General features: G+C 28.0%; 4 protein-coding genes and 1 long non-coding RNA gene across 8 annotated transcripts; 1 reads left to right on the forward strand and 4 right to left on the reverse strand.

Annotated features, from left to right (window-relative positions):
- Positions 1-1,841: 1,841 nt before the first annotated feature.
- Positions 1,842-17,892, forward strand: LOC130674596 (vesicular glutamate transporter 1-like). The gene is made up of 7 exons (XM_057479969.1): positions 1,842-1,999; positions 7,400-7,823; positions 12,192-12,370; positions 12,452-12,582; positions 13,472-13,577; positions 13,660-13,744; positions 15,078-17,892. The coding sequence occupies exons 2-7, from the start codon at positions 7,799-7,801 to the stop codon at positions 16,037-16,039; spliced, it is 1,488 nt and encodes a 495-aa protein (XP_057335952.1). The 5' UTR covers positions 1,842-1,999; positions 7,400-7,798; the 3' UTR covers positions 16,040-17,892.
- A 4,536-nt stretch (positions 17,893-22,428) lies between these two features.
- Positions 22,429-31,908, reverse strand: LOC130674511 (lysosomal alpha-mannosidase-like). 2 transcript variants are annotated; one of them, XM_057479857.1, is made up of 11 exons: positions 31,724-31,908; positions 31,563-31,665; positions 30,345-30,426; positions 30,081-30,266; positions 28,763-28,968; positions 28,480-28,616; positions 27,832-27,965; positions 25,254-26,910; positions 24,982-25,131; positions 24,141-24,908; positions 22,429-22,691 (listed from the first exon to the last, which is right to left on the reverse strand). In XM_057479857.1, the coding sequence occupies exons 1-10, from the start codon at positions 31,838-31,840 to the stop codon at positions 24,687-24,689; spliced, it is 2,994 nt and encodes a 997-aa protein (XP_057335840.1). In that variant the 5' UTR covers positions 31,841-31,908; the 3' UTR covers positions 22,429-22,691; positions 24,141-24,686. The 2 variants fall into 2 exon arrangements, with proteins under 2 accessions (XP_057335840.1, XP_057335839.1); XM_057479856.1 differs by lacking the exon at positions 27,832-27,965 and adding an exon at positions 28,154-28,290.
- A 1,285-nt stretch (positions 31,909-33,193) lies between these two features.
- Positions 33,194-42,398, reverse strand: LOC130674617 (lysosomal alpha-mannosidase-like). Its single transcript, XM_057479996.1, has 10 exons — positions 42,236-42,398; positions 42,043-42,145; positions 39,226-39,307; positions 38,962-39,147; positions 37,679-37,884; positions 36,660-36,796; positions 36,398-36,531; positions 33,928-35,584; positions 33,653-33,802; positions 33,194-33,575 (listed from the first exon to the last, which is right to left on the reverse strand). Exons 1-10 carry the CDS (start codon positions 42,338-42,340, stop codon positions 33,360-33,362), a joined length of 2,976 nt encoding a protein of 991 aa, XP_057335979.1. The 5' UTR covers positions 42,341-42,398; the 3' UTR covers positions 33,194-33,359.
- A 2,334-nt stretch (positions 42,399-44,732) lies between these two features.
- On the reverse strand, positions 44,733-61,856 carry LOC130674618 (cuticlin-4). 3 transcript variants are annotated; one of them, XM_057479998.1, is made up of 6 exons: positions 61,691-61,856; positions 55,658-55,747; positions 47,909-48,690; positions 47,405-47,722; positions 46,999-47,314; positions 44,733-45,943 (listed from the first exon to the last, which is right to left on the reverse strand). In XM_057479998.1, exons 2-6 carry the CDS (start codon positions 55,724-55,726, stop codon positions 45,545-45,547), a joined length of 1,884 nt encoding a protein of 627 aa, XP_057335981.1. In that variant the 5' UTR covers positions 55,727-55,747; positions 61,691-61,856; the 3' UTR covers positions 44,733-45,544. The 3 variants fall into 3 exon arrangements, with proteins under 3 accessions (XP_057335981.1, XP_057335983.1, XP_057335980.1); XM_057480000.1 differs by lacking the exon at positions 61,691-61,856 and adding an exon at positions 56,427-56,652; XM_057479997.1 differs by lacking the exon at positions 61,691-61,856 and adding an exon at positions 56,360-56,652.
- Positions 61,857-68,964: 7,108 nt separating this feature from the next.
- On the reverse strand, positions 68,965-69,712 carry LOC130674926 (uncharacterized). The gene is made up of 3 exons (XR_008991171.1): positions 69,409-69,712; positions 69,140-69,264; positions 68,965-69,045 (listed from the first exon to the last, which is right to left on the reverse strand). It is a non-coding gene; the product is annotated as an uncharacterized LOC130674926 (long non-coding RNA).
- Positions 69,713-72,089: the final 2,377 nt, after the last annotated feature.

The raw sequence follows: 72,089 nt of genomic DNA on the forward strand, positions 1-72,089 counted from the left end.
AGTACAAGACAATGGCAATGGGAGTAGTTCAGTGCTCGCCACTAGATAGCGCCTACCACTTGTAGTGTCCCTGGTAAGAAACTTACTTCAGAAGTTTTATCTTCTAGGCATACGACAACAAGACGAGTTCGTTTATCGATGGTCAACTTTATTAGAATTTTTAAATATGTATGATTGGCTCGACGTAACTTCTCTAGTAAAAGATATATTGAAAGTAATAAATATAATACCAGACAATAAGACTAATTTGTTTTCATTCATGAACTTTAATATTACTAGTTACTTTAATTATAAATTTAGAACAGAATAAAAGTTACAGATACTATAAATATAATCTTCTAATTGTGATAACTAACATTTTATAGTTAAATTAACTTCATTTTTCTCTGAGTGCACCATAGAAGGCACCGCGTCTAAGAATTGAAGAATTTAGCACTACCATCTCGAAATTCAAGTCTTCCCCTGATAAATTCTCTTTGTGAGAAGAGCCTATCTTATGGCCTGCTTGGATCTCCTCTAGTTGGGAGTTGATGTTTCCGAGTTTTTCGGGAAAAAAATTGGCCTGAATTTCTGGCGAAGCCTGGTGAAAAATCTTAAATAAATTATTTTTTTATTTGATTATCTTACCATTTTAATTTCTTTAATTGAATTATGATTTTCTTTATTATGGGTTACTTTGTCGCGCTCGCAGCGACTTAACTGTAAGTGCTTCGCTCCTGTTCAGTCTTCGTTTGCAGTCATAATATACGGAGTTAATGGATAAATAAAAAAAATCCCGGACTTATTACATTAAATATTAAGGCTGGGCCGTACCTAATGAAATTACTTTAAAAGTCTTATACAAGGGGGCTTAATTTAAATTATATGCCTTCTGAGTTTCCAAATTTTTTTTTTTTAATTTTTAGCTTTAAAATAAGTCCTCTTAATTTTATCATATTGTAGTTAGCTAACGTCTAATAATTTTTTGATTTTTTTCTTCATGACAAATAATAGAAAAAAAAAATTTTTTTTAATTGCATCGCATTTTCGACCTATAATATTTTTGTTTAATTTTTTTATAACTGATTTGTTGAAAAAAAAAAAAAAATCGAAAATTTTTTATTGGTTGTTAACTTGAGAATCATAAAATTTTACTCCCTTGAAAATATAAAAATTTTTGTATAAATAAAAATACTTGATCTTCACTTCTATTCTTACTGACATGTTGAATTTATATGAGAATATATTAAATACCCACTAAGTTTGATATGTGGTGACCGTGAGAGGTCCTGATGACATCAGCATTAGAAAACTTGTTCCAAAACGTCGACGTGTAAGTAAAAATTACCCTTTAGATTATAGAGTAAAATAAAAAATGAAATAATCTTGGTATTAAAAAAAGAAAAAAAGTAAGGGCCTGTTTTTCAAACCGGGTTTAAATTCTTATTTTTAGTATATCTATATATTAATAATATATAGACATACCAGCATTGATAATTTAAACCACGATACTTTAGGTAGCCTAGGTCTAGTAATTTTTTATTTATTTAAAAACGATAAATTATAAAAAATTATATTTTTAAAAATGGCGCCTTTAGTTTTTTAAATTTTCTACATCTCCATATTATTTTTTATTGATTTTTTGAAAAAAAAATTTGAAAATTACTAATTGCCTGTCAACCTTAGGGTCATATTTAAACCTGGAGTAAAAATAAAGCCAATTTGAAAAATTGGCGCTAAATTTGATCCATACACGGAGGATAAAATAATTTTAAATATAAACAGACCCTACAGACCCGAACCTTCTATTACAAACGGAGTTCTAGAAGCCGAAAAAAGCCGAAGCGAGCTCGTTAATTAGATCGTAGAAGTAGAAGCTTGAGTTGGCTTGTGTCCAACTCCAGTATCATTCAATACACGTTGCAACGCACTTTTAAATTTATTCAAACTGTTCCCGGTTTCGAATAAATTTTTACTGAAAATTACTTAAATTATTAACATTAAGTACAGGACTTGTACTGTGAGTATTTAAATTTGAATTAATTATTTATTTTATTACGTTTTTTTCATTTTTATCTAACAAAAGTTTTGTGTTAAAAATGTAAGGCGCGATATCCAACAGGTTAAATTCATAGTTTACGATATATATACATGAAAAAATTTTTAAATGTCATCAACTTTATAAGGATATCTCAATTAATTCAATTTTAATTAATTTTTCTATTCTAAAAAAGTTTTTTTTTTTTTTTATAAAAATTTTGTGAGTCAAAATTTATCGATTAATTTTTAGGTTATTTCTAATGCGAACTTATTTTTAAAAACGTTTGTCGTTATCTTTTACACTTTTTTTATTCAAAGAAATTATTAGTGTGAATGTAGCAGACATCAGACAAATTTTAAATTATTAATAAATAGAGTAATTAATTAACAAAATTAAATTTAAAAAAAATGCGCATTTAAAAAATTTAAAAATTAATAAGTGCATTTTTTATAAAAATTGTTTTCTTAATTATTTACTCTACTTATTTGTAGTTTTAAAACTGTCGTCTGCTACATTCACACTCGTAAAGAAATTTGTAATTTTTAATACATATAAAAAAATTATTAAGATTTAGTCTGGAATTTCTTTTTATTGATTAGTAAATTTCTTTAATTCTTTTCAATTTTCTTAGAATTGATAATTGAGGTATGAGTAAAATTCTTAGTTTTTTATAAATACGAAGATAATGATTATAATAATAATTGATAACAATTAAGACGTTTAATTATTTTATAACAATTTATAAAAATAGAAAAAAAAATTAACAATAAAAAGTATAAATTTTTCGTTATGTATCGAGTTTACTTAAGATATGAATTTATAAATTGAAATTATTGAGTATAATTTTATTAATTTATCAATTGAAATTTGAAAGTTAAATTATAAATTTATTTTTTACAGACTTTTTAAAAATTTTGATATAAATATTTAATGAGTTTTAAGTGACAAGTGATTTTTAAATAAAATCGAACTTAATTACTATTAATTTAATAATTTGTATATTAATAATTCCAAGGATTTTCTTTTAAATTTAAAGAAAAATTTTTTAATAGTAAACTCATTATTTTTTACCAATCCTGAGTCGACATTGAAATCGTAGATTGAGTCTGCTTCCCATTGAACAATAAATTGGACCATGAAAGACTTAAATGATCACTTAAATTTATATTGAATGCTCTCGACGTACCGAAAACACGTAAATAAAATTTGCGAGGGTCTAAACCGTAGACAGAATTTATTTGGACGAGACAAAAAAATTAAATTATTTAAAGAGATTTTTTTTGCTACTAAAAATTGTCGAGAAGCTAGAAGTCCATGTCTGAAATTATTAGCAGCTTTAAAAAAAATTAGGGGACATTCTAGATGTCAATGCTCTAGTTTTGGTTTCTCATTAATTTTTTGGGTCTTATAGATTATCTAGAAGCTGGAAGACGAGAAACAAAAATTATTAGCAGCTGTAAAAAATTTATGGGAACAAACCATCTAGAGGACTTACGTCTAAAATGTCTCATAAGTTTTTTATTACCTGCTAATAATTTTTAGTCGTAGATTTATAGCTTATAGATAATTTTTATAAGCAATAAAATACTCTTTGAATAATTTTAGTCTTTTGTCTTCCCTATCAACAAAAATCCAGCCTAGATTCTTATGTTGGTTCCTACATGGCGTTTTCGGATGGATTCCCATATGGTTTTCTACAGGAATATTAATCTGTTCTCTTATTCATATTCGCGTATTAATAGACGACAGACATAGAAATCCAAATACCCCGGATTCTATAGAAATTACTTATATAGAAACCCAGATTCCTATATGAATTTCTTACAAAGAAATCCATACATCCAAATTCCTATGTCAAGTTCCTGCATGGGGATCCAGGTACCCACAGTTTCCTACATGGATTCTTATATAAATCCATACACTCCTATATTAATTCCTATGAATTCTTACATAAATCCATACTTCTCTATATGGATCCCTATGGGTTCCCATGCAATCCCACATGGATTTTTTTGATAGGGAGTTAGTTTGAACATAATCGTTACTTGTCAGCTACTTGATCAGTCGATTTTAAAATTTATTCAGCTCTACACAGAAAAAAAGTATTTCTTGGCGCAAAAAACTTTTACTCTCCAAGAAAATTTTTGCATTATCCCTGGAAAACGATAATTTTTGTTTGCCAAGGAATTTTCTCTATCTCTAAGAAAATTTTTGTTTTCATCTCATGATACAAGATTTTTCTTGTCCTTAAAAATCCTTTTTTCCGTGTAATGGATTCTTATTTAAATCCATACACTCCTACATTTATTCCTATGAATTTTCACATAAATCCATACTTTTCTATATGGATTCCTATGGGTTCCCATGCAATCCCATATGGTTTTTTTTTGATAGGGTTAAGCCTAGATTCTATCTACGTTTTAGGTACATCGAGTAAGGCAAAAGACCTAGTTCTCGATCACTCCATGTATTTGTACATATATGTTTACTAAAATTTACTAAATATAGATATACAAATACATGAGTGATCGGGTACTAGTTCCCTGATCGGGTACTGGGTCTTTTACCTTAAGTTAAATCTAAATTTCAATGATCTAAGTCTTGAAAATCCCAATTTACATTTTCAACGTCCAGTAGATTTAAACATACTATTGAATATTAACTAAAAATTGAACGTTTTCGTTTAAAAAATACTTGCTAATCCATAAAAATTAAAAAGTAGCTGCCTTTAATTTAACTCGAGTTATCTGATAATTTTAATCACATTACGAAATCTTTCTCTTCATAAAAGTTAGTAGATAAATTGATTACAAAATATTTGCCTTATCAATCTAACGCATCTTGAAATATTTTTCATTGAGAAACAAGTATTTAAAGTTTAACAAGATATCAAAAAAATTTTTGTTTACTAGACTGTAATTATCAATCGACCTTTAACTTCATTTTTAATTATTTTAATGAAGTATGAGTAGAAAACAACAAAAATTATCACCAATTTATGACAGTTTGAAAATTAAAGTTATTTTATCGGTTGTAAATATATTTTTATTTATGTTTTATGATGATAAATGTTTAAAAAGTCATTGAATTGATGTAAAATTTACTAGTCGAGATTTTAAAAAATTGTGTTTGAACGAACTTTATTATCCACATGTGATTAACCCGTAAAGTTACAACCAGTTGAGATGTAGACGTGTTAATAAAGATTATTTTTTATGCTTATATTTTTCATCGTACTTGTTACTTTTTATCGCGCTGTAACCACCTCAGTAATTGTTTTAATACCTGAGAAATATGAGTAGATAAACATTTTTTTTATTGCCAGTAAATTCAATTGTTAGTGAAAAGTATCGCGATAATTAAAACAATGTTAAGGAACGTATATTAGTATATTTATTTACAGGTATACTTTACTACGTGATAAATATATTGTACATAAATTTAATATGAGTTTGTAAATTTTAAATAAATATTTGAAATAAGTTCTTTTATATTTTTTAATAGAATATACATGTATATAAATAAGAGAGAAATTCTTGTTTCTTATCAATTTTAATTTATTTAGTTCATATGGTAGATACTTTTAAGATAAATACAATGAGTTATAAGATTCTATCTTTATCAAAAAAAAATTAATATGGGATTGCATGGGAATCCATAGGAATCCATGTAGAAAAGTATGGATTTATGTAAGAATTCATAGGAATTAATATAGGAGTGTATGGATTTATATCAAGCATCCATGTAGGAAACCATGAGTACTTGGATTCTCATATGGGAAATCCACACAGAAAATTATGGGTACCTGAATTTCCATATAGAAATCCATGTAGGAAATCATGGGTACCTGGATTACCATATGGAAAATTCACATAAGAAACTATTAGTACCCGAATTCCCATATGGAAACTCACATAGGAAACTGTGAGTACCTGGATTCCCGTATGGGAAATTCATGTCGGAAACTGGGTACCTGGATTCCCGTATCAAAAATCCACATAGGAAATTGTAGGTACCTGGATTTCCATATGGAAAATTCACATAGGAAACTGTGGGTACCCGAATTCCCATGTAGGAACTTGACATAAGAAACTATGGGTATCTGGATTCCCATATGGAAAATTCAGATAAGAAACTGGATACCCATGTAGGAAACCTATATAAGAAATTATGGGTCCCTAGATTCACATGTAGGAACTTGACATAGTAAACTGGATACCTGAATTTCCATATAGGAATTCGACATAGGAAATTTAATGTAGGGATTCCGTTACGGAACATTCATTTAGGAATCTGGGTTTTAAAAATCTTTCCCTATCAAAAAAATCCATATGGGAATTCAGCCTAGATTCCTATGTGGGTTCCCACATGGCGTTTTCGGATGGATTCTCAAATGGTTTCCTATAGGAATATTAATCTGTTCTTTTATTCATATTCGCGTATTAATAGACGACAGATATAGAAATCTAGATTCCCCGGATTCTATAGAAATTACTTATATAGAAACCCAGATTCCTATATAAATTTCCCACAAATAAATCTATACATCCAAATTCCTATGTCAAGTTCCTGCATGGGAATCCAGGTACCCACAGTTTCCTACATGGATTCTTATATAAATCCATACACTCCTACATTAATTCCTATGGATTCTTACATAAATCCATACTTTTTCTATATCAATTCCTATGGGTTCCCATGCAATCCCACATCAATTTTTTTGTTAGTATAATTCTTTATACCAAAAATTACAATATATCACTAAAATAATATTAAAAAAAAGAGTTTAATTATTTTAATTATTCTTTTAATTACCAACTGTACAAATACTAATTTAAAATTATATTTACATACATAATTACAATACTTATCTATAATTTGCGGAATAATACCTATCGATATATTTTTTTATTTATTTTTTGTTATGTCTTCATATAAACGATTTACAATTTATTATTTTGCTAAAGAAAATTGATGATAAAACAAAAAATTTTGATGTCATCAATACTCTATTAGCGGAAACATTTAAATAAACATATATATCATATTATTTAAATATAAACGATACTTAAAAATGAAAACTATATTTTCCTCATAAAATTTTTGTAGTATTTCTAAATTTAGAAGACAAATCTTTAAACTCTACTTAAAGTTTAATGTCGAGTTTTATTGTTAACACATCTAATAACTCTATTTATCAATTGTCCCAATTAATGAATAAATAAAAAGTGTAAACTATAAATCTTGAATGTAAGTCACGCAAATAATGACGTAGAAACAAACTGGACCTTATGCAACTTTCTGTTGATCTGTTGTAACATACAAACTTTTAAATTTAGAATTAAAACTTATTTATGTTATTTACGTTTTCTGTTGCAGTATCATTGGCTAAAAATTGTGTACAAGGTGCAAGTGATTGCTTACAAATAAGCAGCGAAAAAAAAATAATTAAAATTAATCAGCTGCATTAGTTTTAATATTTGCGCAAAAGTGTTGGGAATAAAATAGTTAAGTGTGATGAGCATTCAGCGGTATGACGCAACATAAGTTCAAATAATCGTTGCTATCACTACAGACTGATTTAACTCAGTAAACCGGATACCGTTGTCAGTACAACATTAGAGGGAAATTAATAACGATCTCTTGTTAATACTATTTGTTTTAATGTCTTAGTATTGAGTTATTGTGCTGTGTAATTATCTACAGTTTAAAGAAAAAAAAAAACAAATAAACAAATAAATAATTAAACTTTGCCATTAGTAAACTAGGAATAAAAAAATGGCCTGGCTGAAAAGAGTTAATGGTAAGTCCAAAGTTTCTTTTATGTAATTATAAATAATTTAAATTTATTCATATTTATTTAATATTTATATTTATCATACTAGAGACAAATTAAAAATATTTTTTTTTTTAATTACTTTGATATTTTTATTATTTTAATATTTAATTTTTTTTTAATTTAAAATCCCTGATTTAAAAAAATGATTTGGAATGATTCAAAACAATTTGAAATGATTTAAAACAATTTGAATCGACTAATATATAGATATACACTTAACATGGTGCAAATCATATTTCTTGATCAGGGATGATGGTAAATTAGATAGAAAAAGGAGTAGATCATTTTTTAAAATTTTTTAATTTTAATTTTTATTTTTGAACGAAAAGATTTTTAAAAAATTACAGAATGAAAATAATAAAATTATTTGGAATAGAAAATTATGAAATTTATTTTTAAAAAAAGTTTTCATATGCACAGAAAAAAAGAAATTTTAAAAATTAGTGTTTGAAATTATAACCCGGAACCTGGGTGTCAATATAAGGAATTTGAATATTCCAAACAATAAATTTTATAATACGAGTCATAAATTTTTAATTAAGTTACGATTTTTAAAGTTCAGACATCAAATTTTCTGACATGGACAATAAATTTTAGTATTTACCCTACAGTCATTTACGTTTTAATTATTAATTAAAGAATACTATTTATAAAAATAATTAATGTCTGTTAGTTGTGTAGTTCATATTTTTTTTTTGGTATTAAAAAAAAATATAATATGAATTCTTTATACAAAGCGTGTCTACAAGACAGTTATAAAAAGTTTGATATCTTAGATTTTGAAGTTTGATAAAATTACAAAAATGTTTTCCTAATGGTTAATAGTTAAACGTTACTGATAATATTAGTTTGTTAATTATTCCTCGCTGTTTTTAAAATCGTGACTGATATATACTCGTTATATCTATTAGAATATAATGATTTTTTAATGAAATATTTATCAATGATAATTATATTTAAAATTTTCATTATTCAAATTATTAATTTTGTAATAATAACACTCATCTGTTATTATTATTATTATTATTATTTTTACTATTGTGTATTGAGTATGCTGGACGCTTATGATCTATGTCTATTGACCAAAGAATAAAATATAATGTTTGCATATTAGTTTATAAAATGATTAATTGAATAACTCCAGAGTATTTAAGTAGAAAAATCTGTAAATCTAGTCATAATTATGATATTAGAAACAGGGAATTTATTAGCAATAAGAAAGAGAATGAAGACTGCGGAAAAAACAATTGACTATAAAGGATTTTTGTTGTATAATAAATTGTCGAGTGAGATAAAAAGACTCAGACTCTGATTAAATTCAAATTTAACTTGAAAAAAGACATAAAAGATGGTGAGATTTGATAAAAACATGATGGCAAATTCAAGTTAACTAATCAAGATGTAATGAAAAATATCCAAAGTTATTGTTGTGATTTTTAGTAATTTATAGAATCTACTATTATTACTATTGTTGCTATTACTACTACTAGTACTATCATGGTGGCCACATTTCTAGAAAACCTGGAAATTTTAGGGAATTATAAATATACTGGAGAAGTCAAGAAAATGTCAGGGAATTTCGTCACAAAGCTGGAAAAATTTTCACTTTCTTTCTTTTGACTAAAAAAATCCGACAAATTTAGTTTTCTGTCAAAACTGTTCAAAAAGTGACGCGGCGCGAATGCGGTTGTAAAACCATCTTGAAAAAAAATTAGTAGAAACTGATTCAAATAGCGAAAAAATGAAGCAGTTAAAATTATCAAGGCTGTTAGAAAAAAAGTCTTAGTAGAAACCAATCGCCAGGATCTTCAAGCTATTAACATCCATATTGACAAGTTAAAAAACTAAAAACATTAAATGTATACATAAGTAATAAACTAATAAGTTTCACTATATTTATTATTCGCGTATTTCATTAATACTTTATTAATAATCTATGAAATATTCTTATTTATGAAATTTATTCTAATGAAAATGAAAAATTTATTTATATTTTGTTATAAAGTAAGTTATATAAAAACATGGATTTCAAATCAAAAATAGAAAATTATTCATTTAATAAATAAAAAAAAAAACAATGAACATTGACAAATAATAAAAAAAAGTTTCATTTAACGACAACGAGTAATTATTGATTAAACTGACTTATACCATTTTATTTTAAATTAAATAAATATTTCCAATGATTTAATATTACTACACATAGTCAGGGAATTTTTGAATTGTTTGACTGGAATACCTGGAAAAGTCAGGGAATTTCAATCTCAAAAATCTGTGGCCACCATGACTATTATCATTATTACTTCTACTATTAGTATTATTATTAATATTATTATTATTATCAGTGCTAAAATTTAATTTTTAAATTTGATATCATTGTTTACTTAATAACCATTTTTATTAAGAAATTAGTAGTATATTTTTTTTATCAGTACAAAAATTAAAAATGAACTAAAAAAATTTTATTTTCTCATTATTCTATTATTAAATTTTAATTAAACAGTTGTGTAAGTTCAATAATATATTCCAGTCGGATTACCTTGATGTTATTATTGCATTCTTTTCTATTTGTTTTGTTCTTTATATGTTTATTCGCTGATTAATTATTACTGCTATTATTTATTGTTGATAATACCTGAAATTTTTTAAAATAAAAATTACTATTTTTACGTAAAAATAAATTATTATTGTATGTAATAATTTTATTTACTCAACGCATAAACATGTTTATGATAAAAAATATAATTTCAACGACAGTAGTTATAAATAATCGACCTTGACCAAAATTTATTAACTTTTAAATCATATTATTCATTTTATCCTGCGTGTAGATAAATTTTTAAGATCGTAATTGTTCGAAGAAAAAAAAATGATCAATTGATGTATGAAAACAATCGTAGTACATAAATTTCATTGTAAATTGCGGTCACAAATTTTTGATGCAAACAAGAATGTGGAATTTTGCTGTCATTAGTAATTGGCTTTAATTAAAGTAACAAAAAAAAAAAATGATACTGGAGTTATTAAAGTTCTGAAAGAATGTTTCTATGATAATTAAAGAATAACTTTATATGAATATAATTCATTGATGAATTAATATAAAGCTTTCAATTTATACAAGAGGGTTATCTGTTAATTTAAATTTATCATGGACATTCCGACTTCAATTACTTTGACAGTGATTTCATTCTCTCACGCACAGTCAATCATAATTATTTTTTATTGTTGTGTGATCTATTTTCAAAGGTCAAACTTTTTTTATATAATATGAGAAAAAATTTTTCGTGTCCTTTCTGGGTAAACTTCGTAACTAAATTTTTTTCATAATTGAAACTACGAGTGAAAAACATTCTTTCGTATTGCTATTGCGTTAAAAAAGCTTCAAATTTTAATAATTATAACAGAATGTTCGAGAGACTTTTGAATTTTCATATTTCCATTAACGCCCGTGTAGCAAAATAGATGTTTTGACCCTTTTATAAAAGAATTATCATTTTGCAGTTACGAGATTTACCCAGAAAGGGGACGTTTTTTTATAAAATAGGAAAAAAAAGTTTTCTAAATATTGAGCCATTTTTTATAAATAATTCAATGAGTTAATGATAAAAAATATTTTTTTTATGCAATGAAAAAAAAGTAATCAATAAATTTTTTTAATTATTTTATCCTGCGCTTAAAAAATTTTTTTTTTTAATATTCAAGGATAATTGTCATGGAAATTTAATTAAATTTATCAAATATAGACGATTGATTTGTTCACATAATTAAAAAATTCAAAGCTTAATTTTTAATGAAAATACAATTTTTTCTTTGTCATTAAAGATTTTGAGTTGGACTTTATTTTAAAAAATTTTTAAAATACAGTACTAATTTTTTTTTTCAAAGACCATTGATAGTTTTTGATGATTGCGAGTTTATTATCTTGCTATGAAATTTCTTGTATTTAAAAACTACTTATACAAAAAAAAAAATAGAAAAATTTTTAATTGAAAATCAGGTTTTAAAATAAAAATTATTTAAATTAAATGAAATAAAATTAATTATAATTTTAATCTTTATGACATTTATCACTGGGAAATTTAAATTTGTGTAAAAATAAAGTAAATAAATAAGCTTATTTATATTTTACATTTATGAATGAATTGAATTTGTTAATGACTTCAAGTAATTTGATTAAAATTTTCAAAGTTGAATTAAAATTTTTAAGTGTAGGAGTAATTACACTTGATATTAATGGATTCTGAATTAATGGATATTAAAATGTTTATTACTTAATATATATTTCATTCTTAAGCAATTAAATAAAATGTTATTTTATATTTATTTTTACAGACAGGATACCCAAAAGGGCAGTCCTCGGAGTCTTGATGTTTTTAGCATGTATGTTCTCATATGTGATTCGTACAAATTTATCAATTGCTATTGTGGCGATGGTGTCGGTGAAAAAGGGTCGCAAAGGTCCATTTTGTACTGATTTATTACTCAATTCAACGAGACCAACTATACCAGACGTAAGAAATCTTGATTATTACTTTTTTTTTTTATTAATTATTTTTTATTAAGAATATTTAATAATTACATTAATTTTTTAGATTGATGAAAGATATCCATGGAGTCAACAGATTCAAGGAGTAGTTTTGTCTGCTTATTTTGTTGGTCCTTTACTATCAAGTGTTCCATCAGGAATGTTAGCTGAAAAATTCGGTGGTGCTAGAGTTGTTGCGTAAGTTTTTTTTTAAAGAAATAAATGAATATTTATTAAAATAATGCACATGCATTCTTAATAATTAATCATCTTCTATATTATTAAGAAGATAAGGAAAATTTTGTTCCCGCCATATCTATATAATAGAATTAGTTAATGTTATTGAAATTGGCATCATTAGATAGGTCTTGACTTGAATTTGTGCCTTTTCATACTTTAAACTCTTTTTAATTGCCAAGTATTGAGATAAATAGATTTATCTCTATCATTCGAATTACATTTAAATTACGCGAGAAAAAAGACGATTAAATTTATTTTCTTTAAATAAATTAATATTTTAATTATTCTGTCACTAAATATGACTGAATGTCACTGAATATAGAGCTATATTATTTATATCGCATTACTTATTCCAAAATGACAGATTTTTAAACTCCCTTTTGGTTTTAGGAAGCTTCTCAAAGCCAAAAAAGTGTGCATAGAAAAAAAAAGGATTCATTGACACAAAAAATCTTTACTCGCCTAAAGAAAATTTTTACTTACCCCAATAAATTTTTTGCATTGTGAATTGAAAACAAAAATTTATTTAGAACTAGAAAAAATTACTTGGTGCAAGGAATTATTTCTTGACCAAAAAAATCTCTTCTCGTCCCAAAACAATTTTTGTATTTAATTGATATTGCATAAAATTTCTTGGTTCAAATTAAAATTTTGTTGCGGCAAGAAATCCTTTTTTTCTGCGTATTCTATAAATTTAGTAGTGATATTTAGGCAGTCACGTTGTGACTGCAGGTTGCTCGTTAATATTAAAGCTTCTATTAATTCAATTTAATAATAAAAGTTTTTATCTTTTAATATTTAAAATGAAAAATACCAACGATTGTTTCAATTAAATTTTTTATTACAGATATGCGACTTTGATACCGGCATTGCTGAATCTTTTAATGCCAGTTGTTTCTGGTTGGCATTGGTCTGTAGTTGTTATACTACGATTCCTAATGGGTTTCTCTGGGGCAAGTCAATATTTTTATTTAAATAATTATATTGATTGAAGTACTTTTATTTTTATTTATCAATAAAATATAATTTTTCTAGTCTGCAGTATATCCAGCTTTACATGCAATGATAGCACGATGGGCTCCTCCAGTTGAAAAGGGAAGATTTGTCTGGACAATGCAGGGTAAGTAATAAATAAAGACTATTTTATGAAAAAAAATATCAAAATTGATAAGTAGAACTCACAATATTTCGAATTATATGAATACTTCATGAGTATGAATGTAACAGACATCAGGCAAATTTAAAATTTTAATAAAAATTTCAATTTTTAATATTTTCAACTAAATCGTGTGACAAATTATTACGCAATAAAAGTACTTTGATATAAAATTTATGAAAAAGTTTGATATTCCACAAAGTACAATTATTTAAAGGAAAAGAAATAAAGAATTTTCTTTTAGGAATTCAAAAGTATCTTGATAAAAAAGTGTGATAGGTTTTTTGTCAACATCTTTGTAAATATCAAATTATTTGGAAAATTGCAAGAAACCTTTTTTGTAGCGTTTTAAATTCTATACAAACAAAAAATTGTACTTTGGTTAAAAACTGATCAGGTATCGAGATATTTTTAGTTAAAAATATGAAAAAGTTTAATTAGGCATAGAAATTTTGAGTTTAAAATTCCCCGGGATCTTGTAGATTTCATGTGACCGTTAAGTTAAAAAAAAAACTTTCTAAGCCTTAATTTTCAAGGAAGATAAAATTTCTCGTTGATCCACTTGATTTATATTATTTTATTTTTAAAAATTTGTATCATTCTTCTGATTAAAAAAAACAACTAAAATTTAAATAAAATTACCCGTCTCTAAATATTTCTTGATGAACGAAAAAAAAGTGAGTTCTACTTAACGCTACTAAAAATTCCCTTACAAAAATGATTTGAAAGATTTTTATCTAAAAATATTTTCCTCTTTATTATTATTATTATTTTTTAAATCGATTAAATTGAGTAAAATAATTGAAAGATTTAATGTAAAATATTCGTCGAAACGAGGGTTAAAAAATTTTGTATCTTTATTTATTAATTAACATTAAAATTGTCATTATTATTTTTTTGTTATTCTAATTTCTGATAAAAAGTTTTTTTATTTATTTATAATTTTTTTTCTTAATAATTAAGGATAAGTAAAAATTATCGGTTCCATGACAACTGATCCCAGACAAGTGACACGTCAATTGATCCCACAGACAACTGTTCCCACTGATCGTATATAATATTTTCTTACACAAATTTTTATATTTTATACTAATAATAATAATAATATTTAATTATTTTCACAATAACAATAAAAAATTTTATCAATTGTCGATGGGATCACTTGTGGTATAAAATTGTTGGGATAAATTTACGGCACACCAAAACTATCAATGTAATTTCCCCGATATATTTAGTAAATTACCCTAAAAATATATCATCAAAATATAAATAATAAATAATTTTTTTTTTCGCAAAGGTGGTCCATTTGGTGCATTCGTAACATTCACTCTCTGCTCATTGATAATAAGCGCACTGGGTTGGAAAGCCGCATTTTACATCACAAGTGGTGCGATGCTTGCGTTCTGGCTTCTGTGGGTTTGGTTGGCTTACGATACCCCCGACTCTCATCCCACAATAACAGAAAGTGAAAGATCTTACATCAGAGAGCAAATAGGAACGTCTGTTAGTAAACAAAAATTAGCGTTGCCAATTTCCGCGATGGCTAAATCTCCACCATTTTTGGTTTTACTATGGGCACATTTCGCCAACATGTGGGGAATTTATTTCCTGTCATCAAACGGTCCAAAGTACACCTTGGAAATTTTAGGATTAGACATGAGTTCAGGTGGATTTCTAACTGGGTTGCCATACATCGCTCGATTGGGTGCGGGCGCTCTGTTCGCAGCTTTTGGTGATTTCTTTAGAAAACGTAACATTCTGTCAGTAATTTGGATAAGAAAATTATTCATGATATTTTCTCACGTGGGTCCGGGTGTCTCTCTACTTATTATGACTTACGTTGAGTGCAATGCCTTCGCTGCGATCGCTATGATGATATTGGCACTGGCACTAAATGGAGCTGCTTGTCAAACAAGTCTACAAAATCATCAAGATCTTGCTCCTAATTACGCTGGGTCACTTTATGGAGTCATGAATGTCTTTGGTAGTGTACCCGGGTTCATTATTCCCGCTGCTGTTGGCGCCCTGACAAATCATCACAATGGTGTTGACGAATGGCGCTGGATGTTCTGGATCTCTGCGGTTGTATTTTTCTCGGCGACTGTCTTGTTCTGGATCTTCGGATCCGCGAGCATTCAGCCCTGGAATGACACCAGTAAAATAGTCAGTTTGAATAATCCTGATGAAGAGAAAAAAATAAATGAAGTTAATGGTAAAGAAATTGCTCAGAGTGATGAGGAAGAAAATGAACGACTGTAAAATTAATTGTTCAATTAAATATCAAAGGTATTATCATTAATGTTTTTTTTTTAACATAAATTTAAAAATTTGAAAATTTCATTTCTGAATTATCGAATAAAAATATGTGTGCCAATTATTTTCAGTTTTATTTTTTTTTTTTTTTCAATTATTCAATTGAATAAATGATGACGTAGAAATTGATTTTATTTAATTTTTATGTTAAATTAATAACTTATTGTTATTAACAGAATTAATTATTAATAGAGAGATGTGCGATTTTTTTAACCAAATCGAATTTTACTATTCGATTTGAAATTTTTATCGAATAATTTGAATTTTCTAATTATTCGAAAAATTAATTTGTCAGTTTTCGAATTCAAATTTCGGTTTGAGCTTCGAATAAAAATTTTTATTTTCCGTAGTAAATTATGAAATTTTTTAAAGAATAATTTTGATTTTTTTTTTTAAATTAGAAAATTTACGGAAATTTTTGATCCTGACAATTAATTTGAATTATTGTAATAATTCGAAAATTTACAAATAATTAAAAAAATGACGAATTATTTGAAAATTTGAATTTCGGAAGAAATGTTACACTGTAAAAATTTTTGGGAGTAAATCCCAAAATATTAAAACTCCGGTTCGGAGTAAATGCGGATGAAAAATCAAACTCCGTATGCGAAGGGATTTTTTTGTAAAAACTCCAAGCGACAAGTGATTTCGGATTTAAATGAAATCCGTAATTACTCCGAATTCACTCCCGATTTTTTACAGTGATATCGCGTCACTAATTCTAAAAGGACATATTTTTATACGTCTTTTTGTCTTTAGTCACTAAGTTCAAATCCAAAAAGGCGTATTTTTTTTAAATTGCTAATCATCGTAGACTTATTCTAAAGCTGAAAATTTTTATTTTAAATTTTATGATCCTGAAATTAACATGATACTGAAGTTAGCCGACGTTTAATAATTTTTGGATTTTTTAAAAAACGATAAATTGAAAGAAAAATAATATTTGAAAAAATCGCACTTACAGTCTGTTAAATTTTCTACATGTGTAGATTTTTATTTTTTTTTTTTATTCAAATTTACTTGTCGAAAAAAATCCGAAAATTTTTAATTGTCTGCTGACTTCAAAATCATAAATTAACAGACAATTAATAATTTTTGGATTTTTATTCAACAAATCATCAACGAGAAAAAAAAAAAATAAAAATATGTACATGTAGAAAATTTAAAAAACCATAGGTGTAATTTATTCAAATATATATTTTTTCTTATTATTTATCGTTTTGAAAAAAGTCAAAAAATTACTAGACCTCGGCTAACTTCAGTGTCATTCAATTTTTAGCTATAAAATAATTCTACCAAACGATTGGCAATGAAAATAAAATTCCATGCGCTCCTTTGGCTTTAGAGTTTCCTAAATCCATGAGAGCGTTTAAAAAAATGTCCTTTTAGAATTAGTCACATGATATTTAATTTAACCCAAAGAATCTGTACACAAAAAAAAATTTCTTGGTGCAAGAAAAATTTTGCATTATAAATAAAAGACAAAAATTTTCTTAAGACTAGAAAAAATTTTTTCTTGCCCCAAGAAAATTTTTATTTTCAATTTATAATCCAAAAAATTTCTTGGAGGCTAGTAAAAATTTTTTGCTTCAAGAAATCATTTTTTTCTGTGTAAGTTTGAGTTATTTGCACATCTCTAATTATTAAATATAAACCAATGTCCTAAAAAAAAAAAATATCGTCATATTGTTACAATAAATATGTGTGAGCTATTAATCTGTACACTGTCAGACTGCTCAGATCTTCGTGATTGTGAAATAAAAAATAAAAAAATATCAAAGATGAACAAAAAAAAAAATTACTCATGAATATGAGCAGCTACAATAATTACAATTACAAGACTGCAGTAGATATAATTTATGTTTATTAAAAACAATATATTTAACAACAAAGAAAACTTTAATGCCATTTATGTAAATAATAAAATATATTTCACTACATTAGTTTCAGTTCAGCAAAAGTATTTAATTAAATAATTGACACATTTTTAAGAGCATTTAGTTAAATAATTTAATTTTCATAAATTTTTAAAGATAAAATATTTTCTAAATGAAATTTATTTTTATAATTGTGAGAATTTAAATAAATCTCATAAAAATAACAGATTATAGTTTTTTTTTATGAATGAGTGACATATTTTTTTAATGAAATTTATCAAATGAACAATTATGTGGTTGTTCATTTACCGAATATACTCTAAAGTTATAAGATCTTATAAATAATTTGCATTTAAAGTATTAATCACTCTGTATGTTTATTTATAAGCAGAAAATATTGTGAAATAAACTTAATTTTAATGTTATCTTCATACATTTAACGATATTTTTAATTCATTAGCTTATAATTCATTAATTAATTATTTTATTGCAAGTGTAATTATCATTGTAATTGTATTTTTTCATAAAATATAAAATAAAGATTCATTATTTCAATTAAAATTCATTTTATATATCTATACTATTAAGAAAATAAGGAAAATTTTATTCCAGTCATATTTATATGACAGAATTGGTAAAAGTTATTAAATATGGTATCTCTAAGGTCTTTACTTGAATTTGTGCCTTTTCATGACTTAGATTTTTTTTTTATTGCCAGATATCGAGATACATCAATTTATCTAATGATAGTAAAGTTAGCAGACATCTGAAAATTTTAAAAACTTTGAAATAATAAATTAAAACGTTTATAAAATAAAAATAAAAGAATGCATGTTTAGAAAATTAAAAATTCAGTACATGCATTTTTTTTAAATTGATTTTTTTAATTATTTAATTTTTTTATATGTAATTAAACAATTGTATGTCCGCTACATTGGTACTCATATTTATCTAATGAGTGTCAATGTAGCAGACATCAGACAAATTTAAAATTATAAATAAATAGAGTAAATAATTTAAAAAATAATATTTTTAAAAAATGCACTTTTTAATTTTACAATTTTATAAATGCGCATTTTTAAAAAAATTAATTTTATTAATTATTTACTCTATTGATTAATAATTTTAAATTTGTCTGATGTCTGCTACATTGACACTCATATTTATCTATGATCCTGATAGTGGCAGACAATTAACAATTTTTTGATTTTTTTTTTCCACAATTTAATCAAAAACCAAAAAAAAAACTAAAAATCTGCACATGTAGAAAATTAAAAAAACTGGAGGTGCAATTGTCTGAAATATTTTTTTTTTTTAAATTATGGTCGTTATAAAAATTTAAAAACTATTAGACGTTGGCTGATTTCAGTATCATATTTATATCGTTCGAATCACATTTTAATTACGCGGGAAAAAATGATTGTATTTATTTTCTTGTTTATATTAATCTACAGAAAACCAGGGCTTGTCACTGTAGACAATCTCGAAAGCTAGAGCATTTCCGAATGCACCCTAATTAATATAATTATTGATGATACTGAAGTTAGCAGACGTCTAGTAATTTTTGAATTTTTTTTAGACGATAAACCATAAAAAAAAAATATTTTAAAAAATTGCACCTGTAGTTCTTAAAATTTTCTACATGTGCATAATTTCATTTCATTTTTTTGCAATCGATTTTTTGAAAAACAAAAATTCAAAAATTTTCAAATATCTGCTAAGTTCAGGATCATAATTATTGACACAAATAATTTTTATAAAATCATTTTAATAAAATGATCAAATTGCAATTGAAATTTCGCGCCAAGTTGGCGCTACTGCGCGTCACTGTATTCGATGTTCAAATTTTTGCAAAAGGGGGGCGGTCGATGAATCGCAAAATCGATTGCTTCGTATCAACTGACGGTTCGATAGCGGCAGTCAGTATCATCGAAAATGGCAGTAGTAGTCGAGATCCTTTGTTACGTTTAAATTGAAACACAGTATTGCAGTTGTGTCGTGTAATTATCCATAAAATTTGTTGCTCATAGTCATTGTTTATTTAAAATGTCCAGTGTTTTTAAAATTCAAATTGTGCAAAGTGTCTGTGGCGTCATTAAGTGTTGAGTGTCAAGTGCTAGTGTAAAGTGTTGCTGAGGCTGATGCTGATGACTTCCAATAAGTTCCTGAGCAAAATCATCTGGCATCGTCTGGTGGAAAATAGCAGTTAAGTGACGTTTTTTAGCTGCAATACACTTGAAGCAATTTAAATTAAATCTCCAAGTGTATTAAGACACCCTTCTGCATATTATTTTCCCGCCAAGGTTTGTTCAAACACTTGAGTGTTTTTTTTTAATTTTTTAAATATTTTTATATCATATTCTGCCGCCATTTTATTTTGACGTATGATTTTTAATTTTTCTCCAGTTTCTAATAATTTATTATCCAAATATTTAAATTTACCGTGGGGGAAGCTGTTTATATTCAGTATCTGCCGATTGAGGGGTACTCATATTTCATGATCCTGAAGTTAGCAGACAATAAAAAATTTTCAAATTTTGTTTTTGATGATTTAATTTAAAAAAGAAAAAAAACTAAAACTATGCACATGTAGAAAATTAAAAAAACTAAAAGTGAAAATTTTTTAAATATTTTTTTTTTATAATTTATGGATTTTTTAAAAATTCAAAATTTAAGAGACGTCGGCTAACCAGTATCATAAGTTAGTAGACAATTAGTAATTTTCAGAATTTTTATTCAACAAATAAATTACAAAAAAACAAAAACTAAAAATATGCGCATTTAGAAAATTTAAAAAACTACAAGTGCAATTTTTTCAAATATTTTTTTAAAAATAATTCATTGCTTAAAAGAAGTCAAAAAATTATTAGACTTCGGTTAACTTCAATATCATTCATATTTCTTATATTCACTAGAATATACTGTTCTGTACAGCAATCCCTGATTAAAAAAAGCGATTTAAAACGATTCGAAATAAAAAATTTTAAATACTTTTTAATGCTTTTGAATACCTTGAATACTTTTGAATCCCTCTTCTTATGGGCATTTAATATTGCAAATCGTTTTAAATCGCTTTTTTTAATCAGGGATGATTACTGTTTTTTTTCCGTGTATATGCATTTTTTCTAATAACTTATAATATATATTATTAGAATGGGCCTAAACATGAATCAATTGATGTATATATTTTAGTAACTGGTAACTTATATTTTATATCATATCAGTAAATGAAAAGCAAATGAGATATAGTTTATTGAATACAGATGTGTGCTGTTTAGTTATCAATATAAGACTGACTCTCGGGTCGCGAATCAAAAACAAGTCGAAAACAAGAGAAGAAGGCATTTGTTTTCTAACTATTCAAATATTTTAAAGATCAGTTTTACATTCGTTACAATATTTATGGATAAGTAATGGTAACAATAGATAATAGTCACTACTTGAGAATAAGAAAAATAACAGAAATCATTTATTATTTCAGTGACTAATCATTTTATCTAATTGAAATCCTAATAGATGTTGCAAAATTACTTTCAATAAATATTATTCGCTTCATAGAAAAAACAGTTAACTTGAATCAAGGAAAATATTCTTAATTCGAGACATTTTTTTTATCGATTCGGAAAATAAAAATTTACTTGCACCAAGTAAACAATTATCTTCAAATTTTTATCTTGAATCAAAATTTTTTTTCTCATGTCAACATATTTTTACGCTTAAATCAAAAAATTTTATTTGTTTCAAGAGTTTATATTACTTAAAGTAAGAGGTATTTTTTGAAGCAAGATACAAAATTTTTTTGTATCAATATTGTAATTTTTTGTTTAAAAAAGAATAAAATTTCTCGGAACAAGTGCTATACTTTTCACGCAAGTATTTTCGTATGCTCCGACAAAGGAAACAAAAGTAGCTCAAGCCAAGAGAAAAAATTTCTTGGGAGAAAAGATCGATATAGAGAAGTTAATTTGTAGGAAATAAAATTGTCTACAAAAAAGATCACGTGATATTTTGTGATAAGTCTGATAGTTTCGTCGGAAAAGTAAAAAGATCTCGAAATTAACTATATATTTTAGTTCAAGCTCCAATAACTTTTGAACAGATGGATTTATCAAAAAATGATAAGAGACTTTTTTTGTAGAGCGTTTAATTCCCTACAAACATAAGTACCTGCCTTATCCGTACAATGAGCCATTTACGAAATATAAAATTCCAAACTTAAAATTTGTTTTTTTTCATGTTATTTAAATGGGAAATCAAAAACCACGAATCGCCCACTCTTAATATTAATATTAAGAGCTCAAACTTTACCAGATTTTTTTTTTCATCATCTTTAACAATATTTTCACAGTAACTAAAGAAAAAAAAATTAGTTCTTTTTTTTGGCCCACCCTACTATTCATACATCGCCTTTTGAACCAGCCATCAAATATTCACTCAAATAAATATACTTTCTAAGGATAAATTGTTTAATCGATTTTATTGAGTGAAATAACAATATTTTTAATCGTAAAATTTATAGATACTTTAAATTTGGTTAATTATTTAATGTCGAAAAAAATTATTATCATCATTGTAATTATAATTATAATCAAGAAAAATTAATCTGAAGCTGATCACCAGTCATCACTACCACCTTTGGATACTGTCATTCCACATTCAAGACGGTTAAAATAATTTGCTCTGCAATGATACGGACGACAGCAACTACCTCCTGCGGAACACTGTAATACACATAAGATATTATATTAATAATGATAATAATATTTGTCGATGATCGATATATCCGTAAATTTATATAGATCCACATCCTGGGTCAAAAATAAAACTTGATTTAGACGGGGTTTACCAAGTCGAAATTTAGAGCCGTTTCTCACAAGACAAACTCGACTTTTTTTTATGAAGATATGAAATACATTGAGTTTTCGCATTGGCTTAGACTTGAATCGTGACTAAGTAAGCCAGTTAAGACGAAAAAGTCAAAATCAAGTCGAAATTAAGACGAAAAAGTCGAGATTTTATCGGAAAACCGTCAGCAAATCGATAACTTTAAAAGAAAGTAAGGTGAAGTGAGCCTGAATAGACCCGGGATAGTCCTGAATATATATCTGCATAGATCTGTGTAGATCTGCATAGATCTTCTTATTAGATCTACAAAGACTCGGAGATTTATATAGATCTACAAGTTTCGATACCCGTGTATCAACTCAGATCGTAACACAAATATGATTTTCATCATGAATTTACTCCAACTTTTCGTCTAGTAAATTTGTATCAATTATAAAATTAATTTATTATGTCTTTGAATTGAACTTGGGATGACTTCGATAGAAACTTGCCTGAGTTTTTTCTAAATTGAATCTTTTGTCAAATTTACCGATTCAGAAATTACCAATAAACTGTTTCTATCAAGTACTTAATTTACGTAAATCAGTTTCGATTGTAAAATTAATTTAGTGAATGAACTTCAGATCACTTGTATTAAGTTATTGATACAAATTAATTATGAAAGTCATACTTGTGTCAGAATCTGAGTTTCGAGATGAAATTTAGATCTAAATTCATTATGAATACAAAATTTTTTACACGCGTATGAATCTAATGAAGCTGACATACGTAGATCGATGTATATCAGCTACATTAGATGTAAGCAGATCTACGTAGATCTACATAGATCTGAATAAATCTACGTAGATCTAATGATATATAAAAAATAAGTGTTTGCGTAGACCTGAGTAGCTCTACGTAGATCTAACCCATTTTATCACGGGACTTAATACATGAAGAGACATTTATGGTAACCGTTCCTAGTACGTTTATGAAATATCATCCCATACCGTTATGGTAATGATTACTTGGAATTATGGGATATAGGCCCATACTTTCTGGGAAAAGTTCCCATAACTATGGGAACAATCTCCATCATTATGGTAACAGTTCCCATATCGTATGTGAAAGAATTACCATAATGCAATGGTAACGGTTACTATAATATTATAGTAATGATCACTATAATATATATGGGTGCCGTTCCTATAATTAACATTTCAAAAAAACTGGTTACCATGCATTATGAGAACCATTCCCATAATATATTGTAATTGTTACCATAAATTTTTCTCAGTGTATGATAAATAAAAGAGTGATTGATAATCAAATTTCTAAAAACTTACATCTCCTCCATGTGCTATGCAAGCACTTTCGACTCCGATAGCCAACAATGCCATCAATGAAAGTAAAATAATAAGCTTTGACATTTTAATTATTTTATTGCGCTGGATACAACAGTTACGTTGGATTTGTCTTTACTGATGATACATCTAACAGTGAGGGTATTTATACCTTGATCTTAGCCGTGCACAATTGATTTCCGGTTTAATTTAATTATATTCATTTTTCCTGTTTTCGTTAATTTAAATACTGGTTGATTAATTAGACGCTTATTATTCAATAAATAACTCATCAAATTCATTTTTTATTAATCAAGGCTAACGATGTAATAATTTTTAATAATTTATTGCACATATGTAATCATATATTGAAAAAATAACGATGATAAATTTTTTTGAATAAATTGAACACAGATTTAGTATTTTTTTTCCATAAGAAATTTATTTTTCTATAAGAAATTTTTTCTAGAAAAAATATTATTTCGTAACATTAATATTCATTTTTTTATCCAATTTTATCAGCGTGTAAATTTATGTTTGTTTTTCTGATCAGTTCTTAACGTAGATAATAAAAGTACGTATTTCCATGGCATTCAAAGTAACTTCAAAGGCGCCATCTTCCAATTTAACTACCCGAGTAAAATCGTATGGTTGATCATCAACTTCATTTGATTCTGATTGCCACTGCAGTCGATTCATTTCTTCGATCCATTGATTTCCACCAAGACTAGTTTCTTTTACCGAAACTATTTCAAAGTTTGCAAAAAGATCCTAAACACAGAACAATTATTTCAATAAATGAATAAATAAATAAAAAAATAAACAATAAAATTATTTAACAAACCGCAAGATTAATAGTAACGCTCTGTGATAAAGCTCCTGCTTCATTTTTTTCAAACAAATGTTCAAGTCTCAATAAAATTGTATTATCTTTCCATGGTTCAAGTGTTAGAATTTGAAGATTTTTTGGTATCTTATTCCTCAAGCTGCTTCCCTATTAAATAAATAGAAATTTGTATCGGAATGAATATAAAAAATTTTTTCAATTTTTTGTTAAAATTTATTTTCCAAATTGAGGTCAAAAGTGTTTGAAGAAGAAATTAATTTGTGGCTCACCTGCATAGAGTAATAATTATTCCATTGATCAAACGATACATTCGCGAGGGGAGAAAACAAATACCAGGGTCTTAATGCCAAAGCAATAGCTTCTGATTTTTCAGCCAACGCAACTGTTGCTAAATCTTCAAGACTGCTGGCAAGAAGCGAATGGGTGCCTTTGGCAACGAGTCCATAACCAAAAGCTGTTTCATTTAGAGCTTCGCCGACTCCAAAAGCGTCGTCATTTAGTAACCTTCGATGTAACATTACTTCCAATTCACCATCAATCATACTGGTACCTCCTTGAGCCCGATCATTCAAAATACTCATTCGTATTTTTTGTTTCACATCTTCCAGATAAATTTTAGCAGTAACTGGGTAATAGTTACCAGCGATTAGTTCTTCTAAACTGACATTCCAAGAAGGTCGATAATTTCTTACACGTTTTAGCATTTCTCTGCCATTACTGTCTGTATAAAATGTTTTTTCCGAACTAAGATTACTTGTATACTTAGTAATTACTTCTCTTCCGACAGCATCGTCAATAGGAATAGGCCCTACTACCCATTCAAAATCAATTTTATTTTCTGAATTATAAACACGAACTATTTGACTTACGTAATTGTTAATTGTTAAATGCAACTCATTGACTACAGGCCCCGTGTAAAATTTGTGATTTCCTGAGTATGAAAAATTATGAATACTTGATTCGTTTGGACGGAAAATATAAGCTCCTGATGCGCGATAAACAAAGGCAGTATTATTTCCTTTCATACCTTCGTAATAATGGAATGATTGGGTAACTTGTAAATTGATATTTTTCCATTTTATAACAACATTACCGAGTTCATTAACACTGACGTCGTTTAAATCGTTGCCAATTGATGATACCGATGCTGGACTAATTTCTTCAACTGTATTCTGTGATTCCGTAATATAGAACGATTGATGACCCAAAGCCGGGATATCAATAGCACGAAATACTAATTCTCTTGTTGAATTGCTTATTCTTCCCGGTGTACGACGTACGAATTGCGGAATTGGTAGTAATTGTGTTACTATTTCTTTGCTAGTGTAATCTTTCACATTATAAGCGTTTCCATTGACGGGTATTCGGACGTATGTTGACATGGGTTGACTTGTTGGATTGTATAACGTAAGGACAAAGTTTCCTGATGTTTCACTAAAGACGCAGGAACTAATGTTCAATAGTAAACATGATTTGAATTCAATTTCCGGAGCTTGAGGATCTTTTTTTACCATTTTTGACAGAGCATTGGACACGATATTTGTGCCATGCATAAAACTGGCATACAAAAGTCTCGCGTAGTCTTCAGCTACGTGTTGTTTTTCTGTTCCTGTTACGGCATCGTGATGCTGCATGACACCCATCGCTTCTTTGAAATGAATCAAACCTTGGCTGTCCATTAGTTTTGACGAGACTGACAATTGCTTGGCGACCTGAAGGAAATTGTTGCCCATTCGCTCGAAAAATTTCAATGTTGGTCGAGAGGTAAAATAGCCGGTCCAAAAAGCATGAGGATCGCTACTGTACGGGAAGAAATCATCTGATTTCGTTGTCCAGGACATTTGCGCGTCATTGAGGGATTTTATGTAACACGAAGGTGTTGAGTAGAATACGTTGACTGTTGATCCATACATTTTATTCGTATATCTATAAGTACATAAAAATAATGATATAATGTACATATATATTTTAGAAAAGTATACTTATTTTTACAAATGAAGCTCAAGATTTTCCCCCGGAAATTTAAAAATTATCAGTTTGAGTTGAAAATTCAAATAATTATATTTAGAAATGATTTTAATAAATTAATAGCAGAGGATATAGGACCAAAAACTGGTGTAAATTAACGAATTATTATTTGCAACGTTTCGCAATTTATTATTGCTTCATCAGGCTTTTTTGATTTAAAACAGGCAAATTTTTTTAACCCGGGTTTATTTTAGTGGCCGCTTTTTTAGTAGATTTCATAGAAATCTATTATTTGCATTTGTCCTCATGGTGGAATTTTCAAAGAATTTTGCCATAATCTATCAAAATTCATCGAGTAGGTTCCAAAAATACCATTGGTTCAAAAGTTTATATATATGTAATATAACGCGCCTTATTGCGACGATAGCGGTCACAATTTTTAACGGATCTTAATAAAACTTGGCACACCTATTCTATGAACGATTATCACGTTTAAGTTCGGAGATGAGCAAAATCGGTCAACTAGTTTAGAAATGGTGGACATTTGAAATTCCAAAAATAACGAAAAATCCTGATTTTTCGGCTTTTTTCGTAAATAACTTTTTAACGGGTATATCTATCTTTACTGTGTAAAAAGAACTTGATAGCCGATAGAAAAAGCTATATTTTCCTTTTTTTATTTTTTGTTTTACGATAATTGTTCCACTTTTAGTAAGGGTTCAAAATCACATAATTGACTCATGTGTTATGGTGACAATGTCATTGTTTATATCTTTGAAAATTTTTGATGGGTGATTATTAAATTATATATATATATAGAAATCTACTTCCATTTCGGATGCCGAATGGCCTTTTTTCTATTTAAAAATTTTTTCTTACCTAATAAGTTTGTCCAAATTTAAAAACCACATATTTGCATTTTGGTAATTAAAGTCTTCACCCATTGTTAGAATTATATTATTTGTATTATAAGATTTCGCTTGTATTTGGCAATAAGCCAAAAATAAAGCTACCTGTTAATAGATTTTTTTTTTTAACAATTTTAATTATACTTTCATCAAAAATCAGGTCAACTCAATAATCTCGTTTTTCGAATCTCACAAATTTGTCATAAATTATCATTCGATCTCTCCCCCCACCCCCTTCTCTACCGCCTTGATCGAGTTGTAATGATGTATATAAATAATATTATCTCGCGTACCTTATCAATTTGTCCAGATTCATGAAGTACATTTCCGATTGTTGATAAGTAAAATCACCACCCATTGTAAGAATGATGTTATTTGTTTGATAATGTTTAGCTTGATAGTTTATCGTATAGTCATAAAATTCTTTTATCTGTTAAAAAGAAAAAAAATTTCAGTATTCAAATTTATTTATTTTTTAATCCGTAAATTTCGTTGTTTGTACAAAACTTTTTTTTTTGTATCAATTTCAAACACTCAGAGATTCAAAAAACGAGTTCATTTACATACTGATGTATAGTTACATTGATTTCAATTGAATAATAATAAATAAAATAAATACCTTAACTTCAATGTTATTATCTGGACTTTCCGGGTCATCGATAAGTGGATCGTCTGAACAAAGTACATCAAAACAAAATCCCGGAGGAGGTGAATAATTATTGAACAAAGCTATCGAAAACAAACTAGCCTTTTCCCCTAAATTATATGATTAAGTAAATAATAAATATTAGATAACATTTCTTTTGTAAACTACTTATTATATATTTAGTTACAGATAGCGTAACATTTAATACATTAGTCACTTTTAGTAATAATGAGTAAAAAATTATGTTAATGATTACCTAAACTCGAGCTAGCTTTCCAAAGGAACTCAGCAGTTTTATCTTTCAAACGTTTAGCTTTATCTTGATAATCCAAACGACCGAAGAACATTCCGTCGAACCCAAATTGGGCAAATAGAGAAGCTTGTTCTCGAGAATGACCAAAGGGATCAATTTGCCAACCAATTTTAGGACGAGCACATTCACCGAATGTATCATTCAAACGTCTAAAGAAATAATTTTACAAGTAAAAAAAAAATTAAATAATTAATAGCAACTAGGGGCGAAAAATTTGATCTGTTTTAAATCAACTAAAAATTCTAAGTTACGTATATTCAATTTTACTTATCAGTTGTAATTAATTACTGTTCGTTATTTAGATTATTTTCAGACTTGTTTTCAATAATTTTTAGTTTGGTTGCCTTTAGACCAAAATCAGACTTTTTTCTCAAAATATTTTGCCTCCTTTCGTTTTTGTCCAGACCAAAATCAGACTTTTTCTGTCTATTGTTTTTAAACTGTTTCTGATCGTCTTTAGATTAAAAACATCTTAAAATTTCTATAAGAATTTAAAGACAGGTCACCTAGTTTAAATACAGTTTAGTTAAACTATAGTCTAAAACCAAGTGTGTAGTCAAAATTAACACACTTGTCAATTAACATTGAAACGCCATAAGCAATCTATAGATATTTAATACACCGTGAAACGTGTTTCAAATTACTACAAAAAACTATAGTTTCGCTGATGGCCTTAAACATAGAACACATCTAATATGTGTTAAAATAATACACTTGTAACACACTTGGTTTTAATGATAAGATTTGGTCCGATTTTCGTCTCGACTGTGTTTAGACTAATTCGTCTCCTTTTCAACTAATTGATCTGTCTTTGAATTTTTACAAAAATTGTAAGCTGCTTTTGATCTAACGAAGATCAAAAACAGACCAAAAATAATAGATAGAAAAATCCGGTTTTCACAACGAGTCCATTATGGAGCACAACATCTCCCGCTATCACGTCCGAGGTGTGCAAAAGTCTGATTATGGTCTGGATAAAAACCAAAGAAGCCAAAATATTTTGATAAAAAATTCTGATTTTGATCTACAGGCAACCAAAACCAGACTAGAAATTCTGGAAAACAAGTCTAAAAATCGTCAAAACAAGAAATAATACGGGCCAAACTTGATCAAATTTCACAAGTTAATTGAATACAAATCAAAAGTAAAATTGAATAAAAGTAATTTAAAATTTTTAGTTGATCCAAAACAGATAAAATTTTTCGATCGGATGACTTGTAAATAAAAAGATACCAAAAAAGAAAAATCATCAAATAAATACCGAAATCCCCAAGTAGATTGATCAATAATTGAATGATAATGCGTCGTGGCTTCGTCATTCATACTCCATGCTCCTCCAATAATTTCTAAACGACCTTCATTTATAAATGATCTAACTTCTTCTTTGATTTTATCATCTTGACGTTGCCACCATTTCCACAAAAATGCCGTCTCAACATAAATAAATCTAAAAATAAACAAAAATCAATTTTATGATCAATAAAGCAATAGTTCTATAACTTAATATGAGGGAATAGATATTTACTTCCGAGCAGGATCATGTCTCAAAGCTTCAATGACAGTATCAATTATATACTGCACTCCTGCTTTTTGAGTTAAGGATCTACCTTTAAATTAAATTTAATTATTCATTTATTATAACTGTGTATGATAATTATTTTTTATTATTTATACATTTAATTTATCGTTGGGAAATTAATTAATGACTTTTCGTCCAGATAATTAATTATAAATTTAATTGAAGTGCGCGTAGACTTCTGATAATCACAATTAAAAATTAATATAACTAGTGGTTTGTTATTGTTTACTCTTTCAATATTTTGACTATCTTATAGCAACAAAGATTTTTTAGACTTCTATATATATCATTAAAAATGTAAAAGATCAGTAACATTTAGCGTTCACTCGGAATCAAAAACAGTCAATTTCCGGCTCCAAATTTCCATGTTTCAGAATCTTAATCTTAATATATCTTCATAGCTATTCAGTTTTCGAAAAAAGTACATGATACCTTTTTTGTAGAAAATTTAAAGCCCTACAAAAAAGGTTTCTTACAATTTTTCAAATAATTCAATATTTACAAAGATAATTACCAAAAACCAATCAAACTTTTTTTGATAAACTGTAAACTTGGAAAAAAAAAATTTTTTTGAATTTTTCTTATTAAAATAAATATACTTTTTAAAATATCAAATTTTTCCATCAATTCTATGTCAAAGTACATTTACTTTCAATTAATTTGTCTCAAGATTTAGTAGAAATTATTAAAAATCAAAAAAGTTTTTAAATTTTTATACAACAATCATTTTTCCCATTTTTTTGTCACAACTTTTTTTTGTGATTCAAAAGAAAAATTTATCATAAAAATGGATTCTAAGTTTTATCGAAATATTTAAATAATATTTCTTATATATTATATATAGTAGATTGATTTTTACAGCTGATCAAAGACGCCGGGGTCTTATAGATTGTGACCTTTATGATTCGTACCGGAAGTGTGGTCATCGAGAGTTCATTTTTTACATAAAAGTCATAAATTTCTTATAACAAAATACAGTTGGACCTCGTTATAAGACTATCACTCTGTCTTTTTTATAAACCAGGTATCGCGATAGTTTGAGAGAGAAACTAATAGACTTATAACGAGGTCCTAATATAATTAAAAATTGTTTATCATCCAAAAAAAAATTTCGCACAATGAAATACTTAAATTTAAAAAAAAATTAATTTTTATGATCCTTACTTCCATAATAATATTGATCTACTGTTTTTAACCAGCCAACATCGTCATGTGTATGTGGTACTAAATGAACATTTAATTTTTTCGGATCTATTTTTGGGCATGACTAGAAAAAATTCAACAATTATTACTATTATTTAACAATATTTTACAAAAATATTTACCTCATATCCACAAGTTTTTCTTGAAGTTTTTTCTTCTGAAAAGTCACGTACAATTCCGGCAAAACATAAAAATGAGCATAATAATAATAATAGTATAGATAAAACGCGTTTGAACATGATTCGCTCAGGACGCTTGTATTACTGAAGGGAATTCTTTCGTGAGCGTTAGCATAAACACTAATGAGATAATAACAGCCTTTTGAACTTATATACGCTTACTAATACTATGTTTATTTTATGTCCATGTTAGTAAAAATGTATACGCACACAATAATAAAAATCTATAATCTTCGACTGTAGCGTGTATTAATGACCGATAAAGAGATTAAAAAAATGTATTAATAAATGAAAAAAACTCAATTTATAATGATTTTTTACAATAATCGGAATTTAGGTTTTTTTTAAACAATATTTATTATTTCTTAGTTTTTTTTATTTTTATTAAAATTTGATTTTTAAAACATTCTGATAGAAGTCTTTCAAAATATTTTATTTTTGTTTATTATTAAATTATAATTAAAAGAAAAAAAAACTTCATTGTTGTACAGTAGCGTTAATTTTTTTACCCTCATGGAAAATAAAAAAAAAAAAATTAGTCGCAAATAAGAATTTAAGAATTTTATTAAAAGTTGATAAGATTGTTTAGTTGGTTAAGGGGGGAAAGGGGACTGTGACATAACAAAAAGAGCATATTTTTGTGATTTTTTTTTTCAAAGCGTCTTCTTTTTAAAAATTTTTAAAATTAGTGACATTATTGAGCATCATTTCAAGAATATTCTGCTAAATTTTGATAAAAAAATTTTGAAAAATAAGCCAGTGGTAGTGGGGAGAGACGAGTCACCTTAAAAAAAAGTCTCCATGCGGTAGGCAGGATAACTCATGACTGCTTCATCTGAAATCAAAAAACCAAAAAGATTTCTTTAGTACATAAGTTTATCTTGGATTTGAACGAAGGATTTTCTTTTTTCAATAACTACTTATTTTTTAATTAAACAAAAGGAGCAATTTTTGGTACAAATCAGAATTTTTTGATTGCACCTTTACCAAAAATTCAAAAATGAATATTTTGTTTATTCCTTCGTTCAAATCCAAGATAAACTTATGTACTAAAGAAATCTTTTTGGCCTTTTGATTTCAGATGAAGCAGTCATGAGTTATCCTGCCTATCGCATGGAGAATTTTTTTTAAGGTGACTCGTCTCTCCCCACTACCACTGGCTTATTTTTCAATATTTTCTTATGAAAATTTAGCAGAATATTCTTGAAATGATGCTTAATAATGTCACAAATTTTAAGAATTTTAATAAAGAACACACTCTGAAAAAAAAATTACAAAAATATCCTCTTTTTTTGTATGTCAGACCCCTTTCCCCCTTAAGCAGTTTACGATGATTATATGTCCATTAAAGTGCTTGCTGTAAAGAAGATATCCGTTTAATAGGTAATTGTTGTCAAAATATATACAGAGACATTTGTTTGAGCTTTTATTATTTTATCAGTTTTAACAATTATGTATTTTCAATTATTTTTATTACAATGAATCTTCATATTTTTAGTGGGCAAAATATTGTGATACTTCGTATCATTAGTATTTTATTAAATTTCATCAGTGTATAAATTTATGTTCATTTATCTGATTAGTATTTAACATACAAAATAAAAGTACGTATTTCCGTGGCGTTTAAAGTAACTTCAAAACCGCCATCTTCTGATTCAACTACAGGATTAGAATCGTTTGATTGATCATCAACTTCATTTGATTGCCACTGCAATCGATTTACTTCTTCAATTGGTTGATTTCCACCAAGGCTGGTTTCTTTTACAGAAACTATTCCAAGGTTGGCAAAAAGATCCTAAACACAAAACAATTATTTTAATAAATGAATACATAAATAAATAAAAAATTAAACAATAAAATTATTTAACCAACCGCAAGATCAATAGTAACGCTCTGTGATAAAGCTCCAGCTTCATTTTTTTCAAACAAATGTTCAAGTCTCAATAAAATTGTATTATCTTTCCATGGTTCAAGTGTTAGAATTTGAAGATTTTTTGGTATCTCATTCAGCAAGCTGCTTCCCTATTAAATAAATAGAAATTTGTATCGGAATGAATATAAAAAATAATTTTTTCAATTTTTTATTAAAATTTATTTTCCAAATTGAGGTCAAAAGTGTTTGAAGAAGAAATTAATTTGTGGCTCACCTGCATAGAGTAATAATTATTCCATTGATCAAACGATACATTCACGAGGGGAGAAAACAAATACCAGGGTCTTAATGCCAAAGCAATAGCTTCTGATTTTTCAGCCAACGCAACTGTTGCTAAATCTTCAAGACTGTTGGCAAGAAGCGAATGGGTGCCTTTGGCAACGAGTCCATAACCAAAAGCTGTTTCATTTAGAGCCTCGCCGACTCCAAAACCATCGTCATGTAGTAACCTTCGATGTAACATTACTTCCAATTCACCATCAATCATACTGGTACCTCCTTGAGCCCGATCATTCAAAATACTCATTCGTATTTTTTGTTCCACATCTTCCAAATAAATTTTAGTAGTAACTGGATAATAGTTACCAGCAATTGGTTCTTCTAAGCTAACATCCCAAGTAGGACGATAATTTCTCACACGTTTCATCATTTGTCGACCATTGCTGTCAGTATAAAATATTTTTTCTGAATCAAGATTACTTGTATATTTAGTGATTACTTCTTTTCCAACATTATCATCAATAGGAATAGGACCTACTACCCATTCAAAATCAATTTTATTTTCTAAATTATAAACACGTACTATCTGACTTATGAAATCGTTGATTGTTAAATGCAGCTCATTGACTACAGGTCCAGTATAATATCTATGATTTCCTAAGTATCGGAAATTAAGGAGTTTTGATTCTTTTGGACGGAAAATATAAGCTCCCGATGCGCGATGCTCAAAGTCAGCATTATCTCCTTCCATGCCCTCGTAATAATGGAATGATTGGGTAACATGTAAATTTATATTGTTCCATTTTATAACAACATTACCGAGTTCGTTTACACTGACGCTGTATAAATCATTACTAATTGATGATACTGATGCTGGACTAATTTCTCCAACTGTATTCGGTGATTCCGTTATATAGAACGATTGATGACCCAAAGCCGGGATATCAATAGCACGAAATACTAATTCGTTTGTGGCACTGCTTATTCTTCCCGGTATTTGACGTACAAATTCTGGAATTGGTAATAATTGTGTTACTATTTCATCACCAGTGTGAGCTTTCACATTATAATTGTTTCCATTGACGGGTACTCGGACGTATGTTGACATGGGTTGACTTGTTGGATTGTATAATGTAAGGACAAAGTTTCCTGATGTTTCACTAAAGACGCAGGAACTAATGTTCAATAGTAAACATGATTTGAATTCAATTTCCGGAGCTTGAGGATCTTTTTTTAACATTTTTGACAGAGCATCGGACACGATATTCGCGCCATGCATAAAACCGTCATACAAACGTCTATCGTAGTCGTCATCGACGTGTTGTTTTTCTGTTCCTGTTATGGCATCGTGATGCTGCACGACACCCACTGCTTCTTTGAAATGAATCAAATCTTGGCTGTCCATTAGTTTTGAAGAGACTGACAATTGCTTGGCGACCTGAAGGAAATTGTTGCCCATACGTTCGAAAAATTTGAATGTTGGTCGAGAAGTAAAATAGCCGGTCCAAAAAGCATGAGGATCGCTACTGTACGGGAAGAAATCATCTGATTTTGTTGTCCAGGACAATTGCGCGTCGTGAAGGGATTTTAAGTAACACGAGGGTGTTGAGTAGAATACGTTGACTGCTGATCCATACATTTCTTTTGTATATCTAAAAGTACATAGAAGTAATAACATTATGCAAATAAATATATACTTATTGTCGTAAATAAAGTTACAACAATTTTTGACTGAAATTTAAAAGTTACAAAAAAAAGTCTGAGTGAATTTTGCAAATATTTCGGTATTTATGTAGAAGTAGGGGCCACCTCATTTATGAAAGTTCCAAGTGCATACACATTAAAGATCTATAATTAAATTATTTCTACGTGTTCTGCAACACGGCTGATTGAATTTTCTGTATGTATTTATGTCTTTAACACAAGATATCTATCCGAACCTTGTAACTAAAGTATGCAAAATTGATAAAAAATAACATAAAATCATGTTAATTTTCAAAAATAAATTTTTCTAATAAATATCTAGTAATTTTATATAATACCGTAAGATGGACAGTGGTGATAGAAAGGTCTAACTAAGAGCTACAAAGATTTTTTGAACTCTTGTAATAGTGAAAATTGGCATATTTCTGTTAGTTCAATATACCAATATTTCTCTAATTATTTAATTATCCGGACAAGTGCAAGGAATAATTTTTGTAGTGCTTTGAAATTTCTTAAAAAAATATATGATTGTACTTTTTTTTTCAAAACTGTATTGTTATTGAGATATGAGTAGAAAATTCAAGATTGAGATTTCGGAATCTATAGATATATATAGAGCGCTATAGAGTTCGCATGTCGAAAATATTCATTTATTAAACAACAGGATACTTGAAACAAGAAATTTTTGTCTATCAATTAGACGCTAATTCTTACTGATGTGTATTTTCGTGGCAGGTTTTTTTAGCTTAAATTTTTCTTACCTAATAAGTTTGTCCATGTTTAAAAACCACATATTAGCATTCTGGTAAGAAAAATCTTCACCCATTGTTAGAATTATATTATTTGTATTATAATATTTTGCTTGTTCTTGGCAATAATCAACAAAAGCAGCTATCTGTTAACAGATTTTTATTGTATTTACTTAAAAGAATTTCAGGGATTCGAAATATTATAGTTTATTTTATACATTAATGCATGTTGTTATATATATTTGCATTTAATAATAATAAATAAAATAAATACCTTAGCTTCAACATTATTTTCTGGACTTTCCGGGTCATCGATAACAGGATCATCTAAACACAGTATATCAAAACAAAATCCCGGAGGAGCTAAATAGCCATTGAACAAAACTACCGTAAATAAATCGGCTTTATCCCCTGAAATATTAGAGTAAGTAAATGAAATATGTTTCTTTATATTATTGATGAATATTCATTCATAGACAGTGTAATATTTAATATATTAGTCAAACTCTTACTACCCTAGCGGATCCGAATTATGATAAATTACCGTATTTTACAGTAATTTGCGGTAAATTACTGTAGAACAAGGCTAATTACGGTAATTTGCGGTATGATACGACAACTTACTGCAAATCCCGGCATTTTTGCCGTAATTTACGGTATTCGGAATAATTACGGTAAAATAGGGTATTTTACGATGGAATACCGCAATATTATCGCAAATTTGAGGTAAATTACAGCAGGATTGCGCAAATTCACGGTGAATTAATCGTACCTTTACCGTAAAATATCCCACATGACCGTCAAATACCGTAGTTTACTATGAAATATCATAATTTACCGCAAAATACCGTATTTTACTGTAATTCTTCCCAATACCGTAAATTAGTGTAATTACCGTAATTCAGATCCATCAGGGTGGTAATCATTTCAAATCCTAGAAAAACCGGTAAAATACCGTTATTATGGCACTTGGGCGAATTACCGCACATTACCGTAAAATACGGTATTTTCGGTAAATTGCGATATTTTGCGGTAAATTACAGTATTCTATGGCAAATTTGCGGTAACATTGCGGCATTTCACCGTCAAGTGCCATAATTTACGGTTCTCAGAATAATTACCCTAAAAATACAGTATTTTACGGCAAATTCCGGTAATTTACGGCGAACACAGCATTTTATGGCAAATTTGCAGTAAATTGCGGTATTTCGCTGTAAAAATACAGTAATTGACGATAAAATGCGGTAATTTACGGTGATTCGGATCCGCTAGAGGAATTATGTTAATAATTACCTAAACTTGAGCTCCCTTTCCAAATAAGCTCAGCAGTTTTATTTAATAAGCGATTATTTTTGTCTTGCCAATCTAAACGACCGAAGAACATTCCATCAAACCCAAATTGGGCAAAAAGAGAAGCTTGTTCTCGAGAATGACCAAAGGGATCAATTTGCCAACCGATTTTAGGACGAGCACATTCACCAAGCATATCATCCCAACGTCTAGATCGAATAATTTGAGAAACAACAAAAATAAATATTAAAATTAGTAACTTATAGAAAAAAAAGTTATCTTGAGTCAAAAAAATATTTTGGAAGGCAAAGGTTTTCGGAAACCAAGTCAAGATTTTCTTGAGCCAAGAGAATTTGTCGGTTTAAAAATTTTCTTGAATCAAGGATATTTACTTTCAGTCGAGAATTTTTAACTTCCCGCTAAGAAAATTGCAAATTTTCAAAAAAGGGAAGTTATTGGTTTCGGTCTGATTTTCGAAAATCGAGTTTTCATCAGATGTCGACGTTTTGAGGTCCTAGGAAACTATTCTGACTATTCCCGGATGGACGTCCGTGTGTGTGTGTGTGTGTGTGTGTGTGTGTGTGTGTGTGTGTGTGTGTGTGTGTGTGTGAACTTTTTTTTGTCCGACGATATCTTTGAAACGGATGAACCGATTTGAACGTACTTGGTGGCGATCGAAAGAGCTCACCAAAACTTAGTCTTGATTAGATTTTGGGGTAAATCGATCATGTAGTTTACAAGTTATACAAAGAATAAGAATTAAAAAAATTTTTTTTTTTTGGTTTTTTATTGATTTCTCAGAAACGACTTATACGATCAACTCCAAAATCTAATCAGCTCTAGAACTTGATAAAACGCGTCGATTGCCGCCTTAGCCATCTCAATCGGATAATTCGTTCGAGAGTTATCGCGGGCAAAAGAAATGGTAAAAAACGGTTTTTTGCGAATATCTTCGAAACAACTGAACCGAACAATTTCAAAATTTTCTCAGCTCTAGAACTCAATAAAATACGCCGATTGCCACCTCAACCATCAAAATCGGTCAATTCGTTCGTGAGATATCGTGGGAGAAAGAAATGCTAACATCGGTTTTTTTCAAAAACAATGGCACACAAAAGTATTTTCGAGCTCGAAGAGCTCGAAAATCCATTCACAACAATGTTTTCGAGCTCAAGGAGCTCGAAAACAGTGGGAAGTTTTGGGGCTGGCCCGCAGGGTCAACCGATAGACAGATTTTTTTTTCTGTGTAAATAAAAAGACTTAAAAGAAAAAAATTAAATAATGACCTAAATCCCCATGTGGTTTGATCAATAATTGATTGATAATGTGTTGTGGCTTCATCATTCATACACCATCCTCCGCCAATAATTTCTAAACGACCTTCATTTACAAGTGATCTAACTTCTTCTTTGGTTTTATCATTTTGACGCTGCCACCACTTCCAAAAAAATGAAGATTCAACATAAACAAATCTAAAAATAAACAAAGAACAATTTTATGATCAATATAGCAATAGTTTTATAACTTAATATAAGGGAATAGATATTTACCTCCGAGTAGGATCACGTTTTAAAGCTTGAATGACGTCATCAATAATATACTGTACTCCTGCTTTGAAAATGTAGGATTTACCTTAAAATAAAATTCAGTTATTTATTTATTATCACTACACATTACTAGAATATATTACTAATCATTTAAATTACTAGCAGGCTTTTGCGTGCTGACGCGCACCCATTATTTTTTACCTCTTGTAATGTTTGGATAACTACCTGGCACGCTCCCCTTATAAAAGTCGTTACTAAAAATATTCATAATGGATGCCTATTGTCCATATTAGCTGCTAATATGACCAACCATGCCTATAGCAACCGTTGCAATGATAACAGTATCCATTACAACCGTTGCCATGACAGCAGTCTCCATAGCAACCGTTGCCATGACAGCAGCCTCCATAGCAACCGTTGCCATGATAGCAACCTCCATAGCAACCGTTGTCATGACAACAGTCTCCATAACAACCGTTGACATGACAGCAGTCTCCTTAGTAACCGTTGCTACGGCAACAGACTCTATAGCAACCGTTGCCATGACGACTATAAGCGGTGACATAACATCAACTTTTTAGAATAGATTATTATTCACATTTTATAATTTATGGATAGTAAACAGATATTTAATTAGATACTACAAAGAATACTTTCTATTCTGAAAAAAATATTTTCACCTATTTTTGATAAATTCAGGTCATTGTTAATTGAGCATTTTTTTTTTCTTAATTTAAATATTTAAAAAACCATCGATTAACTGAAGAAAGTGCACTGAAACTGATTCCACTTTTGGAAGTTTTAGTACACATATAAATCTATGTATACATATATACATCAAGGCTACGCTACTAAAGTACCTTAAATGAGCATATACAATTTTTCACCATTTTCTGAATAGTAAAAAAAAATTAAAAAACACAAAATTGTAAATGAAAAAATTTTAGTTCTTTTTCTATTCTTGCCATAATAAAACCCTCAACATATTTATGAACAACCGAATTATTCAGAGCTTCCAAAAACTTTTTTAATTGTTTTAAATGAATTTGTTTATTTTTCAACTGTCCAAATATTATGTCAAAAAAATCTTTTTCCTTTAAAATTTATTATTAACCATTAATAACAATATACAAAAAAAAATTTGCTTTTTAAATATTTTATTTGTTTTTTAAGAAAACAATTTGTTACGAAAGAAAGCTCGAACGCGACAAAACTTATTTTAAATTCTAAAAAAATAAACGAAAACAAAAGTCTGTCTTAAAATATCAAAAAACAAACTTTTTTTGTATCTTGTAATTTATTGTCAATAATAAATTTTGGAGGCAGATTTTTTTAATATAATATTTAAACAGATGAAATATTAAATTAAGAAAATCTCTCTCCTGTAAGATAAAAAAAACTTTGTTTTTTTTTTAATTTTTTATAACCCACCTTCGATTTTGTTTATTTTTTTAAAGTTAAAAAAAAATTTTGTCGTGCTCAGTTTTTATTTATAACAAATTATTTTCTTAAAAAAGCATTTAAAAAATTAAAAAAAAAAGACAATTTTGCATATTGAAAAATTTTTTCGAATTTTTCATCCAAATTAATTTTTGAACAAGTCTGCAGATTATTTTGTCTTTCTTTGGCTAATGAAACCTCTCACCATAAGATTAATACTGAGGCTCTATGCACTATTCTATACCCGGAGAGAAAATTATGGTGACCATTCCTTGTGCGTGTATGGAATATTAACCCATAATGTTACAGTAATAATTATTCGGAAGTATGGGGTAGTCGCCTATATTGTCTGGAAAAGATTCCATAACTATGAGAATAATTTCTATAATTATGGTAATAGTTCCTATATCATATGGTAGTTGATTAAAAATAATGATTACTATCATTAAGGTCTTAAGACCGAGATTCGGCGAACAGATCATTCCGATACTAGCCTAATATGTGTACCAGTTTCCAACCTATTGTATAGCCAATGTGACTAACTTGAAACAACCGAATATTGGACCGATACGTCCATGTCGGATCTCGAGATTTCCACATGGGTAAAGAAAAGATAACCATAGTAGCATGCATGCGTTACCATGGTAACGATTACCATAATGATATAGGAACTATTCTCATATACTATAGGAACTAAAACTATAGAGATGGGAATGGTTACCATAATTTGTATGGGTTTCGTTCGTATAATCGATATCTCAAAAAAACTTATAACCATACGATATCGGAACTATTCCAATAATATATTCTAATTGTTACTGTAAACTTTTTTCCGCGTAATCTAGCGGTCGGTAGTTTAATTGTTAAAAAATTTTTATTTGTTTACGAAAACTATTTGAACAAAGCCTTTATTTGCTGTACTAAGGGCCGCTCTGTTCGTCTATTCAGGTGCAAAAAAGTGCCAACCCCCTTAATCTTTTACGGAACATCATATAATTGTAATAATAACATAATTGAAAACTAACCATTATTGCAAAAGATTGTTCTATACACGGAAAAAAATTAATCGTGAATGCAACATGATGCACTCTTGGTAAATAAACATGACAAATCATGTGAATGCCACATGATTTTCTCATGTTACCGCAACATGATTATCATGTGAATGCAACATGACAAATCATGTGAATGCCACATGATTTTCTCATGTTACCGCAACATGACTATCATGTGAATGCAACATGACAAATCATGTGAATGCAACATGATTTCATCATGTTTATTTACCAAGACTGCATCATGTTGCATTCACGATTAATTTTTTTCCGTGTATAGTGAAATATTTAAAATATAAAATACATAATTTTTTGTTTTTCTTACTTCCATAATAATATTGATCGATTGTTTTTAACCATCCAGGATCGCTGTGTGTATGTGGTACTAAATGAACATTTAGTTTGTTCGGATCTGTTTTCGGGCAAGACTATAAAAAGTTTAACAATTATTATTTCAATATATATATGTATAGATAGATATATATATTATTTCATAATAGTCATTTAAAATTATTTACCTCATATCCACAAGTTCTTTTTTCTGAGGAGTCACGTTCGATTTCGGCAAAACATACTAATATGCTTAAGAATAATAGCAATACAGATACAGCTGGTTTGAACATGATTCGCTCAAGACGCTGATACTACTGAATCATCCGGTCGGAAAGATCCAAAAAGTAACGATCGCTGATTAAAATCGATGCAAGATAATTTTTTCGGCTGATATTACAATGCGCAAACCAAAACTGCGCGCGCATCTACACGGAAAATTGAATTTTGTTTTGGAATTCTCTCGGTTGTCTGATAAATTGCATATATGCAGTTTTGACATCTTATAAAATTTTTTTTAAAAAGGAAAGCTTCATATAAACAGAGCCTTACACACGTCACACGGGAAATGATATGAATAGATTTCCGGGGACTCCCAACCTCGCGTTCTAATGAAAACTCGATTTTCGAATATCGAGGTAAAAAAAAGGAATTACCACTATACCACTCTAAAACTACGACTTGACGACTGTTAAATCACCATAAATTTACTGTGGAATCATGGTGAAATCACCATTATTTTACTGTGAAATCGTTTCAAACTCACTTTCTTACCACTATCAGATCACCATAGAATTGCAATAAAATCATGGTGAAACTAATACAAATTTATTGTGAATCTATTATGGACTCACAGTGTTATCTCTGTCAGATCAGCATAAACCTGTGGTAAATAGACGGTGAGACCTCCGAAACACTACGATAAATCAACCGTAAAATTACTGTAAACTCACAGTGAAATCACTACTAAATCACAATGACAAAATGACTGTGAATTCACTATGAAATCACAGTAAACTTACGGTGAAAATGAATTCACTGTGATTTTATAGTAATTCCAAATCCGCTAGGGTACTTAGAAACTGAAATAATTTTCTTGCTATCGACTTCGATCCGGTAAAGCTTTTCATTCGGCTGGGCTAGAAGCGAATTATTACACTAGTGTTAGTATATTAACAATTGAAATACGTACACGGAAAAAAATGAACTATAGAAATTGAGAATGACAAGTAATATAATGATAAAGTGATCAATAAATGAATCGTTTATTTGAGAAACCCCATAAAGTCATATTTTTTACGAAATTGGGTTTTTTGCATTTTTGGGTTCTTTGGATGTCCCTCCATAGAAATCAATCAAAATTTGCATCAAATCAGCGTTAAAAAAAAAATTAACGGGGTGACAGCAATTTCATTTAATTGAGAAACCCCATAAGTCAATGACTCAAATAAACATATGCAGTTTTAGTTTTACAGAAATCATTTTTTTTTGTTTATTTAAAATTCGCGCTTTTTGGGAAATTAATTTCCAATGTTGTTTTATTGTTGACTGTTATATGACTAATTAAAATGTTTAAATTAATTATAATTTTTTGTAATTTCTGAGTTTCAGAGTTCAAATACATATTAAATACTTCATTTCATCAGTGTAATAAATGACTTGAGTGGAAACATTTGAAAAAACAATGATTTTATAACTTTTTTTCCGTTTGGTTGAGAAACCCCATAAGTCAATCAACTTTAAATAATTTTTTTAAGTAGTTTCAGTTAAAAAATTAAATTTTTCTCGTTGGAATCTTTTTCAGAGACGCTGACATTATTGTATTAAATTATTTATTTATTATTTTAATGTCAAGTTTTTCCAAAAAAATGTTTTTTGTGTTTCCTGAAAATTTTTTTTTTCTTGACTTATGGGGTTTCTCAAATAAACGATTCAAATACTATCATTCTAAATAGTAATTTTTTCATTTATGAAGAAAACGTGAATAATTATAGGATAAGTATGAAAATTTATTGTCTATACAAGAAAAATTACTATTTGAACTTTAAAAATCGTAACTGATACTAAGAAAATTTACGACACGTATTTTAAAATTTATTATTTGGAATTAAAAAATTCCCCATATTGACACCCGGGTTCCGGGTTATAATTTCAAACACTAATTTTTAAAGTTTATTTTTTTCTGTGTATAAAAAAGGAAATGGATTTACATGATAAATAAATGAACACAAAAGAAATCATTACATTTAAATCATTTTTTTTTCATAAATAAAAATTAGCATATATTTATAGAGTAATTATAAAAATAATTTTAATGATAGTACGCGAAAATAAATCGCGCTTTTTCATTATTTATTATTACTTGCTTTAAACAAGTATTTGTTATATATAAATATATATATATAACATACGCAAACAGTTATCTTAAAAAACTAATATTATACTTAAAACATGATAAGCAATTTTAATATAATAATAATACATGAATAAAAATAACAATAATGAAAAATTAAATTAAAAAGTAACAAAAATAAGTTAGTCATGTGATTGAGGAAATAATTATGAAAATAATAATTATCAAAACTTTTTGAGTTTGTAATCGAAATAATTTTTAATATCTCGATGATACAAAGCCAAAAAGTTTGCTAATATGTTCGTTAAACTCCGGTGCATGAGGTATGAGAGTTAAAAAAAAAACGTGAGTATATAAATAATAAATGAGTGATAAAAAAGAAAGTGATGTAATGGTTACAGGGTATTTTTACCGTCTTGGAGAGTTAATTTCCTGTACCCTTAACAATATTTACACCAGCTCTCCAAGACTTTAATTGATACCAATAGAGTTTATTTTTTTTTTTCGAATGTAGACTTTTTTTATCAAGTCATTTTATTTCAGAGATAAATGTCTTGTTAAAATTTATTATGTTTTAATTATTAATAAATTATCAACAATTATGATAGTAAAAGTCATTTATTTTTACAAAATAATTTTTTAAAAATATTAATAAATAAAACATGAAAAATCTTAACGTAACATTAAACTCTAATTATAAATAAACTATTCTATTGGTAATAATTTAATTGCATTGAATGCGATTTTACTCTGATATTTTAAAAAATCTTTAATATCTCTATACATCAAAAGATCTACAGAGATTTTATTTACATAAAAAAAATTGTTATCGTTTTCTTATTCTATCGAAATTATTGACAGACAAATAATGAAATTTTAAAAATTATAATGAGAATAATTATGATGATGATAATTATAAAAATAATAATAATAATAATGATTATGATGATGACGTCGCTGATGATTATGATGATGAAGATGATGATGACTATGATGATAATGATAATGAAGATGATGATGATAATTACGAGTGTGAATATGAGGAAAATAAGAAGAAAATAGTCAAAGATGTAGACTAGGACGCAATAATTTTCATCTCATCTTCCTGTTTGTTATTTGATCTGTACTCCTATTATTTTTTAGCTCAGTGAGTTACTTTGACGAATTCAGGATTAGACGGACAATTTTTAGGAAAAACTGGATGACCATAAGCGTTTACGTTTGTGTTCTTTGAATCAAATTCTCTTACACGCATAAAAAGAAAGGCCGCTACTATCGAGGCGACTGCAGCAACGAGGAGAAGCATAACGATACCGCAAATGAAACCAGTTAGGGACATACAAATTGTCTCTGAGTCTGGGTGTAAATTTGCATTTTGAATAACGACAGTTGTATCGTTATTGGTGTTGTTTGTTCCCAATGCAAAGTTAACGTCTTCAGGTGAGACGACTTGAATTATTCTCGATGTATTTACATCCGTCATTTCTTGAGCCGCACGTTTATATACGTGAGATGATACTATTTTTACCGTGTGGAAAAGACTCTGAAAAAAGAAAAAAAAATATTTTTAATTATCTTCTCATGTACTAATAAATAAGCAGACATTTTTTATGTTCCCACTACCCATACGAAAAAAAAAATATCCGAGAATATATGCCGGCAAAATGACATACATACGACAATACTGAAGATATAAGCCGGATATATACTACTTTGCCGGAATATATATTTTTTCATGTAGGTAAACGCGAAAACTACTGCCCTTTCGTGTAAAAAAAAATTTGTTCCGAAAATTCCGTCATCAAAGAGGTTCATAACAGAGAACTTCCGACCCTGATTAAGGATTTTAATTGAAACCGGTTCATTCTGATTAAAAATTTTGAATGGGATTCAATTGGAAAATAATATTTTTATTTTAGTGCATTTTTTTTCGATTAAAACCGATTTATTCCGATTGAACTCCATCGAATATCGATCGGATTTCTTAACCAGGGAAATTCGAGACAATTCTAAACTGAGTTTGTCACTTTTGGCGCTTAAAAAAAATTCAAGAGCAAAAACATTAACTTTCTGATCTCGTTTTTCAATAGTTTTTATGATTCAAAAAACGTTCATAATTGAGTTTAGCCTTTTTCTTTTTTAACGCCTAAAAAGTTACAGTTGAAATTTTTTTACCATTAATTTTTTCAAAGTTCTCAAAATAATTACGCTGAAGTTCAAACTTTTCTCAAATTTTAAAGTTCATTGTACGATTTTTTTTGCACACTGTAAAAAATAGGAAGTGAATTGGAGTAATTACGGATTTTATTTCAATTCAAATTCATTCTGTCAGGAGTTCCGGAGTTTAAAAAAAAATCACTCTGCATACGGAGTAAATATGGAATTTGTTCTTTCATCGGAGGGATTTGCTTTGCATTAACTCCGGATTAACTCCGCTAATTTTTTTACAGTGCACGGGCTAGTAGCCATTTTTGTCAAGTCTAGTCATTTATTGTTATCAATCCTGTCCCAGTAACAGACATTTTTATGATGTCATAAAAGCGTCTTGAGAAAAGCAAGACAAATTTTGTCTCAAATAAATATTGTCTAAATGCTTACTGGATCGAATTCCATGGTGTCAAGATGTCGCCGTTTTCTAGCGCCCCTGAGTTCTGCTGGTAAACCTTCAACTGATCTTGGTCTTCCACCAAGAGTTGCAAGATTTCCTTCTAATTCATCTGGTCCAACGGTTCCTTTTCTCTTTACAGTTTGATAAGCTCCCGCTGGGTGACCCGGTAGTGGAGGTGGTGGTAAATGGATACTGTCTTGAGAATTTTGAGGCGCACTACTGGCTGTAGCATCACCTGGAGTTGAACTTGGGGATGACGATGAAGCTTGAGCTTGGGGTGCGGGAACCACATCAGGATTTGGCTCACTATTATAGAAATAAATAATTAAATTATTAGTTTGATAAATCCCCATGTTAGTAAGCAAGATAATGTAACTTTGATGATTTTATCAGTACCTGTAAGCACCGGCTGGGCCACTAGGATGGCGAGGATCAGGATACGCTGGTGGAATTCCATATTCTGGAACTGGTGGAACGCCGTATTCGGAACCAAGGCTTTGGTGAGATGGACCGCCGTATTCTTGAGAAATTCCACCACCTGGTGCTCCGTATTCCAGACCTGGATGCCCGCATTTTGGTTCAAGACAGTTGTAACGACAGACTTGAATTACACATTGGAAGTGAACATTCATACTGTCCGGGAATTTGAATGCTTGGAAGTAAGCAAAGCTTACAACTGATGCACTCGGTCCAAAGTTTTTGATTTTTTGGAATCTATAATACGTAAAAAAATATCATAGTATATTCGTAACATATTTTTAAATTAAGGGAACTCAGAGCAAACTGAGACACCATATTTTTGGTAGTGATAGTGCCTCAGATAACCAACCAAAAACATCGTGTCTAATTTTTTCTGGGTTCCCATATGAAGCCGTACTTCTGTCTATTCGAATTAATTACCTGGACATAATTTTCGGCCTGACAACACATCCATATTGATCAACCAGTTGAATAGGAGCTCTCTTACCATCATGAGCAACACAATTTCTTACTAACATATCAAACTTATTTTCATCATCTTTGATAGCCAATACCATTGTCATAGTCTGCCCAATTTTGACAATACCAGATACTTCAGAAGCCCATGGACCTTTACCAACTTGGATCTGCATCCAACACTGCAGGTTGTCACCCAAGAAATTAGCAGTAACAGCATGGAGCATATCAACTTGGAATGGACGGAATGTGACAGCTTTTTCGTAGAAATCGTACCAAGTGCATCGCAATTTTCTTGCTTGATCCCATACTTCTTGTACATAGGGATCGTACTGAATAATTATCGTGTTTTCTACATAACTACCAGAAGGTGTAGGTGCGCCGTAAGCTGCGACATTGTGATTTCCTGAGCTGCTCATTCCACAGGAATTTAAATAAATTTCAAAAGTTGCGCTCAGGTGACCAGTACCCGGTTTCAAGTGAACGCAGTGAGGGTCTGAGTAAAAACCTTTACTGAAAATCATCCCGTAAAAGGGTCGATCGAACTCAATATTAACTCGCATATGAGTCTTTTCACATTGCACTTGGAGATTTTTTATCTGCGGTGTATCTGGTGAAGCCAGTGGCCAATTTTCTTCAGCACCATGAGATTGTGGCGGGCCGTATTGTGCCGGTGGCCCATATACTGATCTGTGTTCCAGTGGCAAGGCACTACTGTCTATCAGTGGTGTCTCGCATTTCACACTCTGTTAATTTTAAAAGATTTAAAATTTTTAGATTTTATTTTTTTACTTTTCAGTTAAATTTGTCATTTATTCAAATCATATTTATTTTTAAAAATTTGTTCCAATCGACAATTCATTTCAAAAGTATGCCAAGTATTTTCTTATGTAATAAAAAAATTTGTTCGAATGAAAGCGTTTTATCTCGTACGTGACTAGAAATAATTTATATGACAAAGGATTGTATATTTTATTGTTAATTCTATTGTTTATTTAATTAAATATACAATGAAAAATTTATAAATGTTATAGTAGATAAGATATTAGAAGCTATGTAGCGATAGTCTATTGCAAATTTACAATTTAAATTATGAACACAAATCTTGTGAAATTCAATCAAAATTTTTTTAATAAAATGCAATTTGAATAAATATATTTTTATTATTAATTTTATAATAGAAAATTTGTTTGTGTTAATTGTACGGAATAGAGTTTCGTAATAATGTCATTATAACGGATATAAGACACGTGCTTATGCGTTTACACGATCCGCTAGAATTTTTCGAGTTCCACAAATAGAATTGCCTTAGATTCTTACTTTTTTTCATGCTTTGTTCGACATTTTATATGGATATGGTATCGGTTTTTTTTGTAAGAGTGAAAAAAAAATTTTTATTACTATTACTATATATATTTTTTTTTTACATAATTGTAATATGATCCGGAATTTAGTAGACAATTCAAAATTTTCGGATTTTTTTTTCCACAAATTAGGTACAAAAAAAAAAACTAAAAATATGCACGTAGAAAATTAAAAAAACTATGGGTGTATTTTTTTAAATTCTTTTTTTTTATAATTCATCGTTTTGAAAATAATCCAAAAATTATAAGACGTCAGCTAACTTCAGTATGACATGATCCTGAAGTTAGCCGACGTCTAATAATTTTTGAATTTTTTTTAAAAGAATAAATTATAAAAAAAAAATATTTAAAAAAATTCCACTTATAGCTTTTTAAATTTTCTACATATGCATTTTTTTAGTTTTTTTTGAGTAACCGATTTGTTGAAAAAAAAAAACCCGAAATTGCTAATTGTCTTCAAACTTCAAAATCATCAGTATGACAGTAAAGTCAGCAGACATTTGAAATTTTAATAAATTTTTTTAAATAGATAATTAAAAAAAAATATATATTTATAAAAAAATGCACATGTGGAAAATTTAATAAGCTATACGTGCAATCTTCCGAATATTTTTTTTTATATTTATTTTGTTGTTAAAAAAAATCACAATGTTGTTAAATGTCTGCTAACTTTATTGTCATAACTTAAGTATCATATTTGTAATCCATTTTAAAAAATTTAATTTTGTATTAAACAAAATTAAGTTCTCCTTACATGGAGATCTGGTGCAAAATGAGGCAATTTTTGAGTAAAAAAAAAACTTTTTAGTTCCGATTATAGAAAAAATGTGGCAAAATAAATCCAGAATAAAAAATTTTTAGTAAAAAAAACTTTTTTTGTATTTGTTACCTAAATTATTCTATTGAGAATAAGAAAAAATCGAGTTTGAGATAAAATGGGCCACGATTATAAAATTTTTTGCCTTGTCCGGTCTCTTCTAGTTCCATATTTAAAAAAAAAGTTTTTATTAATTTCAAAAATGGTGTCTCATTTTACCCCAGTTCAATTGTATACAAAAGATAAGTGATAAAATTAAATCTGTACACGTCCAGCATTGCGCTAGATTACGACCAGCCGATTTAATAAATTATATGTAATGTACGTAAGAGAAATCATGTCAAAGATAATTAACTTCTATTAAAACAATTCACTTATTACTTTTTTTATTATTTATATTTGTATTTGTTTTTATTTACCGTAGTTTAAATTAAAAATGTTTTTTTGTAATTGAAAGATTGATTCTATTAATTTAATCATTATGTAGTGCGATGTAGAAAAAAAAATGCTTTCGTAAATAAAAACGTAAATGGAATGGAATAATATGTCAATGAGCTTAGAACGCGGCATGATTGTCAAGTCAAACAAGGTGAACTCTAGATCCACTGTATCCAATGCCCTGGGCGACATCTCACATTCTGGGTTACTCTCTAAGACAGGTTCACGACAGGTCGTTTGCTCTAAATTGTAATTTAGAACGGAACCCCGTTTACTAGATGTACAGAAAGTTAGCCACAGACTCACTGTTTCATTTTTATCACATTACTACTATTCAATAATAACATATAATATATGTAACTACACTGACTAATATGATTATAGGCTACACATTTGATTATAATGAGCGGCAAGTGATAACAACTTGTTGGTATCATAACCACATACTTGAGTTAATATCTATAATTTTTCATCACATTATTACCTCATATTACGGTATACTTTTACAGGACTTTACTGATCAATTGTTAATCGAAAATCAATTGATATGATCGATTATATATTTGTTTATAAGTATTTAATTTTCAAATTTTTATGAGAAAGTTCATTGAGATGATTTGTAATTATGGTAAATTATGTCGGTAATTACGAAATTAAGGGGTCGCTTTAGCGTCACGAGGGTTTTGAAAAAAAGTTGATCTAAATAAAACATTTTTCGAATAGTTTGTTCTTTTTTTTTAATCTGTTAAATTTATATTTTTAAAATTTTGCCCCCTAGTCACGCGTATATATCTAGGGGAGGCTGAGGCAAAACGGCCTCACTGATCCGGTTATTACTTGTAGTGACTTTCAACCATCAATCAGTTTACTTTTGTCCTATTTCGAACAAATTAATTGACATTTTTCCGAAACTTAAAAAAAACATGATTCTAAAGTTAGCCGGCGTCAAATACTTTTCGGATTTTTTTTAAAAACGATAAATTATTAAAAAAAAATATTTAAAAAATTGCACTTATAGATTTTTTAATTTTCTACATGTGCATAGTTTTAGTTTATTTTTTTTTGCAATTGATCTGCTGAAAAAAAAATCAAAAATTTTAAATTGTCTGCTCACTTCAAGATCATAAAAAAACGGCCCTCCAATAAATGATAAAAAAAAATTTTTTTTGTTTTTGTAAAATTGTTTCTAACATTAAGAATGTATTTCTTTTTCTTGACAACTATATTTACTTTTATATTACACTCTGACTAAAAAAAAATTGATTGTAATGATTTTTTGACAACTATTGCAATACAATTGAATTTTAATTTAAAATTCCCGCCGTAAACTAAAATTTTGATTGCACACAAAAAATTATAGAGGAAGTGAATGGGCCTCAAAATTTTTTATAAATTAAAACTATAGGAGGCAAATGGACCGAATCCCCCCCCTCCCTTTCCTTACACAATTTCTAAACACTAAAGATATCGACTCTATTAAAATTACTATTTAAAAAAAAAAATGGTTGATTACAATAAATTTCTTTTTTTGAAAATTTCTCGTTCTAATTTCCAAAAGCTAGAAAATGAATGGTAACAAAAAAAATATGAATATAGACAGTATTTTAAAAGGAATTTAAAATGTCATGTAAAATGATAATTGTATATGAATTAATTAGTCTAATTGTTCTCAACAAAATTTCACAGACTCAATTGTAATATCTCGCAATGATCGCTCTAAAAAAAGAAAAAAATATTGAGGAAAAGAAGAAGTAGAAAAAAGAGGGAAATAGTAACAATCATGAGAATCAGGCTGATCCGGGCTACGAATAAAGCCTCAAGATTGGATTTTAATTCAATGCTCACGTTGAAAAAGTCACAGAAAGCAAGAAACTTGTTACTACATTACTATATTAGGAAAAACAATGAATGTTAATTCTGTACTACCGGTTCGTTGACATGTCACAATTTTGTTCTTTAATAAAATGAATTTTTTTTTGTTTTTCATAATTCTCAATTTTTTTTGTAACATTGAACAAAAACTATGTAATTGAAAAACAAAAAAAAATATATATGTTCGTATTGGAATTTTGAAAAGTGAAAAAATAATTGATGCTTTTATGTAGACGTTTAATTAGATAAATTATAGAGAAGACTAGTATATTATCGGTAAGGAATTCGAGTAAACGAGGAAATTGTGGTAACCCACAAAATTATTGTGCATTATAGATAATGTAATACTTAAAGATCTTTAGTATGATAATTTTAAGATGAACTAGCATTATCATAATTCAATTAGATAGTTATCTATCATTTAGAGCCAATGGCAAGTATTTTCATATTTTTTTTCAACTTAGTAATAAAGTTATTTACACGCAGATAATTTTACGGTATTTTTTGCATCAAAAATTTATATAAAAATTACTATAGTCATAGTAACATGAGGACAGTATGGAATTATTGTATAAATTACCGATACTGTAGAAATTTTTAAAATACATCGAACAGAATTTACAAGGTGCATTGTAATTTTGACAAAGCAACAGATTAAATTTATACCAACTGCATAGTAAAATTTATTAGGTTAAATCAGAATATTTACTATGCAGTTGGTATAAATTTTATCTATAATTTTTAATAAATTTTTGATGCAAATACCGTGAAATTCTCTGCGTGTGGTAATTTAAAAATTCAATCAATGAAAATTGCTGTCTATTTATAATTGTAATTTTGGATATTTTTTTTACAAGTATTCATTGGAAAAATAAAATGAGATAGGAATTATTTTGACGTAGTCGAACAGAAATGACTTTTAAAATTTTTTTGAAGGTTTGAGTAAAAATCATTGATACGTATCGGAAGTTTAAGTTTGAATAAAAATACTCTCAAAAGTACAAGTTATAAGAAAATAAAACGCGTCTTAAGAAGTTTTACTTCAGAAAAAAAAACTACGATGCTGAAGTATAGAAAAGAAAAATTGAGTAATAATTTGAAATCTTTAGAGTACATTTTATGTACTCTAAATTTTTTTGTGACAAAATATGTACAAATATATACAAATTTGTTAAAAATTTTCGAATCTGCAATATTAGAATTGAACAAACTGGATTTGACAGATTTGCAATCAGCACAAAATCTTAAAAACAATTTAAAAGATATCTCAAAATATCATTTTGATTATAAATATGTCCTATATATTTACAAAAATTTTTTTAAAAATATTCACTAGAGATTTTGAATTCGAGATTTACGAAATCTATCAAAACAAAAAGTCATCTGAGTTATAACTTTTTTTTTTTTTTTTCCAATTTTCCCGCTTTAATTTAAACTTGTTTATATTTTAAATTTCTAAATTTACAAATTTGACCGTTCTGTCAATTTTTAAATTAAATACCGATTCATCGTTCGACAGCTATGGTACGGATGTGAGGTCTACAAGTGAAATTGATTTTCCAATTTTTTTACCCGCACCCAATCCTCATAATTTACTGTAAAATTAAAATTTTACGTTTATTTTTTTTTCATCTGCCACCAAGATACGCTAGTAATTAAAACAGAAAACTTCAAAAAGTCCCTTATAAACATTACAAAAAAAAAACTTAATCCCAAGAAACTTTTCCGTCAAAATTAGATCGAACTTTTCCCATTCGTATTCAATTTTTTGATTTACTACTAGACTAAAATAACTTTTGGCAATTAGCGATTCCAAATTAATGCCTTAAAATCCAGGCAATTTAAATTTTGACAAAATGGGAAGAAAATAAAAATAGGAGTGTCTGATATTAAATTAGTGTACATGTATGTGTCTGTCTGTCTGCAAAGTAAAGCAGCAATTACTGAATAAAGGCAGTCAAGAGACATTTCCCAGGAAAGAAAGCTGGATTTGTTGAAGAAAGAAGTTGATCAACGATATATACAGGCGTGTCTAGAGTCGCAATACAAGTTACCGAGGACAGTATCTTCACATTCACGAAAGTACACAATACTACTGTATAACTATGTACATATATCATACATACATTGATATATGGATACATACATATATATATATATATATATATATATATATATATATATATATAAATATATATATATTTATGAGGGAGTGTAGCAGAAGTTCTTCAACTCTACTCATTGAGGAAGGCACCGTGCGTCCGGCGCAGTGACCTACTATCTTCGGTTCGGCGGCGATAGTCTCATTCTTTCTCTCTTTTCTACTCATTATCTTTTTTTTTCACTTTACGCATATTACTACCGTATGTGTAAATATTATATATTGTGATTCCATTATTAAATATTATCTTATTTAAACAAATTTTACCGTGTACACATACGTAATAATCAATCAAATTTCACAAAATAATTATCAATTTTTAATTAATTTTTATCACTAATTAAAAAAAAAATTAATTATTTTTTTACATAATTTAATTTTAAACTGACCTCAAAAAAATTTAATTGTAGTATTGCTTAAAAATTTTTAAAATCAAAAATATTTTTTTTTTTAATTATTTGATAAAATTTGAGATTTAAGTAAACGAGTAATTGATGATTAAAATTATAATTGATAGTATTTTTTAATAGTTATTGACGAAGTGTAATAATGTAATAAATTGAAATATAAGTTGTTGAAAATATGTGAAATATACGGTTCGTAAATCTTAACGATTCGCCGATCATTGAATTAGAAGCTTAATGAGTAACGGAGTAAGATTGTGGAGATTTTTTTTCGATCTACCAAACCGTAACATTAACGACGTAATTAATTAATAGAAGTATTTTTTAAAAATATAATATATATTAATATCAGTAGCTTACAATTTTTGCACAGAAAAAAAAATATCGAGCCAAGGAAATACTTCTGACAAACGTTTTCGGGAATCGTCAAGATTTTTATTGAGCCAAGAATTTGTCTGTCAGAAATTTCTACTTTACGTGAAGAAGTTTTCAAAAAAATTTGGAATCTAGAATATTTACTTTCGGTCGAGAATTTTTTTGTGTGTTACGAGAAAAATTAGAAGTGAATGGAAGATGTCTACTTTTTTTTTTTGTTGTGTGAGTGTCAAAATTAAGAGTAAACATAAAAAATATTAAATAAAAAAAAAGTGTACGCACTAATGTCAGTAGTAAAGGAAATAACAGACTTAGCATCATCCTTCGTATAGTCCTTTGTGTTTTTTCCATCGTCTATGAGTGTGTGATATTCTGTAATTAAATAAAAATATAAATTTAATTAATAACGTCACTGATAATTTTTTTAAATTTTTAAAATAAATAATTTCGGTTGTTAGTTTTAAATAAATTTTTAAAATTCCTTGGATTATTGTCACTTGTGCTTCCGAATCCTTAATGAAATTTTATTAGATACTTGATCACGATCACTATTAAATTAATTACACAATAAAACATCGAAAATTTTTTAGAACAAAACGCTTGAGTGTGAATGTAGCAGACATCTGACCATTTATAAATTTCAAATAAATAAATTTATTTTAATTATGAAATTTAAAAAAATGCGCGCGCTGATTTTTTGATTATCGAAATACGCATTTTTTTATTTTTTCTACTTACATTTTATTTATTTATTCAAAAATTTAAAAAATCCCTAATTGTCAGTTACATTCACACGCATCAAAACGCAACTTTTTTTTTTTTATTAACATATGAGATGTTTATAAATTGCAAATATTTATCATACATAAAAATTGTTGCATTTTGTTCTCCACTTTATAAATTTTCAAAAAAATCACTTTTGCATTTGCAATTATTTTTTTTAAATTGAAATAATGAAGACATAAAATTAAAAAATAATTCTACCTCACATGTACGCAGACGAATTATAAAAATAACAAATTATTAAACCGGTAAAAAATCACTTAATCACCTTCACAATAAATGGGAAACTTTAACAGATGATAAAAATAAAAAAAAACAATAAACAAATCACGTTCGATCTCGAAACAATTGAAAGCCTGACCTCGATCGATAAGACTCGGACCCCTTGTTAGTCGTCGAGGTGGTCGGGGGTGACGTTTGGTGGCCCGGAGTGATTGCCTTGGCCGGCGGGGACTGACTGAACGTGCGAGAGGGCTTCGATGCGGCTAAGAGCCGCGTCCTAGTGACCTACTGACGCCCTCGTCAGTTACGAGTATTCAGGCCCAGAGTAAAGTAGAGGTATAGTATGGCCCCACTACAATACATTACTCTGTTACCGTACCCAGTAGTTTGTATGTATGTATGTACGGCCTGATCATCATCCGCATACGTCACCTTCTGTTCCCCGCTCTTTTTGTTTTACATCAGTCCCATTCCTTTTTTTACCAGCAACCGACTCTCGCGCACAGGTGAAAGAAATCCCCTCCCTTTCTTTACAATTTTAATTCATTTGGAAAAATTTTCAAATTTTATAATCACTAAAGTTACTAATAGGGGGTGGGGGTAAGATGGTCCCATGATTTAAATTATTTTTGTGTTAGAGGCCCATTTTGCCCATCCATAATTTATAAATTTAAAAGGAAATTTTTATTTGAAAATTGGTACGTGTGAAAATATTTTTTTTAAACGATCAGTGAGATGAAGAAAACAAATTACAGAAAACAGAGAACCGCATGTTTGTGTTGTAAATGATAAATGATAAGATAATTATATATGTTACGCATAAATTAAAGGTAAAAAAAAATAGATTATAAAAATGAACTGTATGACCTAGATTCTTACGCTAATGCCCGTATGACTATTGTAATTCTTGAGTGTGATAGTAAGCGCGGAAATAAAAAATATAAGATAACATGTGAAAGTGCAAGTGAACATTTTTTTTTGTCTCAGTTAATACATTTATTTTTTATGCTATAGTTTTATTCGGTATTTGTACATGAATATATTTGCAGCAAATTTTTTTTTTTTTGAGAAAAAAATCGATGCAGTAATTTTTTTAAAATATTACCGAAATATCATACGGCAATTTTCATAGTTAAATGATTCCATTTTTTTGTTTACTTTTAAAAAAAATATAAGTGACTTGCAAGGAAATAATTTACTATTATAATTCAATTTATTAACAGTTTGTGCTTTTTAAACTTATAGTCATCCCCTTTCTTTCTGCTTTGGGTATCCGCAACTAATTATTTATTTCCGTGTGATTTTTCTTAACTCATCTTTTTATACTCCGGATGTTACACTTTTTTTTTTTTTTAAATCATGTCTTCAATATTCAAAATTCTCATTTTTGTAACTATAATTTTTGAATCCCAAAAAAAATTGTAAGGCCTAATGTGAAATAAATTTACTCGCTTCTCTTCTGGACCATTTTCGATACGAACTACTCGATAGAAAATCAATTTTGGGAATACATTGAAGTCAGGAATTTCTTGAACCGAAAAACTAGACAATTTTTATTAGTAGGCCTATTGCAAATTTTTTAGTATAATTTCCAAAACATAGTCAAGTTTTTCTAAGTAAGGTAAGAAAGGCCTCCTTAAATTTTTTGTAAATTAAAATTATAGCGGGAAGAATGGGCCATGTGGACATTATTGAAATTTTTTTCTTAGGAATCCGATACCCCCCCCCCTCCTCCCCTAAATTAAAAGAAGTAAAAAAAAATGATTTTGGTTATTTTAACTCACTATTAAAAATTTGACTGATTTTCAAAGATTTTTTATATAAATTTGAAAATATACATGATTAAGCTATGTGATTAATCGAAATTACTAAATTTGACGAATAACCTAATCTTCGGAATTTGTACAATAAGTGAAGATGTTATATTATAAAATTTGCAACGTTTCGCTGATTTATTTCAGCTTCATCAGACGAATCTTATGGTTAACATCCTCGTCTAGTTTAAGATTCGCCTGATGAAGCTGAAACAAATCAGCAAAACGTTGCAAATTTTATAATATAACATCTTCACTTATTGTCCAAATTCTCAAGATATTATTTGAAATATTTCGATCATGGACGAGAACTTAAATATTACTAAATTTGTTTTCAAAAACCTTAATCAGTTTTTGATAATTTCGAGTTTATAAAAGTCTTGTTATGGAAATTCTCGAATTTAAATACTACACGCATGGATAAAATAATTTTCAATTAAAATTATGGATTTTCGATTAATTGTCAGCTTCAAAGTTAATTGAAAAAAAAAAAAACAAATTATTTGAATGAAACAAAATAAAGTACATTGTGATTTTAATTTTAGTCATTCAACACTTGAAAATTTAAAATTACGTAAAAAAGAATATAAAAAATTCAGCATATATTTTATATTTCCACTGATTTTAACTTGTTAATAACTTTAAACAATTCGCTATAAATTTAAAAAGTAATTAGCAACAGTGTATGAGAATTGACATCTTAACTGGCTCTTATGTAGACAAATAGCTTAATATATATACTTATAAAGATTAAAATCAAAATAGTAAACTGGCTTTCTCGCCCTCTTTTTATACACAATAAAACTATAAGTTTATAGTTACTGTTATATATATACACATATATGATCTTGATAATTTAAAATGTATTAATAGAAATTTCTACCGGTATTTAATAAATGAATTTAAATGTTATATCGTATTAACAATAATAATGACATCTTACTTTCATGTAAAAGAGGTAAGGCCTATCGAGAGAAAGCGGCCCAAAATATCTCCCAAAGACGAATGAATGAGTTCAAGGCCTATGAGACTTGATTTCTCATGCGGAAGTGATCATAATGTTTCACGAAAGAAGACGAAATATAAGAATTCAGAAAGAGAAAGATTAGAGACCCCATTACGAAAATTTGTTCTCAATACCTAAATTTCAAATTTTACACCGTGACGTATTTTGTTTCAATTCTAACACTATTTTAATACTTTTTACGACCTTCACTATTTTTTATATACAAATTTCGATAATCAATTATCTTAAAACATGACTAGCATTCAATTTACTTGAGATAAAATGACTATAAAAAAATTATGAGTCATCTTTACTGAAGTGTCATTGTAGTTAATACAGAATAATGCGATAAAACATGAATTCTTTTTTCTCAGTAATATAATAGTCGTAAAATATGGAAAAGTGATCAACTTAAACTGTATTTATGGAATTGAGAAAGTCACAGATTCACATCGAGATAAAATTTAACATCTTTAGCTATGATTACTCTGTTTTTTTTTGCATACTTGTTGTTTTAATTTATTTTCTCTGTATTAATTTACATGTTTTTTAAATTATTCCATAATTTATATCGACAGTTATATTTATCGATACTTAATTTTTTTTACATTTATAAAATATTCATGATTTTAAATTTATATTAAATATTTATTGTGAGAGATAAAAAAAAATTTAATTATATGTAAAAATTATTTGACATGAAAAAATGTAGTAAAGTAGGAAAATACTTTAGAGATTTGATCTTTTTTTAAAAAAAAAAAAAAGTAAAAGACGAAAAGAAAATTCCAATTAATTTGGGATAATTAAATGCATATAAAAAAGAGATTAGTTTTACGATTAATAAAAAATATACGGGTATGGTAATGAGAAACGATTTTGTCACGTTTGATATGACTAACGAGTTACCAGTGAATAGTTCTTATGTTTAATATGTAAAGAGAAACTTCGTGATGATGTGGGACCACGGATAGATATTCTGTAAGACCTACATATGATCTGGCATCTAAATTATTTTTTTTTTATGGGTATAAGTGTTCAATAAATTATCTTTTTAATTTTAAAAAAAAATACCGACAAACCTGGGGCGAAATGACACTATTTTGAAAATTTTTTTTTTTAATTACCGGGTTACGATTTGTAAAAAATTGTGGGTCAGTCCAAGTGCGATTTTTTTTCTAAATAGTTGTCACCTGAATCATTTTATTAACAATTGGCTGAGGTAAAATGGGTCACGATTGTAAGAAAAAATTTTTAATTGAATTTTCGCTGATCAAATTGCCCCATTATTTTCCATAAATCGTAACTGAGTATCAAAAAAAAATTTTGGTTGTCTCATTTTACCTCCGGTTACTTTGTAATAAAATTTTTTTCAATTACAATTTTGGTTAATTTATTAACATGGTCTGCAAATATTAAGTTTTTGTTAACCCTCTTAATGCATGACAGGTGCATTCGTGACGTAATTGGGATCCCGTTATTTTTACTGGACATATCGTATACCAGGTGAAACCCCAAGACATCCGGATACGATCTAGTGCTTGGTCCGTGTTTATTTCTCGTAAATGTGAAAGTGAATCATGTGTATGTAACTGTTTGGTAGGGCGGACACTATATTATACCTAAAGTACCGTTATAACGAAACGAAATCGAAAATAAATTTCTGGACAAAGAAAAAAATCCCAAGAATTTAAAAAAAAGAAAAAAATTTTATTACTATAAATTATTTTTTCCGTGATGATAAATTTTATCGATGTAGATCTTAATAAAAAAAAAAAAAAAGATTAATTGAATTAGTTATATTATATATGATGAAAATTTTTCAGGAAATATGTCGCGTGTTTCGTTTGCTTCTTAACGCAAACCAGAAAGCGAAAAATTAGCGCGAGACGATACAGTGTACCGAAGAAAATTAGAGGACTTGCGAAAGTCGGATATGTTGAAATTCTACAATTTAAAGAGTAAAAAAAAATAATAAGAATATTTTTGACACAAGAAAATAAAATAATAATATTTAAAAAATTACGCTATTTATTATATATTTTATTTACACGGCCTTATTCTTATAAAGTCAAAGAGTAAAAAAAAACGCGAGAAGAGAGAGACGTAAGAACGTTGACACACTGACTCGCTACCCCACATACCCTTTTACCTTTCCGATGCGTATATAGAAGCGAGGAGAGATTTCAATGGATTCGTCTCAGCCTCTACTTCGTGTATACAATAGCAATTCCAAACTCGTTTTATTTTTATGCTTTTATAATTTAATTTAATTTAAATTATAAAAATTCCCGCCATTAATTACTCCTGCATCCTCATCTTATTCTTAGCTTATCATTAATTGAATATTTAAGAAGGCAATTACAAAATTTTAATGATTTTGATAACACAGGTTTCATTACAAAAATCACAATAAAAAAAGTTAATAAATTACAGCACAGGTTAATATAAAACACTTATATCACATCACGTAATTTTAATAATTTCACAAACCTTTTATTGTTGGTAATTAATCCTATATGGCACACACTCACTTTCAAATTTTAAGTATGAGTAATTTTGAATTTTTTAAAATAATTTTTTTTGCTAATTGGATCACTATATTCAAATAAATAATAATATCTTGATAACTTTGATGAGTATGCTCTCTTCGTTGTGAGCTTATCGGAAATGAAACTCTACTTATATACTCTCCCCTCTTGATCATTCTGTCTTTCTTATTTCTTAAATATCCTTCTCTGTTTTAAACATTACCCTTTCCCTCTTTCACGTTAACCATGTCGTTTAGCTTTCACCAAAAACCCACGATTACCATTGTCCCACTCGCCAACAAATATTTATTTTTAAATTAATTAAATTCATAGTCCAACTGATACAATTTTTAATTGCACCTGTTTTCAAAATTAAGTCGATAGTAATTTAGGGGACGGACTGGAAAAACGGGACTGCTAAGAAAATAATAGAATTTTGTGCATTTGAATTTCCAGATGTCACCGAAAAAATTTTTTTCCCTGGCGGGCAAATCGGACAACCCTCAAAAAAAATAAAAAATTTCTATTCGTTCGTTCGTTTAAAAAAAATGACAATAAATTAATTAATTAATGAAGATAAATAATTAAAATAAAATTTTAATATCGCGAAAAAGACAACGTATGGATTTTTTATGGTCAACAATACGTTGAGTCCACAGAAAAATTCCTGAAAAAAAATTTTGACGATGAAAAACAATTTTTGAAAAATAATTTTTTGCCAAATTTTTGGGTGGTCCATTTTGGCCGCCCGGTCCCGTTTGACCCGCACTTACCCGATATAAATATCTCATGTAATTTTCATTTAATTTTTTTTCTCACATATTATGGTCACAAAAAAAAATCCGGTTTTAAGTGAATGGAGTTTAAATTGAGTCTCGAGTAAATAAATTGTATCAAGTATTTAAATGATATTTTTTTTTTATATTTAGTTGACTGCACGAAAATATTTAGGGGAGATCGAGGTACAAAAGCCCACCCCCAAAATTTGGTAAAAAAAAATTAGTTATTGAAAATTTTTTTGTAATTTGAAATTTTCAAGAGTAAAATAAAGTAACTGGGGTAAAATGAGCCGTTGAAAAAATGTAAAGAAATGAAATTTTTAAAAGTGGGCTGTAATGCCCGGAAAAATGTTTTTTTTTTTTTTCGTATTATTGTAAAATAAAATGAAATTTTTTCGAAATTAGGTAAAAAAAAAAATAACTGATTTAGATGGATCGTCATGCCTTGATTTCCCTACTGAGTAACAAAATAATTTATTTTCTCAGAATAAAATAGAAATATTTTAGCAAGTTATGCATCTAACATAACAATAGTAGTAATTTAGTCTGTTTATTAGAGAAAGAGTTGGCTTTCTTTTATTATCTTAATCATATATATATACATATATAAAATGAGACAGTGACCAGTCAACATTGTTGTAAATTATAGTTAAATTATAAACGCATGCAGAATTTTAAAATCTTTGTTATTATTGTCAGTTTAAAAAAGGAGAACCCTAACGGAAATCATCCTTTAGTCTATGGTGATCGGCGAAAGTCGAAAATCTATAAGGAAAGTATTTTAAAACTTTTCTCGATGATTCATAAGTCAATATATATTTTTATTATTTATTTATTGCAACTATCGATATTTTATTTTATTTTCTCAGTAATAAAACAAACAATAGAGAAAACAATTTTTTCAAAAATCTATTTTACTCGAAATGAAAAAATGAATTCAAATTTTAATAAAAATTTATTTTACAAATTAACATCATTACCAGGTTCATTAATTTATTTACTGTTACATATATTTATTAATTAATTAGTAGACTAATTTGTTTAATTATCGATTTTAAAAATTAGTAACAGATCTAATTAATTTTAATTACAATTTAAATGCTTTCTAGTATTGCAAGTATTTTCTTTGTCTACGCACATTAACTTTTCGGGAGAAAATAAAATTATATTGTGGAAATTCCAGTGAGTATTATTGAATGGTGAAATTGCGCAATTTTTCTCTGGTTAGATGCTTTGACGTCAGAGACCATTCATGTCTCCGGCTTTCACACGGATCTTGGGGGCTTTGTTCCTCTTTTTATACCTTCCAATACTCTACATAAGAATTTTTTATTTCCAACTCAGTAAATATAAAAAAAAAATACTATACTTAATACGCACTTTTCTAAAGATTTCAATTTTAACATAAAAAAAGTTTTCTTTGTTCTCATTTATAAAAATTATGTGATTCATTACAATGAAAAATAACTATTGTGAAAAATTTTAAAGAATTTTTATTGTAGCAGTTGAAAAAAAACGAGTAAATAATTTGTAGATCAATCTAATGTACGGCAATAAATTCAAAAAATAACTTTAAGAACTTTTATGCCCTAATTCGCGCGCATTTCATGTAAGATTTAATTTTTATTTATACTTTAAGTTATGATCTTAAATAAACAGATCGTAGCAAATGTCAAAATAATCATTAATATTATTAGAGGACGTGAATGCTTTCATTTAATTTATTACTATTCAGCTCGGGTTAATCAACGAATGAAGTCATAAAAACGAAAGTTGGCCACCTATCGCTATTCTATTCGTTAATAAGCTCCGATCCGATATGAAAGTGAATGACGTCAATGGTGTTTTTTATTACGTCAGTCTTAAGACTTTTTTTTACATTCAAGAAATTCATAAGTTTCGAATATTTAAATAAAACTACAATTGTTTTAATAATCGTGTCATATTTTTTGAAATTTTGACTGTGACGAATTTCAATGAAACTCAGAGTAGTTGATAATTTTAATAAAAATTAAAATTTCGTGTTAAGAAACTTAGAAAATGTACGTAATAAATTTTCTGCAGACTTAATTATTTTATATTAATAATCTATCGATTTTATTAAAATTTTCAAAAATAAGAAAAAATAAAATTTTTTTAAATCAGAAGCCGACCCGCAAAATTAAAAGATTTCGGGGCAAGAAATTTTTGCATTATGACTCAAAAACAAAAATTTTCTTAGAACGAGAAAAAATTTCTTTGCCCAAAAAATTTTTTTTCGCCTCAAGAAAATATCGTAAGTCAAGAAATTCTTTTTTTCTGTGTGGAAATAAAAACAGAGCTCAAAATTTAGTAATAATTGCCATAAAGTAAACTGAAAAGCTATTGATATACAATATATATTTTTCACATAAGAAAAAAAAAATTACAAATCCTTATTAATTTCTGATTTATTACTGCATTTTTTATTCATGGAATCGTAATTGTTACTTATGTAAAAATTAAAAATTATCGTATTCCAGATAAGGGTTCTAGTTTACTCTAAATATATAGTAATTTTTATTAACTTTTTTTTCTATGCCTATAATTTCAATGGAAATGTATATTCCTTATATAGATCACCGGAATAAGCAGTAGATCTTAGACAAATAGTCATTAAAATTTTTTTATTTATTGAAATGAGTTCTATCTTAGCACATAGTTAATAAATCTCTATATATTTTCTGTTAAATTCTCACTGAGACCGAAAAAAAAGACAATTTTAATTAGATTTGCATCCTTCCGATTCAAATACTTTGATGATATTCACTGCGCTGACTTGTGGGTGTAAATTTCAAAATTACTTATAACTTGAAATTAAAAATAATAATTATTATTATGAGTACTTAAGTCTCAAAGAGCTCGAAAATGTATTCATAACAATTTTTTCGAACTCAAGGAGCTCGAAAACAGCGGGAAGTTTTGGGGGTGGCCCGCAGGGTCAACCGATAGACCGATTTTTTTTTATCGTTCTACTCATTGTTGTAATTACCATGCCTAGCACCATAACTTCCTCTTCACCATATTTATCTTTGCTCCCAAGAAATTTTTCTCTTAGTTTAAGTCTCGATGCAAGCCAACAGCAGCGGGTGTAGTTCGGTGCTCGCCACTAGATCGCGCCCACGGCTTGTAGCGTCCCTGGTAAGAAACTTATTTTAGAGTTATTATATTCCCAGCTTGAAGCATTAATGGGACAGGTTAGCCGATATAAATTAGCAGAATGATGATAACTTAATAACTTATATGAAAATAAATTATAAATTAATTTATTCTGTGTATAGTTTCTCTGTATATATGTAAGATTATTAAAAAATATGAAAAAAATATGTTTCTTTTTTCATACGGGTAATACTGAAACAAAGAGCCAAAAAGTAGTGAAAGGCAGGAAGTGGAGGAGAGGCTTTTAGTAAAATTAAAAATGTTTGAATTTGAAAACAATTTTTGTTGAATATTTTTAAGGAGAAGACATATTTCTACTCAACGTTTAAACCACATGTGGCCATGAATCAGTATTCATTTATTGCAAGCGGCCGCTCTATTTGTTGTGACAGTTTGGAGAATATTTCTTCCATGTCATCCAAACGCTCAGCTATTTTTTATTTCCACGTCTTCTTCTTGATGACTTTTGATGCATATTATTTTGTTTCTACAATTGAATGTTTTAGTATCTTATGCCCATGTATGATTACTTCAGTTCATTTTTCTTCAGTCTTACTAAACTTGTAAATATTCACGCAATAATAATTGATCCTAAGATACATTTAGAAATATATACTTAAGTTATTTTAACTATAAATTTATTTATATGTATAAAATCAAATACCTTGTATTATGATACAACTTCAAACTTTTTCGATTCGAAAAAAATTTTTCAAATTAAAATAATTGAATCATCATGAAATATAATAAATTTGTTTAGCATTCCCCGCTGAGAAAACCGAAGTTTCTAAGAATTGGGCCAAAGATAAATCTAGAAACTATATATAGTTTTTAAAATATCTTCAACCAATAAATTTTCATAAGAGACTATCTTAATTTATGAGAAATGTATTTTTGCAAGACCACGGTACTATTATCCGAAGAGACGTTGCGATTGATTCGGTCGCTGTTTTGGAGATCCTGAAGCTCAAAAAATTTATCTTAAATATATTGTCGAGCAACTTGACAAAAGTTGCATTCTATATTAAGCTTTGAAAAATCGTCAAATCGAAAATAATTAAGAGAGGGAGTCTCTTAGATTTTTGTTTACAATTATGCTTGATAAAATCAATGTGGGCGGAAATCAATAAAAGTGATAAAGATTGTGAGTTGAATGAATTTTAAATCAGATCAGAGCGTAGTGCTCAAATTTTAGTTATAATTGAATATTTTCTTTATATAAATTGATATTTAATCAATGAAAAAATATCAATAAAATAGTAATGAATACAATAGTATACCAATTGTTTAGATAAATATATAATATTAATTGCCGTTTAGGGACTTTTACTATATAGTGGGCGGAGGTGGAGGGGGGGGAAGAGTTTTTTAAGGTAACTTGGCTCTCCCCACTACCACTGGCTTATTTTTCAATATTTTTTAATGAAAATTTAGCAGAATATTCTTGAAATGATGCTTAATAATGTCACTAATTTTTGAAATTTTAACAAAGACGGTACTCTAAAAAAAAATCACAAGAATATCCTCTTTTTTTTGTATCTCAGACCCCTTTCCCCCCTTAATGTTATTCATATAATTAATCATTCCAATGATAAAACATGATACGACGGTTTTGTCAGTATCAAAAGCAAGTTTTTATGATAAATTGAAATATAGATTAGATGGGAATACAGGATATATGAGACATCATCGGGTAGTTGATCCTAATATAATGATAGTCGAAATATCAAACTACTTTCTAAGGAGACGAGTAAGTCAATGTAAGTAAATGTGTACCGTTAAGCTTAAAGACCTTGCGATAAGCTTGTTGCAATACATGTACAGAAAAAAATGTATATGATAGTATAGAATCTCGCGGGTGTGAGATAGTCATACCAATTCAAGCAGTATAACTTGCTTGATCGTATAAATAATTAGCATACAGACACACTGACACACTAAGACAATCTTCTTTTTTTCCCCTTTCTTTTTTTTTAAATTTATTCATAATTGAATCCAATATTTAATAAAGTTACAGGCGATTTACGATCAACCGGCATTGCCAGTGATTTAGAAAAAAAAAAAGTATGATTGAAGTGTGAAGTAAAATGATGAAAATATGTAAGAACAAAAAGATATTCAATGACCTACAATTTAGTGGACACAATATTAAGCGCTTATTGTATTGTCTTCGAAGATATATTTAACTTGACTGTTTACATAAATTAGTTTTTTAATTTTAATAAATATTTATGTGCTTTGAAAATGTGTATGTATACATATTAATCTCAATTAAGGACTGAATATATATATGTAAACCCGGGGCAAGTGAGACAACATATTTCTCTTAGGCGCCCGGGGCAAAAGGAGACGTCACTATTGAGACTAAAAGAAATTATTCTCTTGTTTAAATATGTGTACTTACAGTTTGTAAAAAATGATGGGGCAAGTGGATCAGTCCAGACTAAAAGACCAATTAAAATTTTCAGTAAACAAAATTGTATTTTTGTGTTTGTTACCAGAATTAATTTATTGAAAACTAGAAAAAGCTGACTCGGAGTAAAATCGGCCGCGATTGTAGGAAAAAATTCTTAATTGGCTTGAAATTTAATCAGATCTAAGTCTCAAAAAGTTTTTTACGAAATATCGTACGACAAAAATTAATTTTTTGCGGTAAAAAAAAAAAAGTTAATCATTTATTGAACTCCAAGCGCTAAATTTACGAAGTTTTCTGAGCTCGAAAACAGTAGGAAATTTTGGGGTTGATCTAAATGTTACCCATTATCCAGATTTACTTTTTGCATATGCCAGCGAGTCTCGATTTTCAACAGATTTTCTATGTATTGTCTTGGAAGCTGATGTTGGCCGAATTTGAATCCTCTGCTAACTATTTTTAGCCTTAAAAAATATAAAAGGCCATAAGTATACATTACTCTTTAATATAATTATTAAGGAAATTTAATGAATAAACCCACATGAAAATATCATATATGGTAAACATATATTAAAAAATATATGTAACAGATATAAATAAATATGTGACAATACATGAAATCTTATATAGAACTATATATAGATTTTGGCCGATTTTATTATATTTTTATCTATGTTTTCTTTTATATGCACTGATAGAAGGATTTTTTTGTATTTAAAAAGATTTGTTAATATTTAATAAATAATTTATTAGAGGATAGGTCCTTAACAAATATTTATTAACAGTTAATAAATCATTTATTAGCAGCGATTTTTTTGTGCTAACCAAATATTTATTACTATTTAACAAATAATTTATTAACATATAAAAAATGATTTATTAATATTTAAAAAATTCCTCTTATTATTTTTAGAAAAGTTTTACATTAATCTTCTCGTGATGGGAAATCTGTAAATAAAATAAAATTATTCGAAATAATTTTTTGAGAATAATGAATTGAATTTAAAAAAATAAATAGTTGTAAAATATAAAAGAAACCTACATATTCATTATATTTTTTATTTAAACGAAGTCGTAAACAAACACTAGGGATTACTTCTTTTTGGGTCTCTTCTCGAGTTTTAGTAAGGAATTCACCAAGGATTTCAAAGTCAGTTATATGGTTTACTAGAGTGGGAATACAAAAGTAAATTCATAAATTTAGTGTTAATTTTAGAAACGGAATATAAAAAATAAAATCGGATGACAAGACAATGAATAGGTTAAGTACTGATGCTACTGAATATACCTTATATATAACTGTCAACTTACCACAAAAAATCGAGTATAACTCACTTAAATCCCACGATTGTAGCAAAGCTTCCATTTTATTAATTGTTTTTAAGTATAGCCATCTATCAACACCGACCACCAACAAAATATTTTTTAACTATTAACAAATCTTATTTGGTGGAAATAAATATTTTTTTCAATATATTAAAGCTTCTTAATAGTTACAAAAATTTTGTTCTCATAAAAAATAGATTTTGTTAATACTAACGAATATTGTTAATAGTAAAAAAATATTTTTTCCACCCAAAAAAATATCTGAAAAAGATTTTAATAAATTGATTTATTAAATACAAACAAATCCTTCTATCAGTGTGATTTCATATATTTCCGTATAACTTCAATATGTTATTTATATATGAAAACAAATAAGAATACATATATAATTCCTCATTATATGGCACGATATATGTACCATGTATTTAACTTTATAAATTTTTGTATATTTTTCGATATATCGAACCATATAAGTCTCCCCATATATGTAAAAATAAATCAAATCTATTATTTTCTGTCTTCCTCTCTGTGTTATAAAATTCAAACATTGTGTTCAGAATATATATATGTTTGCTAGCTTACAAATTTACATATATAATTATCAACATATGTAATACATATATGTGCTAACTTATAAGTTTACATATCTGATTATAAATATATAAAATATATGTATTAACTTATAAACTTACGTATATAATTAATTACATTAAAACTTACTATATTATATATATAAGAAAATATATATCGTTTTTTGCCACTTATATGGTCCCATATTGATTATATATTTTTCCATATATATTTATCATATATGGTATTTTCATGCGAGAAAAGACAAATTAAAAAAATAAATTCTCGTCGTTGTTTATTTATAAAAATTGGGAATTATTTTTATCTTTTGCTAAATAGTTAACCCGTGTTTAACATAATGAAAGTCTTAAATATTATTATAATAATCATCATTTTTAGCTTTTATTTCATTATAATCTTTATTTATTTATTTAGAAAGCAAGAAGTAACGCTTTGATTTCCGGTGAAGAAGATCACGAGAATTGTAATTCGTGTGAAACATTGAAAGCAAGATAAACCTGTCTATATTCACTCACAACATTTAGTTTCTTTTTTTATCTTTTATACAAGTAATTGCATCTGCTGTGTAACACGATTAAGGAACCGGGTTTTCTTCATGCTGAATGTAACTACCGATTGTTAGAATATCACTAACGGCAGCATTTATGACCTTCAATCATGTGATGCTAAATCTTTCATATTTCCATAAGTCATGTCCTCAATTTATGTACTAATTATATTTATAAACAGTGTTAATTTAATTAATAAATAATAATTGCAACCTACTTTAAAAACTAACGAACGATCCATCACCACAAATGGGGTTCACAAATATATGATTACAGCATTTACAGTAAGTGTTTTTTTAAGGAACTTAGAAAAAATTTGGTTGAAAACATTTAGAAAAGTGAAGAAATAGATGAAAATTTCAGTTTTATGGAATTTACACACAGACACAACAGTATCAGAAAAGAGGATCATAGATATTATTACACTGAAAAAAAGACCGGTGTGTCCCTGTTATCCCGGTTGAATTTAACACCGAAAACGGTGTTAAATTTTTTTCTGGTGTAGTGTTTAAAAAAGTAGTTCTATTTTTTTAGTATCAGAAGTCGAATTGAATTTCAAATACAAAAAAAAATTTATTGTTTCATAATAATGATACGACAGATTCACGAATTTATGAAGAAATCCGAAGAGTATTTGTCCCCTCTCTTAAAACGAATCAGTGAAAAGTACTGCAATTAGTAAAAATTTATTACACAAATAGTCCCAACTTTTTCAGTAGTTCAATCAGTGATATACTTGGGACTGATTCGCAGTGAATATTCAATGATTTGTAGTACTTTTCACTGATTCATTTTAAGAAAGCACAATGACATATTAATGTTACTGTATAAAATATAGGAAACAGATTTTTGATTCAAGTCTCGTTACAAACTAAATCAGCAAAAAAAAAAATGAAATTTATCAATGATTAATTTATCATCTTTGTCAGTTATTACCTAATGAATAACATCAGATATAGTAAAAATAATTATAAAATTGTTACTGAATATTTAATTTGGTAAGTGATAAAAAATTTATGCGTTTGTTCAGTTTAATAAACGAGACATTGCTTATTTTATAGGTGATAAAATTGTTGTTATCTCAATTAACAATAATTTCGTAATTTTAATGAGATATTATTATTATTATTTTCTCTCTAAACATGAATAAGTGACATAAGTGAATATTCACTAATTCTGAGTGGCAACCGAACCACTTTTTGAAGTTATTGGTTCGGTTTGCACTTGAAATTAGTGAATATTCACTTATTTTCACTAATTCATGTTTAGAGAGTTTTTCTGTTTTGTAGATCTAAATATACATATATTGACACACTGTAAAAAATCACCGGGGTAAGTCCAAGCGGTGTAGGTGTTAAAATTATCGGTGTTAAATTTACCCCCAGAAGCTGTGTAAAAATAATGCTGCCACCGGTGTAAATATTCTAGACCGGTGTTAAAATATTTTACTTTGTGAATATTTTTACTTACTCGATCACTATACTTGTTCATAATTGATATTTTTTATTAATTTTCATAAAGAACTGA

This window comes from Microplitis mediator, chromosome 9, assembly GCF_029852145.1.
Source record: "Microplitis mediator isolate UGA2020A chromosome 9, iyMicMedi2.1, whole genome shotgun sequence".
In the NCBI taxonomy this organism is placed as follows: domain Eukaryota; kingdom Metazoa; phylum Arthropoda; class Insecta; order Hymenoptera; family Braconidae; genus Microplitis; species Microplitis mediator.

Bases quoted from the DNA above. Each gene is read 5' to 3' on its own strand.
- LOC130674617 (XM_057479996.1), bottom strand. From the start codon at position 42,340: ATGTTCAAACCAGCTGTATCTGTATTGCTATTATTCTTAAGCATATTA. The intron at 39,308-42,042 runs GTAAGAAAAACA...TTTTATTTTAAG, and splicing joins CGATCAATATTATTATGGAA to GTAAATCCTACATTTTCAAA. The intron at 33,576-33,652 runs GTTGGTTAAATA...TTTTGTGTTTAG, and splicing joins GCGTTACTATTGATCTTGCG to GATCTTTTTGCCAACCTTGG.
- LOC130674618 (XM_057479998.1), bottom strand. From the start codon at position 55,726: ATGGAAAAAACACAAAGGACTATACGAAGGATGATGCTAAGTCTGTTA. The intron at 47,315-47,404 runs GTACTGATAAAA...TTTCTATAATAG, and splicing joins GGCCCAGCCGGTGCTTACAG to TGAGCCAAATCCTGATGTGG. The intron at 45,944-46,998 runs GTAAGCATTTAG...TTCTTTTTTCAG, and splicing joins ACACCATGGAATTCGATCCA to AGTCTTTTCCACACGGTAAA.
- LOC130674596 (XM_057479969.1), top strand. From the start codon at position 7,799: ATGGCCTGGCTGAAAAGAGTTAATG. The intron at 7,824-12,191 runs GTAAGTCCAAAG...TTATTTTTACAG, and splicing joins CTGGCTGAAAAGAGTTAATG to ACAGGATACCCAAAAGGGCA. The intron at 13,745-15,077 runs GTAAGTAATAAA...TTTTTCGCAAAG, and splicing joins ATTTGTCTGGACAATGCAGG to GTGGTCCATTTGGTGCATTC.
- LOC130674511 (XM_057479856.1), bottom strand. From the start codon at position 31,840: ATGTTCAAACGCGTTTTATCTATACTATTATTATTATTATGCTCATTT. The intron at 28,969-30,080 runs GTATTTATTTGA...TTATTTCTTTAG, and splicing joins CAATCTACTTGGGGATTTCG to ACGTTTGAATGATACATTCG. The intron at 24,909-24,981 runs GTTTGTTAAATA...TTCTGTGTTTAG, and splicing joins GCGTTACTATTAATCTTGCG to GATCTTTTTGCAAACTTTGA.